The sequence below is a fragment of the Triticum urartu genome, chromosome 5A, assembly GCF_056163025.1.
Source record: "Triticum urartu cultivar PI428250 chromosome 5A, HENAU_Tu73, whole genome shotgun sequence".
Taxonomy (NCBI): Eukaryota; Viridiplantae; Streptophyta; class Magnoliopsida; order Poales; family Poaceae; genus Triticum; species Triticum urartu.
The window spans coordinates 642,516,111-642,587,229 of NC_141877.1; the positions used below are offsets into that span (position 1 = coordinate 642,516,111).

At 49.2% G+C, this 71,119-nt stretch overlaps 5 protein-coding genes across 6 annotated transcripts; 2 read left to right on the forward strand and 3 right to left on the reverse strand.

The window, feature by feature from the left end:
* Positions 1 to 16,338: 16,338 nt before the first annotated feature.
* On the reverse strand, positions 16,339 to 16,974 carry LOC147973677 (uncharacterized). The gene has a single exon (XM_087524753.1). It carries the CDS (start codon positions 16,972 to 16,974, stop codon positions 16,339 to 16,341), a length of 636 nt encoding a protein of 211 aa, XP_087380879.1.
* Positions 16,975 to 25,888: 8,914 nt separating this feature from the next.
* Positions 25,889 to 27,274, reverse strand: CAO (chloroplast signal recognition particle component (CAO)). The gene has a single exon (XM_048676683.2). It carries the CDS (start codon positions 27,187 to 27,189, stop codon positions 26,014 to 26,016), a length of 1,176 nt encoding a protein of 391 aa, XP_048532640.1. The 5' UTR covers positions 27,190 to 27,274; the 3' UTR covers positions 25,889 to 26,013.
* A 4,642-nt stretch (positions 27,275 to 31,916) lies between these two features.
* LOC125511340 (4-coumarate--CoA ligase-like 4) lies at positions 31,917 to 36,211 on the forward strand. The gene is made up of 5 exons (XM_048676684.2): positions 31,917 to 33,370; positions 35,207 to 35,352; positions 35,440 to 35,507; positions 35,597 to 35,699; positions 35,835 to 36,211. Exons 1-5 carry the CDS (start codon positions 32,143 to 32,145, stop codon positions 35,946 to 35,948), a joined length of 1,659 nt encoding a protein of 552 aa, XP_048532641.2. The 5' UTR covers positions 31,917 to 32,142; the 3' UTR covers positions 35,949 to 36,211.
* A 17,842-nt stretch (positions 36,212 to 54,053) lies between these two features.
* Positions 54,054 to 55,893, forward strand: LOC125511341 (expansin-like A1). Its single transcript, XM_048676685.2, has 5 exons — positions 54,054 to 54,320; positions 54,458 to 54,567; positions 54,707 to 54,891; positions 55,142 to 55,274; positions 55,373 to 55,893. Exons 1-5 carry the CDS (start codon positions 54,170 to 54,172, stop codon positions 55,619 to 55,621), a joined length of 828 nt encoding a protein of 275 aa, XP_048532642.1. The 5' UTR covers positions 54,054 to 54,169; the 3' UTR covers positions 55,622 to 55,893.
* Positions 55,894 to 59,950: 4,057 nt separating this feature from the next.
* Positions 59,951 to 62,539, reverse strand: LOC125511342 (metal tolerance protein 1). Of its 2 annotated transcripts, none has more exons than XM_048676687.2 (2): positions 62,391 to 62,539; positions 59,951 to 61,365 (listed from the first exon to the last, which is right to left on the reverse strand). In XM_048676687.2, exon 2 carries the CDS (start codon positions 61,363 to 61,365, stop codon positions 60,145 to 60,147), a length of 1,221 nt encoding a protein of 406 aa, XP_048532644.1. In that variant the 5' UTR covers positions 62,391 to 62,539; the 3' UTR covers positions 59,951 to 60,144. The 2 variants fall into 2 exon arrangements, with proteins under 2 accessions (XP_048532644.1, XP_048532645.1); XM_048676688.2 differs by lacking the exon at positions 62,391 to 62,539 and adding an exon at positions 62,176 to 62,338.
* Positions 62,540 to 71,119: the final 8,580 nt, after the last annotated feature.

The following is a 71,119-nucleotide window of genomic DNA, read 5'->3' on the forward strand; positions in this document are numbered from 1 at the left end:
TGCTCAATTCTGTCAATTTCTCAACAGTAATTTGTTCAACCACCGTAATACTTATGCTCTCGAGAGAAGCCTCTAGTGAAACCTATGGCCCCCGGGTCTATTTTCCATCATATTAATCTTCCAATACTTAGTTATTTCCTTTGCCATTTATTTTACTTGCATCTTTATTTCTCTTTATCATAAAAATACCAAAAATATTATCTTATCATATCTATCAGATCTCACTCTCGTAGGTGACCGTGAAGGGATTGACAACCCCTTTATCGCGTTGGTTGTGAGGAGTTTATTTGTTTGTGTAGTTGCAAGGGACTCGTGCGTGGCCTCCTACTGGATTGATACCTTGGTTCTCAAAAACTGAGGGAAATACTTACGCTGCTCTACTGCATCACCCTTTCCTCTTCAAGGGAAAACCAACGCAGTGCTCAAGAGGTAGCACGCCGCCGCCGGGCCGCCGCCCAAGATTCCGACGAAAGCAGCCGGCAGGAGCTCGCCGAAAGGCCGCCACACGCACGAGGCCTCCCCTCTCCCACCCCCTGCATCGGCGGGCCGCCGGATTTGCGGATCTGTGGACCTTCATCGCGGGCCGCCGGATTTGGCTTTTCCGGCCGCCGATGGCTGCGCCAAGCGATGGAGTGGTAAGGGAGCATCTCCCGCAGCCCTAGAAAGGGCGCATTGCCGCATGCAGGTACGAGTTCGTCCCCTCGACTCCGCCGATGATTTGCGGTCATGGATTCGTCCGGCCGTCCACCGGGCTTGGCGCTCGCGTAGCGGCTCTGTGGCTCGCCGATGCCGCTCATACAGTGCGACGACTGCACACGGACAGAGCTGCGGCTAACTTCAGGCATGCCGAAGCACCCCGGTTGGGTGTTCTTCAAATGCGAAAACGATGGGGTACGTGCACTTGCAGTAGCTCATTTTGATAGCTCATTCTTTGGTTCAATTGCGGTAGCTCATTTCGAACATGCTCATTCATGTGTGTAGGAAGATGGATGCTCATTTTGGTTTTGGGAAGGCGAATACATTGATTTATTGATAGGAAGAAACTTAATAGACGTTGACACACTCCTTAGAAGAATCGAAGGCAATGATGCGGCTGCATGTGCAACTAGAGGGGAAGCAACATCTACTTCTTTCGAACCAAAGATGAAGAAAGAAGAATGCAAAATCAAGAATCCACAGATAAACAATGAATGCATGGAGAAGATATTAATCCAACTAGTGGGAGCAGTTATGGAAGTTGGAAATCTTCTAAAATGCATACTTGTGGTTCTTGTTTTCTTTGGTCTTGCTATTCTAGCAAAGATTTGGTGATGTCTTATGTATCCAATGTTATTGAAAAAGCAAAGAAATGCATTATGTTGGATCAAATTAAGGTGCAAATTTAGGTTTTCCGGGCCAGGAGGAGCTGCGGCAGATCAGACCCCGCAAAGCCGACCTGTAAAAGAGCATATTCCATGAATATCCTTTTTTACGGGTCCGTTATGTGGGGTCTGCAACTGGGGCCGTCCGCGCCGGCCCGCAAAGGCGTTTTTCCACGAACCGCAAGCACGTTTTGCGGGCCGACAGGATGCGGGGTGAGGGAGTCCTGGATTAGGGGGTGTCCGGATGGCCGGACTATACCTTCAGCCGGACTCCTAGACTATGAATATACAAGATTGAAGACTTCGTCCCGTGTCCGGAAGGGACTTTCCTTGGCGTGGAAGGCAAGCTTGGCGATATGGATATGCAGATCTCCTACCATTGTAACCAACTTTGTGTAACCCTAACCCTCTCCGGTGTCTATATAAACCGGAGGGTTTTAGTACGTAGGACAACATACAGCTTAACAATCATACCATAGGCTAGCTTCTAGGGTTTAGCCTCTCTGATCTCGTGGTAGATCTACTCTTGTACTACCCATATCATCAATATTAATCAAGCAGGATGTAGGGTTTTACCTCCATCAAGAGGGCCCGAACCTGGGTAAAACTTTGTGTCCCTTGCCTCCTGTTACATCCGGCCTAGACGCACAGTTCGGGACCCCCTACCCGAGATCCGCTGGTTTTGACACCGACATTGGTGCTTTCATTGAGAGTTCCTCTGTGTCGTCGCCATCAGGAAGGATGCCTCGCCCCGTCTTTAAAGACGACACTATTGCTAAGGGAGCTTTGGCTGTCGGCCAAACCCTCCGGCTAGGTGGTTTTCTTATGACCGCCTGTTCGGCTTCTGCGCCGACGATGACCTCTTGAGCCATCGAAAACAATCTTCACATCAGCTCGGAACTCGCCGAGCAGTTAGATCCAATGGAGCTCTCCTCCATAAACGAGCTCTTGGATCGCATCGCCGCCCTGGGAGTCGCTACGGATTACGACCAGATTGGGCCTAAGCTCGATCTGAGAGAGATTAACTCTCCCCAAGTCACCCATCACGTTGCCGTGGTAGAGGGACAGTGTGGCGACCCCTCATCTATCTTAAGGACTAGCTACGTCCGTATTCCCGATCCCTCCAAGCCGGATACCTGTGGAGGGGAGGATATCACTCAAGACCTGAACCTAGAGTCAGGCGACGGACTGGATTCATTGGACAACATCCAGGAATCCAAATTCTCGAGTTCGGAAATTCCTCGGCCTCTGGGCCTCAGATGGGGTGAGGCTTCGGATTTAATTCCACCCACCCACCCGAACATAAGCGATCTATCCCAAATTAGGCAAGAGCCCGAAGAAACAATACATCATTACTGGGCCAGATTCCTCCTGGTTATGAACAGGATAAAGGACTGCCGCGAGGAAGACGCAATTTCATTCTTCTGCAATAATTGCACGGACAAGGGAATCCTCAACTCCATAAGTCATCGTGATATTACACGCTTCGCTGACTTGGTGTCCATAGCACGAAAGTACTGTGCGATGGAAAGCGCCTGGAAAACCGAAATAAAATTTTGGGACAATCCGGCCCTGAATACAAACCCAGTCCGAAATAAAAGGGTGCATCATCGCCAGACACCCGGGTCAAACACCAAAAAGCAAAAACCCTCTACAGGGCATGGAACCGTATTGGAAGGATGGTTTAATGGACCCTGTAAAATTCACAGTACAGAGGACGCCACACCAACTCACAGCCTTAGAGCATGTTGGATACTCCGGCAAGTGGCCAAAATTGGCAAAGATCTCCTAATTTCGGAGGCCACACAAAGCCACCCCAGAGACACCAATACGGTATTAACAGTCTTCGAGACTTTCGCATCAAATAACATGCGAAAAAGGACACTCTGCAGCCTTGCCAAAATCTACCAAATGGCAACAATAAACCCATGGAGTGACACGGCTATTACCTTTAACGCCAGTGATGAACCTAAATTCCGAACAGCCCGAGTACCAGCTGCATTGGTCCTCAGTCCAATAGTGGACGGCTTTCGTCTTACCAAGGTACTCATGGACGGCGGCAGTGGATTGAACCTCATTTATGAGGAAACCCTTCAAAAAATGGAAATAGACTGGAACCGCATTGAGCGAAGCAGCACAACCTTTAGAGGAATAATCCCCAGTCGGGAAGCGCGCTGTACAGGAAAAATCACACTAGATGTGGTGTTCGACACGCCAGATAATTACAGGTCCGAAGAGGTCACGTTCCATGTGGCTCCGTTCAGCAGCGGTTATCACACTCTGCTAGGGCGGAAAGCGTTTACAATCTTCCAAGCAATACCCCATTACGGGTACATGAAGCTCAAGATGCCTGGGCCCAACGGGATCATCACTCTCGCTAGTGATCCGGACATAGCACTCCGCGCCGAAAACAAGACAGCCGCACTGGCCCTCGAGGCACTATCCGAAGCCCTAGCAGCTGAGGAACTGACTGCGCTGCGCTCCACGGTGAATAGAGACGATGTGGTACTCGACAAAAGATCCAAGTCCACCTCCTTTAAACCGGTGGACGAAATAGTCAAATTCCAGGTCCATCCAACGGACCCCAGTAAAACAGTTTCCATCGGGGCATAGTTAAACCCGGATGTAGATGCCACACTACAAGAGTTCCTACGAGAGAACTGGGACATTTTCGCCTGGCACCCTTCAGACATGCCAGGAATCCCACGCAGGTTGGCCGAGCACAGCTTAAATATCCTAAAAGAATTCAAACCTGTCAAGCAAGCTCTTCGGCATTTTTCTGAACCTAAGAGACAGGACATGGGAGAGGAGCTAGCAAAGCTATTGGAGGCCAGATTCATCAGAGATATAAAACATCCGGACTGGCTAGCAAATCTGGTGATGGTACCAAAGAAGGACAAATCCTGGCGCCTGTGCGTTGATTTTAAAGACCTTAACAAGGCTTTCCCAAAGGATCCCTTCCCCCTCCCCCGCATCGATCAAATTATCGACGCTACCGCAGGACACGATTCGTTGTGTTTCCTCGACGCATATTCCGGCTACCATCAAATCAAGATGGCAGAATCAGACCAAGACGCAACGGCATTTATCACACCATACGGCCCATTCTGCTTCAACACAATGCCCTTCGGGCTCAAAAACGCCGGCGCAACATATCAGTGCATGATTCAGACATGTCTGGCAAACCAGATCAGCAAAACGGTGGAGGCATATGTAGATGATGTGGTCGTCAAAACAAGACATGTCGAATCTCTAGTAGACGACTTGAGGCTCACATTTGATAACCTCCGAACATACGACATCAAGCTCAACCTGGAAAAATGCGTTTTCGGCGTCCCAGCCGGAAAGCTCTTGGGCTTCATTGTATCCGGTAGAGGAATTGAAGCAAATCCAGCCAAGATCCGAGCTCTGTCACAATTGGATATCCCAAAGAACCTCAAACAAATACAAAAGTTAACCGGATGCGTGGCGGCTCTAAGCCGCTTTATCTCCCGCTTGGGAGAAAAGGCCCTACCCCTTTACCGCCTCCTTCGGCGCACCGAACACTTCGAATGGACGGATGCAGCCACGGCCGGACTCGACGAAATAAAATCCATATTGGCAACAAACCTAGTCCTGGCCGCGCCAAACATTGGCGAACCAATGCTATTGTACATTGCAGCAACACATAAGGTGGTAAGCGCAGTGCTCGTCGTCAAATGAGAAACGGACGGACACAAATTCCCCCTTCAAAAGCCGGTCTATTATGTGTCCACTGTCCTCACTCCGTGCAAATCACGGTACCCGCATTATCAAAAGATTGCTTACGCGGTATTCATGGCATCCCGGAAGCTACGACCCTACTTTCAAGAGTGTTCAATAATAGTAGCCTCGGAAGTACCACTTAACGATATTATAAACAACCGTGACGCAACGGGCCGGATTGCAAAATGGGCCATTGAGCTCCTCCCATTCGACATAACTTATAAGCCACGGCGAGCCATCAAGTCGCAAGTTTTGGCCGACTTCGTCGCAGAATGGACGGAGGCCGAACTCCCTAAAGAGTACGGCACATATTCAAATTGGATCATGCATTTCGACGGCTCCAAGATGTTAGCCGGACTAGGGGCTGGCGTCGTTTTGACGTCCCCCATAGGAGACACAGTTCAATACGTACTCCAGATTATGTACAAAGACTCCAACAATGCAGCCGAATATGAGGCCCTTTTACATGGTCTCCGGATGGCAGTATCCATGGACATTCAACGCCTAGAAGTGCGCGGGGACTCGAACCTCGCAATATCACAAATAAATGGAGACTTTGATGCCAAGGATCCAAAAATGGCAGCTTACCGCAACGCCGTCCTAAAAATGTCAGCTCGGTTCGAAGGGTTTGAATTTCACCATATAGCCCGGGAAAATAATCAGGCGGCAGATGTCCTGGCACGCATCGGCGCAAAACGCGATATAGTCCCTCCCAACATCTTCTTGGAAAGGCTGTTCAAGCCATCCGTAGTATGGGAAGGGGAGCCGAACAATAACAGCCCGGACCCAACCGCACTGCCCGACACCTAACATTCTGACACAATCGGAGGCTCTACCAATGAAATAACACCTTCAACCCACATAATAATGGCCGTCATCGCCCCGTGGACAGAACCATTCCTCGCCTACCTTACTAGGCAGGAACTCCTCGAGGACCAAAATGAGGCACGCTACATAGTGCGGCGATCCAAAGCCTACAGAGTCCATGAGGGAGAGCTTTATAAGAAAAGCACTACCGGAGTCCTTCAAAGGTGCATCTCCGAAGAGGAAGGGCGGAACCTCCTGGCTGAAATTCATGCCGGACTCGGCGGTCATCACGCTGCAGCTCGGTCCCTTGTAAGCAAGGCCTTCCGTACAGGCTTTTATTGGCCGACGGCCCGGGAAGACGCCCAGGACTTAGTCCAACGATGCACCGGTTGCCAGCTCTTTGCAAACCAAAGCCATATGCCACCCACCGCCCTCCAAACTATCCCCATTACTTGGCCCTTCGCGGTCTGGGGGCTTGACATGGTTGGACCCCTTAAAGGCGGAACCCACAAGCAAAAATACTTACTGGTCATGGTGGATAAGTTCACCAAATGGATAGAAGCCAAACCTGTTAAGACGGTCGAATCCGGACCGGTGATAGACTTTATATCCGGGGTTGTACACCGTTACAACGTCCCCCACAGCATCATCACTGATAACGGCACGAACTTTATGGCTGACGAGGTAAAACTCTGGTGCAAAAACATGGACATCAAGCTCGATTATGCTTCCGTCTATCACCCACAAACTAACGGCCAGGTCGAACGTGCAAATGGTTTTATCATGAGCGACATCAAACCCATATTAGTGCGGTCCCTCAAGGAATCTACCACGCACTGGGTAGAGGAGCTCGACTCCGTACTCTGGGGGCTGCGGACCATGCCGAATCGCACCACCGGATACACACCATTCTTTATGGTGTACGGCGCAGAGGCAGTTTTGCCTTGCGACATAATTCATGACTCACCTCGAGTGCGCATGTACGAAGAAAGAGAAGCCGAGCTCGATCGGCAGGACAGTTTGGATGCATTGGAGGAGGAGCATGACGTGGCAAAAGCCCGTTCCGCATTCTATCAACAGCAGGCTCGAAGATACCAAAGCAGAGAAGTACGGGCCAAAAATTACAACGTTGGCGAATTAGTTCTACGCCTGTCGGACAAGAAAAAGGACAAACTCAAGCCCAAGTGGGAAGGTCCCTTCATAATTGACCAAGTCCTGACTGGTGGAGCGTACCGCCTGCGAGATGCATCGGATAACCGACTCGAGCCGAACCCATGGAACGCAACCCGTCTCCGAAGATTCTATGCCTAGCACCGGACTCTGTGTTTGTCTCCTTCCTCTGTCCATTTTTTATATATACTGTCTGTCTTACATTTCTCTCCTTCACCCCTTCCTTTATCTTATAGCCTCTAAAGGCTCATCAAATGACGTGCTATTCGCACTCATTAAACTTGGGGGCTTCTTTTACCAGAAGCTTATTTATACGGGCTTCATGCCCAACACATGTGTTACACTTCCGCATGTACCTTTTATTTCACCATTATATGCATCGATATGACTTAAGTTTTGGCCAAGCTGGGTTGCCTGGCTCTTGTGCTTACCCCTACGTTCCCGATTATTCGGCTAGGCGGTAAAGGGAGCACCTCTGCGATTGTTACTGCCGGATCAGCCGGATGTGTACCTCAGACTGGGTGAAGCCGAAAACTAGCATTCTTAAGGGAATATTCGGTCGGTGACCTAAAAGATGATCTTTTCACTTATTTATTTATGCGCCCCCAGATGCTTTTTCCTGCGTCTTTCTCGCAGAATGGGCATGCACTTTAGGGCATGCCTCCCAGGGAAAGGAACCCCTAACGGAACTATTCTCCCTGGAAGATGTTTCTTACTAACCATGTAATATAACATAACTAGTCGGGCACTTGTCTGTTCACGCACTAATGACCCCTACGCCTGGTCTCCACGCATTCCCCGGTTCTTATATAGCCGCACGGGAATTCGGACACACTCCGGACCGTCGGGTCCCGAGGCTGAAGCAAAAAGGTCGGCCATGACAAACGATCTACAATCCGGCTAGAAGGCATTATAAATGTCAATTAAATTACATAGTCATTCTGACTGCTTGTATTCCTCTTCAATACCATCTAACAAGCTGTCTAATTTACAGTCCTGCTGGGAATACTTTGAGGCCAATTCTACTTGGCCGTATACTAAGCTTACAGGGATCTCCTTCCCATCGGGCCCCACAGGGCCGACCTCGGCCATGTGGTTGGGGTCAGCCATTGTGTACCGCGTCTTCACCATGGCCCAGGCCTCCCTAGCGCCTTGACGGCAGGCCGATATCTTCCACAATCGGAAGCGCCGCCGTGCTTCCTTTAGCTTCTCCGCAAGCTCTCCAAGACCTTCGGCATGGAGATGGATGGCCACAGGGCCTGGGCAACGCCTTGCATCGCCTGCCGAACTCGCTCGAGCAGTTGCGAGAGCTCGGGAAGAAGGTCACCCGTAGAACCGGGCATCTCCTCTGCAGGACGACCTGTTAGCACACCTACAGACATTACTCTGTTAGTCGACTTCCCCGCCGAACCTTTTTTCAAAAGGTTCGTTCAAGCACTTACTAAATATGTCGCGCCGAAGCCGCTGATTCTCCTTAACGGAGTCTGACAGCTGGGCACGAACATCTTTCAGTTCGATGCCCAGCTTGGTGTTGGCATATTGGAGATCGTTCTTCTCCCGCCTCACCTTTGTCAGCACCTTCTCACCAGCCTTCAGCTGGCGTAGGAGGTGTTTCCTTTCCGGATTCAATCCGGCGCCATCTGCAATTTCATTTGTCAGATTCGCACCCATGCCGTGCTTCGCAAAATACTTATCTTTCGAAGTGTATATCACCAGAGGGGGTCTCCTTGGGCTCCCCTGCCGCGGCTAGTGCGGCCTCAAGTTGGGCTTTGCACTCTTCCAGCTCCTTGGACAGTAGGGAATTCTTTTCTATAAGAACCTGCATAACAAATGATCCTTAAATCAATTATTCTAACTGTTTCAAGTCTCGGGGGCTACTGGTATGTCTTCTATATATTTTTTCCGTGGCTCTGGCTAGACCATTTTGAGCGGCATGGAGGTACGCATCTCCCGAATTGAAGGCGTCTAATGCCTCTCGGGAGAAACAAGCGTCCGGTGCGCGCCTTGTGTTCGCCTCCACCTCCGGACTAGGCTTTGGAGCCTGGCTGGTGGAGGCGTGATTGGCAGCCTCTCCGGATATAGTCCGGCGAGGTCTCTTTGTCCTGAAGAAAGCACGAGTGTTAATATACCTTGAAGGTATAACACATGGGATAAGGGGGCGCGCCATACCTTTGCGCTGACGCCTTGGTCCGGACTGCACCTCTTTTCTGCCCACGAGGCCCTGCGGCCCCTCGTTGGCTTGTCGCCGCAGGTTCCGCCTCCTGTCTCAAAAACCTCCCCTGCAAAGTTCGGTTGTAATCAGAAAACTGAAAACACGAGAGGGCGGACCCCTATTCGGGGTACTGGGACTTCAATCTCAGTTACCTGGGAGGCCGGGATTAGCCCTGGGTAATCGGCCGTAATGGCCACCAAGGCGTTGTCCTTGCTCAATTGATGGAACACTCCATCAATCAGCTCCATAGATAAGTCCGGGTCCTCTTGAGAGGCCGGGTCGAGGGACCGTCCTGGGTCCTCGGGTTGTGGAGGAGGGCTGTTTATTTCTTTAACAACCTGGTGCAGTTCCTGCGTTGAAGTCGTTAGACTGAATATTTAACAATGGGAATATAAAACGAATGGGCAGGTAAATGTGGCCACTTACCCAGCTTGGGGGATTGTACATAGAAAATCCACCCTTCGGGTCGACGCGGAGAAATTCCTCCTCTTCTCCCTTGTACAAAGCGGACAAGGTCTTTGTTAGAGCCGCAGCCGAATCCGGCCCCTTACGGCCGTAGCGGGTGGCGTCGTCCTCCCCGTTGAAATCCCACATGGGGTGGCCTCTATACTATAGCGGCTGCACCCCTTGCTTAATGCATGCGGCCATGACCCCGATCATGGTCAGTCCAGAATGAGCTAACAATCTTATCCGGCCCATCAGGTAACGGACGTCCTTGTCACTTTCCCTCTGAGGGCTCCGTGGACGCCAACTTAGGCGCTTCTTTAGTGGAGCACTGCCGAACTCAGGGAGGCCGGTCCGGACAGGATCCGGCAGCGGGACGTCCTCTATGTAAAACCATTCCGAAGGTCAGTCCTCGGACGCCTTCTTCGGGGTTCCGGATAGATATCCGGTCCCGGCGATGCGCCACACTTCGGCTCCGCCCACTTGATATATTGACCCCTTCTGAGAACGGGGCACAAGACAGAATAGCTCTTTCCACAGCCAGAAATGAGCCTCAACACCCAAGAACAGCTCACAGAGGGCTACGAAGCCCGCGATATGCAATACGAAGGCAGGCGTGAGATTGTGTAGCTGGAGGCCATAGAACTCCAGGAGCCCCCGGAGAAACGGGTGGATTGGAAATCCGAGCCCCTTATTAAATAAGGGACGAGGCATACCCGCTCTCCTTTGGAGGGACTAGGGGCACTCTCCGCTTGCTCTCCGCCATTATAGATGGCAAGACCGGCTCGAACCGGGACCATATAGGCCGGGGGGAGAAATCCCTTGGTCTGGAGTGTCACTAGCTCGCTATGCGGGATGGAACATCTCTCCCAATATCCAGGCTGAGGGCTGGAAGGGCGAAAGGAGGAGTTGCGACGGCTGGCCATGGTGGTATGGACCTTTGTCGGATGCGCTCTGATGAACACTCGCGAGGGGGAGAAGGTGTGGTTTGGATCTAAATCCTCGTCCCCTTAAATGGGCGGCTCATTTACGCGGCTAGGGGTGTGGATGTAAAAACACTCAGATTTTTCATATTTGTTTGACACGTGGGAGAAGGCCATTATTGGGCGTAGAAGCCAAGGAGCGCAACATTTACAAGAAGCCGGACTTTATTCAATAGGTACACGGAATTTGGAGGAGAACCCACCTTGCAATGCCGAAGACAATCTGCGCGCCGGACTCATCGTCATTGAAGCCTGGTTCGGGGGCTACTGAGGGAGTCCTGGATTAGGGGGTGTCAGGATGGCCGGACTATACCTTCAGCCGGACTCCTGGACTATGAAGATACAAGATTGAAGACTTCGTCCCGTGTCCGGAAGGGACTTTCCTTGGCGTGGAAGGAAAGCTTGGCGATACGGATATGCAGATCTCCTACCATTGTAACCGACTTTGTGTAACCCTAACCCTCTCCGGTGTCTATATAAACCGGAGGGTTTTAGTCCGTAGGACAACATACAGATTAACAATCATACCATAGGCTAGCTTCTAGGGTTTAGCCTCTCTGATCTCGTGGTAGATCTACTCTTGTACTACCCATATCATCAATATTAATCAAGCAGGACGTAGGGTTTTACCTCCATCAAGAGGGCCCGAACCTGGATAAAACTTCGTGTCCCTTGCCTCCTGTTACCATCCGGCCTAGACGCACAGTTCGGGACCCCCTACCCGAGATCCGCCGGTTTTGACACCGACACGGGGTCTGCTAGAGTTGCTCTTAGGTCCTGCGGTGAACGATTTTAAACTTTTAGGACCTACTTGACACACTTGAAATACATTTAGGACCTCCGGTGTATTTTAGTCATAGTGATACACAGCCATGGCAAGGGTTGGGTCATGATGGGTGCACTTAACCACCACGTCTATGTCGGAAAGGTCAAACACAATGACCTTGAAACTATCCCACTCAGGACCTTGATGGTGAGGACATACTGATCTGCAACTTGTGAGCTATGACAAAGCCAACCCACCCTTGATCCATGGCACACCCCCGTTGACATCTCGACGTTTGACCCTTTAGTTGCAGCGAATGTTCATCCCCAAAACGATTTCCTATGGGATGGTGCACATGTGCTCACAAAAGGCATCATGTATTAGATAGAAGTAAATATAACCCAGGTGCTAAAAGCATCTTGCAGAAGTGGGTTGGCCCTACGTCCTCATGGAAGCAGCTGATATTCGTCGACCTCCCCTGCCTCCTCTTTGAACTATTGCCTTATACTATAGCCTTGCCCTTGAAACAACTGCCTGAAGCATCATTGTCGATGACTAATTTGTCGGAAGGGCAATGCAATGAAGAACATTAGGCTCACCACACCACTGAAGTACAATGTGTAGGATCATAACAATGTGCATGTAAAGGGTGATGATCTTCACTGCTTCCTGTCATATAGAAGGAGAGAGATAGTACAAGGATCAGAGCTACAATGGGCAGAACCAACCCTCATACCAACGATCACCCTAATACATGGACTGCACATCAGTGAAGATCATTGTTGTACGCAGTCCAAGTTAAACTATTCTTCCCCCAATCAGACTGATCTACCCCCTAATCTAACTTAGCTTCCCCAAAATTTAACCCTAAATCGACACCCAAATTAAGCCATATCAAACCCTGCAAAACCCTAAATCTGGCAGGGAAAGGGCTTACTGTCAAGCGGAAGGTCGTCGCTAGTGGTCACTATGCAGATCTTCCCGCCGCCGATGATCACAATGTTGCGTGTGAGGGAGTGGCGGTGTGGATAGGGGACGTGTGCAAGCGTGTGCCGTCCTTGCACTCGGTCATGCCTGACTCGCTGGAAACAATCGATTTGGCCATTACTCCAGTTCCAGGCTCTGGGCTGCTTTAGTAGTCTGCCACGCAGGTAACCAAACAAACCATGATTGCTTTCCCAGGATCTGACTGGAGAGGATGCGGGCAACCAGACACACCCAAGGTAGCATGCCTAGCATCCATGTAGTAGTATGTGATGTGATGGTTTCCTCATAAACCTCACGGATGGAATGGATAGATAGTGTGTTAGGTACACTGCCTGGATGATAGAAATAATTATCACTATCCAGTATAAATTTCCTAAATCTTAGTGAGTTTGTGTTTTTTTTTGTAATTTGTACTTACTGACCCAGGGTTTTCTTTCTAAAAAATACAGCTAAAGAGCACCTTAGATTCGCTAATTACAATGGAAAGACAACATGACACAAAATGATTAAAAAATAATAAAATTGCATCAAAAACCATACTAAAACAACACATGCATTAGTTTTTTCGCGGGGTGCATATGTTAATTGCTTCAGTCTCATGCGTATAACGCCGTGCAAAGAAGTGAAAAACAAGTTAGAGAGAGAGAGAGAGGGAGACGAACCAGCGACATCAGTAGGACTTACGTGTAACACAAGTACTAGGAGGAGGAAATAGAGAACCAAATGCCGGGCACCCATGGTGATGAAGTGATAGTTTATTTCTTATCAAACCTAAGGGAGACGCCGCCGATAGTATCTCCAAGAAAATGATATGCATCTATCTGTCACCGGTTATAAACAAGTCAACGTCATCCTATTAAATCTGCCGGGCAATTAATATTTTATCAAACAACGTCCTGCAATTGATTTCTATCAAATATCAACGTCAAGTTATATTTCACCATATATGTACATGCAATTAACATCCTACCTTTCTTATAGTGAATTAATATATCCTACCTATATAGAGAGTCTTTGCATGCTCTTGATAAACATTTTAATTCGGACAGATTGTATCTATCTTTAAGATACGTTGAACGCGCACTATATATCTTTGAGATTTGAAATACGCTGGACGGTACTCCCAGAATGGATGGATAGCCACACTGGTGGCGGGTCAGCATCTCCCCGTTCTTGGCCATCAATATAACTAACCCATCATGTATGTATTGATATTGTTGTTAATACACATGCACGTCACTAATATAACTGACCCTAATTGTTGACTTGACGCCCTTTTAGATTATAGTAGGTATTAAAAGTGTAGAAATTTGTAAAAGTACAAAATTGAGATGTTGGTTCCAACAAATTTCACCAAGGTTGAAGCTTTTCAGCAGCTCCCCAGGGCTGGGTCGGTCGAGCACCGTTGCAGCATCCCGCGACTGTGACTCCAGCTTGCCCGCGCCCGGTTCCAGCAATTTCCTACCACGGTTGCAGCTCCGACGTCGGCTGGTTCCAGTGCGCGATCACCGTGTCTCCAGCATCCCGGCGAGTTCGCTCAGCTACGGTGGTTGTGAGTTGAAGAATGACGCCTTGCCGGCTCCAGCGCATCGCCTGCTAGGCTTTGAAGCTTGCAGCATGATGGGAAGGCTTCTCGCGCTCGAGCACGTCATCGCCGGTGAGATCTTGTGGTGGTTCCGCCACCACCCAGGCTGGAGGTCATGGCGGCCGCCCCCAACCCCTGCATCGCGCAACGCGCATACGCCCCGCCCGTTTGCCTCACCACCAACGCTCGCAACAAAAGGGGCTTGTGGTCGTGGAGAAGCAGAGCTCCGTGGAGGTAGAAGGAAAGGGAAAAAGACATTTCAGGGAAGGATAAGGGCATCTCCAGCCGTTGGCCCCCCAGGGGCACCTAAAATCGCCGCCTGGGGGTGAGCCGGCGCAAAAATTGGGCCTGGGGGCGAGTTGGTCCCCAGCCGCCGGCCCTAGGGCCGTCCCCAGGCACGTTTTGAAATAAAAGAAGTTCGGCGAAGTTCGGTTTAAACACGATTAAATTCGACCAAACACGATAAATTTCGGCACATTTCGGCGAAGTTCGCGGATTTTCATTACATAGCACATATACATAAACTAATCTAAAGGAAAAACTGGCTGAAGTCGCCGCCGCCGCCGCCATCGTCGTCGTCGGCCTTCTCCTCCTTGACGCGGGCACCCCTGCTGGACCCCTGCCCGGCGTCGCCATGGCGGACTGGTGGCGGCGCATCATCGTTGTCGTTGTCGCTGTCACAGATGACGACGACTCCGCCTTCGTCACGGCCGCGTCGACGCTCCGCGAAGCGAAACAGGGCGGCGCACTGGCGCTCCTTCGCCTTCTCCAGGCGCTCCTTCTCCATCGCTATGGAGTCCCTGCGCGCGCATTTCAGGGCCGCGTCGTCGTCGTCGAGCTCCGTCATCACCGGCGCGGCCGGCTCCTTCTTCACCGGCGCGAGCCCCGGCTCCGTCTTCACCGGCGCGAGCCCCGGCTCCGTCTTTGGCTTGACGAAGCGCGGAGGAGGAGCCGACGAGTAGGCGCGCCGGCCGCCCTCGTTGATGACGATGCCGGCGGTGCGAGTGCGCCGGCCGAGCGGCGTCTCCGCCGCGGGCTCGGCCTTGACACCGAGCAGGGCCGGAGTGCCGGAGGAGTGCGATGAAGATCGGGAGGAGGAAGAAGAGGAGGAGGACCCGAACCTCCTTGGCGCCCATGGCCCTGCGCGTCGGTGCTGTGCCGGGGCGGCCGCCCTCGCCGGGTACGCCAACGACGGGTCGTTGCCGCCCTCGAGGTACGTCAGCACGCCCTCGAGTGTGCGGCCGGGGACGCCCCACCACAGGTGGCGCCCCTCGCTGTTCTGCCGGCCACCAACCACCGGCGCGCCGTTGATGGACGCCAAGCGCTGCTGCTGGCGGCGCTCGAAATACGCCGCCCAAGCCGCGTGGTTGTCGGCGGCGTACTGGGGGAGGGAGTGTTGGGCGTCGGTGAGGGAGGCGCGCACGACCTTGACTTCCTCGGCGAAGTATTTCGGCTTCGCCACGGCGTCGGGCAACGGGGGAATGGGCACTCCCTCGGCGCTGAGCCTCCACCCCGTCGGCCCGGCGCGCATGTCCGGCGGCGCCGGGATGTTCGCCTGGAACAGGATCCAGGACTCCTGTTCGTGGAGCGAACGGCGGCCGAAGCCGTTGGCGGTCGCCTCGTCTCCGGGGAAGCGTTCCGCCATGGCGACGGGCTCGGGAGAGGTAGAGAGATAGAGGGAGGGGCTGGGCGGCGGCGCTCGGGAGAGGTAGGGAGAGGGAGGAGCTGGGCGGCGGCGGGGGGCGGGGCTGGTGTGGGCACAGGCGAGTGCAGGCCACCGGCTATATAGCCGCGCCGCACCCGTATGTACGCGTGCGAGGGAGGGGAGGCGTCGGCGCGCCGCCCGTGAGAAATCAATGGCAAGGCTGACCTACGGCAGCCTTGGCATTGATTCCCCGCGGGAACCGAGGCCGTTGGGGGAAGACGAGGTGCCGTGTTGCTGATCCGGCGGGCCCGCGGCTGTTTCGCGCCAAAACAGTTCGCCCAGGCGCCCCCGGGCGCCCCCCAGCGCGTCGGGTTCGGCCTGAATCCGCCGGCGCTGTTTTCAGCTCAGGCCGGCGAAAATCGAGCTCCTGAAGACGCGACTGGGCCTTTTTTTGACGCCGGCGCAAAAAAATCACCTGGAAAGCCTTCCTAGAGGCACGGCTGGAGATGCCTTAAGGGAGAAAAGGGCCAGTCACACGGGACCCATCGTGTTCACACGTCGCATGCGTTGGGAAGAATCGTGGCCAGCGAGCCAGCGTGGTGCAAGCCGGCGGAAAGTTCGGCCGGCTGACCCGCTACAAACGTTTACTTTTTTTTTGAACTTGGAACACCTTGCATGGACCAATCAAATCGACGGTCACAGCATCAGTTACATCAAGCGGGAGATTCGATGGCCATAAAGCTTGGCACTCCTCATTGCTCCGGCACCCATACGATGCCAGCATGTGAGCAGGTATATTACAACTTCTAGGACAATATGAAACATGAAAATCAATAAATCCTAGCTGAAGCTTGTACTTTGCCTCCCTGAAAAGCACACCAAGAGGACCACGGTCAAGGCTAGTAGAGGATACTGCATGTTGGAGAGCCATGTAATCCGTTTCAAAAACAACACGTCCCATCCCTTGTATCTCGGCTACCTGGATGGCATTCAGAAGGGCCGACGCCTCGGCATGAAAAGCTTCAATCTGATGTACTAGGTATCCAGTTGCCCCACAAATGACCACCCTCTCATCATCTCTAGCCAGCATACCCCATCCTCCTATACCATCCGGATGAAAAGCAGCGTCAACATTGATTTTGACATAATCTACATCAGGTTTCACCCATCTCTGAACTGGCCGTGGCACATCGCTTGTTTTCTTGCCCAGAAACTCCTCCCATTCTTGAACTTGCCGGCGGATGTTTAAATGAAACTCACTCGGCGTCATTCGGGTCTGACCATGGTTTGCTTTATTTCTCTCAGTCCACCAACACCACAAGAAGCAAACTGCACTTAATTGTACATGTGCCGACAATTTAGGAAGAGATTCCAAGAGCTCTTTTGGTGACTGACTTTCTAGGAGCTTTAGGCGGAGGGCTCCAAACCACACTCTCTCCACATCTTCCGCACCTCCTTACACCTAAGAAACAAATGTCCTCCGTCCTCAGGTAGTCGATGGCACAAGACGCGGTCAGTATTTAACTCAATCCCAATCCGCTCAACATTTCTCAGTACTGGATGGCTATTATGGGCAAGCCGCCACATGAAGTGATGGAGTCTACCTGGACATCGCATCTTCCATAAATCTCGCCAAAAATTGCTCGGATCTGCACTGCCAGTGGCTCCTTCCCCTCGTTGCCTCACCTTCTGATTCTGAACCAGACTCACATGAACTTTGTAAGCAGATCGGACCGAGAACAAGCTCTTGCTGTCGAAATGCCAAGCTACAAAATCCTCAAACTGCTCTCTAATAGGGATTTTTAAGATCTCTTTCGCATCTTCCACACAGAAGGTTTGGCCGACCAACTGGGCATCCCACTGATTTGTCAGTGGGTCAATCAGCTCCACCACTTTTGTTAAAAGAGACCCACGTTGTAGTGTTCGGGGACGACATGTATCCACCGACGGAATCCATCGATCTCTCCAGATGTTTATATTCTCACCTGAGCCCACTCTCCATATCATAACAGCCTTGACCACCTCAATACCCTGAAGAATACTTCGCCATACATAACTCATGCCTGCTTGGGGTATAGCTGTCAACACATTGCCTTCAGGGTAGTATTTTGCTTTGAGCACGCGTGCACACAAAGAATCAGGCACTTGAACAAGTCTCCAAACCTGCCGGGCGAGCATTTTTTTTTCAAAAAGGGGGGACTCCCCGGCCTTTGCATCAGAACAATGCATACGGCTGGACGAGCATGGCGATGTTAAACAAATTAAGATCTCGAAAACCAAGGCCCCCCTATTCTTTTAGAAGTTTAAGCTTCTCCCAACCTACCCAGTGGTGCCGATGCTCATCTTCTTGATTTGCCCACCAGAATTTGCATACCATTTGGCTGATGCTATCACATAAATTTTTTGTGAGATCAAAACAGGCCATTGCGTACGTGGGAATCGCTTGCAATGCTGTTTTTCTTAGGATTTCCTTTGCCGCTTTTGAGAGGACTTGATCTTCCATCCTTGCAGGATCTCCCAAATTCTTTCCCTAAGATACTGGAAGCATTTTTTCCTGGACTGCCCCACATAGCTTGGAAGCCCCAAATACTTTCCCTGCTGGCTCTCAGTCCTAAGTCCCATCAGCTGCAAAAACTGTTGTTTCTTCTGTCTCGAGGTGTTTTTACTGAATAACATAGCTGATTTCTCCCGGTTTATAACTTGTCCTGAACCCATCTCATACACATGTATGATATCCTTAATCACAGCTATACTCTCAGGGGTTACTTCAAACAACAAGAGAGAGTCATCGGCAAACAAAAGATAGCTCACTGGCGGTGCCTCTGGCGCAATCTGAATACCACGCAACTGGCCTGACAGTTCAGCCTGGTGAAGCAAGGCAGATAGACCCTCCGCACACAGCAGGAAGAGATATGGGGAGATAGGGTCCCCTTGGCGAAGTCCGCGTCCGGGAGTGATCTGTCCAGTACACGAGCCATTAACCATAAATCGAAACCGCACCGACCTGATACACTTGCTTATCAATGCAACAAAACTTGGTGCAAATCCCAGCTGTCTCATAACCCTCTCCAAAAATCCCCACTCGACGCGGTCATAGGCCTTGCTCGTGTCGAGCTTTAGTGCCGCAAAATTTGTTCCTCCTGCTTTTTTCTCTTCAGAAAGTGTGTCATCTCATATGCTATTATCGTGTTGTCGGAGATAAGCCTCCCTGGTACAAAAGCGCTCTGGTTGGGAGAAATAATTTCTCTGAGGATGCACTTCAGGCGATTGGCCAAAACCTTGGACACCAGTTTATACATAACGTTGCATAGGCTAATAGGGCGTAGATCCTTCATCTTTTCTGGGTTCTGAACCTTTGGGATTAGCACTACCATAGTGTCGTTCCATCCCTCTGGTATTCCACCGCCTCGCAACACATGCAAAACCTCGCGAATGACATTGTTACCAATCAAATGCTAGTAATGTTTATAAAACACCGTCGGCAAACCATCCATGCTAGGAGCTTTTAGATCCCCAATGCTATCAAGGGTGCTCTTGACCTCCTCCGAAGTGAATTCCGCCGTGAGAAACTCATTCATTTGTGTCGTGACTTTCGGGAATATATGGTTTAGGATATTGTTCGCATCTGCACCTGCCACGTGGGTAAACAAGGAAGAAAAATAGTCAGTAAAAATCTGCTTCATTCCTTCCTCCTCCTCTTCCACCCTACCATCCTCCCGCACCAATCTTTTTATCGTGTTCTTCTTTTCCTTTCAGAGGCAAAAGCTTGGAGATAATGTGTATTCCTATCACTATTTAACAACTAGTTAACATGGGCCCTGCGCGGCGACCGAGGGGAACCCTAGCGCCGCCGCGTCCTCGTCCCTCCGCCGACCTCTCTTCCTCGCCGCCAGGCAAAGCCCGGTCGGCGTCGGCGTCGGCGGGATCTCTTCTTCCACGACTCGCTGGATCTGGCGCGGGCGGATCGCGGCGGTTTTTGGCGGCGCGCTGGAGGCGGGGCGCGCCGGCGCGGGCTTGGGGGCGACGGCAAGGCTCACGCTCGCGGTTTCCCCTGGTGTGCGTGGGAGTCCGCTCGGGGTGCGTGGCGGCGGCCCTCGGCAAGCGGTGGCGGGCGCTGGGCTCTCGGCGGCGCTCCGGCGTGTGCAGGTGGCGGCGGTCCCTGTGCGCGGTCGGCGGCTCCATCTCTGACCCGGATGACGCGAGGGATGGCGGCGGCCTGGCATGGCCGGCGATCTGGATGCGGTGGTGTCGGCGGCTCGCTGATCTGCCGGTGCTCCAGGGTTCTGCCTGGCGGTGACGGCGGCCCGTGCACAAGAGTTGGATCCCTTCGAACTGATCTGGGTGAAAACTCGCCTTCGGCGTCTGCTAAGGCCGGCGATGGCGGCGCTATCTGCGTAGTTCCCTTCTTGAAGGCATCGTCGTGCAGAAGTTCAAGGCCACTCTCTGCTACCTCCGAGGGAAACTCTAGATCGGATGATCGGATGACGGCGGCGCTCTGGTGTCATTCCTCCCTTGGGGGCATCATTCTTGGAGGTACAAACGTGATCGAGGGACCAGAGGATGGATTCTTTGGTGGAGCGGTGATTCATCCTACACACTGATGGCGACGGATCTTGACGGCGTGGCGCGGTGCAGATTCGGAGTTCACTGTGGGAGGATGGACTCGCGCAGGAGGACGACGCTGTCGGGCGTTGTGGTGGCGTCGATGGCAGAGAGACCTGACACGGTACATGCAACAGTACAGCTCTGAAGATGGATTGGTGGCAGGTGGCTGCGGCGGCCTCATACCCGGCAGGCGTCCTGATTGAGGAGTGCGTCGGACTGGTAGGTGCCCCATACCCAGCAGGCGTCCTGGTTGGGACCTCAGGTCTTAGATGTTTAGGTTTGGCTGCGATGTCTGTTTGATATTAGGCACAGACTATGTGCACCCCTTCATCAATTGGATAGGTGTAGCGACAATTGTTGCTTAAACGGTGGCTTTAATTTTGCTGCTGTATGGCTTTGTAAGGTTTTGTAAGAATAATTAAGAAAGTGACAATATGCATCGTTCAGATGTAGAGGGCAGGATTATCCTCCTTTTCTAAAAAGAAAAAGTTAACATGGGCCCTTTGTTTCCACACAAATTCTTCATGCTCCTCCAACCTCTCTAACTTAAAACTCAGCGTCTGCTCCTTTCGAACTTGGCTCTCTAAGATAGGCGCCCTACGTACCACTTCTAGCTCATGGCACAGCTTTTTTATGCGTACACTCAGGTCACCCAGAACCTCACGGCTCCACTTATAAATGGCCCTATTCACCGCCGCCAGCCGCTCCCCAACATCCACACTCCCCGCAGCCACCCATGCCTGCCCCACAATACCATCACATCCTTCCTCAAGAAGCCATTTTGCCTCAAACCTGAATCTGCGGTCTCCCTCCTTCTGTTTCTTGCGACGTTGGCTTCCTTTGAGCAGCAGGATAACCGGCCGATGATCTGAATGCTCAGGGTTGCCATTTATTACTTTGTACATAGAGAACCTAGCACACCACTCCGCTGATGCCACAACACGATCCAGACGCTTTTTTTTTCTTTTTCCTTTCTAATCTAATCATTTCCTTCCTGATTTTAAGGGGTAGGGCCGGACCTTATTTTGTTCCAATCAAATCAAGTCACGTACGCGGAAGCATGGATGGGAGCATGCATAGGAAGCAGGCAAGTCTCGTCCCTCTAATATACCCCTCAACTCTGAAATTCTTATTACGCCAGGTGAACACATCACCTTCAAATCCTAAATCATTCAGATTACAAAAGTGAAGCGCATCATGAAAATCTTGCATGCAAGCTAGATCTCTCGGGACCACCCCCCCCCCCCCCCCCCCCCCCCCCCCCCGCTTATTAAAATCTCCTAGGCATACCCACGGAAGCTGAATTTGGTTTTTTTGATTCACTGTTTGATTTCCTACCCCACAAAATTAGATATAAAAGGATCCACTGATTTTCCAAAAAAAGATAACGCTACTGGCTAGTACACGATTTTTAACAACAATTAAACTCGGTAGGATTTCATCTCTAAGGATGGCCTTGACGCTAGGCACTAGGCAGGAACCTTAAGAAGGTTCAATCTTTTTTGCAGAAGAGGCAGTAGCAGGTGGAGCCTGGCCCTGATCCCACGCATCTGGACTCTTTTACTTCGGCGTTCACCACTGCCCCCTGCAGCCAGCACTGCGTCTTGCATAAAACGTCCTGGCATAGCGGCAGCTTATCGTTCCTGTATCTGCAATCCTCTGCACGAAATCAACACATAAGTATATCTCACCACATGAAAATGTTCATAAAATTCACAACAATATACTACCCCATTCATAATTTTGTACTAAATCAGAGACATTTTGAGATAGAGAAAGAGAACACGAACCGGCCACTGCAGTAGGATCTCCGTGCAACACGAGAAATAGGAGGAAACACAGGGTGGCATGCCTGGCGACCATGGTATGTGATGGTTTCTTGATAAAGCTCAAGGATGGGTAGATAGTGTTGGGTTTCGTTTGCTAGGGCAGAGTATGTCCAGGAGGATGGATGATGTTGTGCTTATATAGAGTCCTTGCGTGAGAGTTAAAGCTCCGCTTAGTAAGCGTATCCTTGAGATACGCTCACATCATATCTTTTAGATATGTTTGATGGTAATTACCCGGGTACGTACAATGCAGGTTGATATATGGCAGAAAATTAATTTACATGTTGATATGAAGCAGAAAATTAATTACAAGTTAATATTAGGTAGGATATCATTACAAGTTAATTATGTGGATAGTCTATATTTGGTATGTTATTAATTGCATGCTAAACATATTGAGCCCTCGGCATTGAAGCAATATAGGTCATTGAATTGACGCTGTTTGACGGCTGAGATTTGTTGAATCTGCTTCTTTGAGTCTTTTTATTTTGGTATAGATATAGATACAACATTGCATTGTTTATTGACAATGATCAGTTGACCATACAATAAGAGTTTAGGGATGAAATTGATGTATGTTAGGGTGGCCTTCTTACCCAAGCTATCTAGTCGAATAGTCAGTGTCGTCGGAGAGAGCCCTTTAGGTTACGGAGCGACGTTTTCGCTCCCGGGCTCTGATCAAGAAAATACTTCATTTTATGTTGTGAAAGATGTTTGAGTGCGTGATGTCCGTGCCAAATTTGGTGAAGTTTGGACATTTGAGAAGCTCTTGGCCAAAAAAAAGGAAAATTCAGACATGCGAGAAAGTTTAAATTCCGCACTGTTCGAAGGTCATTTTTTTTTCTCACATGCTCCTTGGATGTCCAAACTTCACCAAATTTAGCACGAGCATCACACACTCAAGCATGTTGCACCATAAAAAAATCAGAATTTTTTTAATCTTTTTGCAGTTTTAATGATTTTACTACTCACCAAGGTTAGATGAGCCGGGCTCAAAGATGAATTATCGTTTTGATTAACCGTTTGCCTGCCTATAAGACTTGCTTTTGTAATTCCGAGATGGGTTACATGCGGGCACACTCTTGGTACTCCTCCCGTCTAGAAATATCATTCTTAAAAAAATCTGGAAATTGGAGGACACAAGCACAACATATATCAATCATGCCATAAAATTTCAAACACACATCTTAAAACAAAAAAGGGTAAAATTATATGTGCATAGTAACATATATTTAGTTTGGATAGTGAATTCGGCCCATTAACCATATCGGCTTGATTTACGTCATGATGAATATATATTTTAGGTTTACGTGAACAATTTAGTGAAGTAAAATCGAGTGAGGCAGAAGAATTCTTGGATGACTGACAAATTGTTAAATTGTGGGAGAGAAAATGAAACACTATATGGAAGGTAAACGTTGTAGATTGACCGGCCGGCCGAGTCCCAGTCCGGTCGCGCACACACTGTTGATTGGTGCCAAATCCCACATCCCCCACCCTCGCAATGTAGTCATGCATCCGTAGGGGCCCACATGCAGATACTCACTCTGTGCGTTTGGTTTATTAGGTTTACATGGTTTGGTTTATACGGTTGTTTGGTTTGTGTGGTATTAATACTTCGGTAAATACGATATGAAATTTAAATACGGTTTGGTTTCAGTATATACCAAATTATTTCGGTATGGTTTCGGTATATACCATGATAACCAAAGTTGACGCGAATTTGAAAATGACGTAATAATAATTTGCAAATTTATGACTCAAAACACATACTATTTTACAAAAATAATATATAACTATATATGTAAGTATATATGCATGCATTGATTCATCTATTGATGGTTATGGACGTGCATTTTAAAAAGAGAAAAATGACTATGTTACAAGAAAAAATTATGTGCTTAGTAGGGAATTTGACTCATGTATAAAAAAATGACAACTTGTATGGTTGTTCATCTCAAGAAATATAAATTTATTTTTTACTTCGGTTTTTCGGTATATACCATAAAATCTAAGTTCAAATCGGTATAAAAAGTTCATACCATACCGAAACCAGAAACCATAAAACCGTAAAATTGGTTCGGTTTATTTTGGTATGGTTTTTTGGTTTGGTTTGGTTTGGTTTGGTTTATTTTTTGTATGGTGCACAGAGTGAGCAGATACCCACACACGCATCCTTTATATCCAACCCATCTCCGCTCCACCATCTCTCTCTGTTCCTAGCTCCACCGAGTGCGTCGTGGCTTCTCCGGTGAGCCCCACCACTGACAGATCTCCTCCCTGCTCCTCTTTCCTCCCGCTCTGACTAGCTACTCCTCTCTTCTTTCTCTATCATTCCATGTGGTCGCCCTGCTCCCCTTCCTGCTCACCAACTACCCTCTCACCCCGGAGATGGACATGACCAGCAACGGGACGCTGCTGCGAACGATGATGCTGGAACTGGTAACTGGTTTTGTTTCAACCGGCCAGCCATCGTTGGAACCGCCAACGACATTAGTCGTTTTGTTGCAACCAGACAGCATAGTGTTGGTACCGGCCAAACTAGTGTTGCAATCGATGACAGCGGTAGCTACCATTGACGACGGCATCAGCTGTTTTGCTGCAACTGGCCAACCTAGTGCTAAAGCGGGCAAAACCAGTGCTGCAATCGGCGACAGAGATAGCTACCACCGACGACAACCGTGTTGCTACGGCGGTAGTGTCAGCCATTTTTGCTGCAACCTTGGTCATGGATGCTGGAACCAGCCAACGTGGGTGTTGCTACCGGTGTGACAACTGTTTTTTTTGTGGGGATCCGTGATTGTTGGTGTTTTGCTATAACCGGCGTTGGGATTTTTGCTACAACCGACAGCGGTTTTCGCCAGGGCCAGCACCTGCAAATGTTGGAGACAACAAGGGGAACGGGGTGCTGCAATTGGCACCCACCGGCGCCAAAGGCGACGCGCTGCTTTGTCGTCGCGAGCAACCGTGACAGATGAGGTTGTTGTGAGGCGTGACCCTGCCGCTAGTCAGAGGTGGATACATGCACCACTTCGGATGTGCTGCGAGGGGCTTTCTCCCCGGCACTTCAAGCAGCGTTGTGAGCATCCTCGTCGATGATTTGAGTCGGGGCGACGAGCTAGTATCGATGCAGCAGCGAGGAAGCGAGCGGCGCCATGAACACCGAGTTGTTCCTACAATGAACTGTGGCAGGGACAACGCGCTGTCGAGCAATGCGTTGTCTACTATCGAGATGAGGGAAGAAATATGATGACGTGGGTCAAATCGCACGGCTACTTGATGTCCGATCAAAATTTGGGCCGGTCGACCGGCAAGCGCTATCCATATGACATTCTCTTCCTTAAGTTGGCTCGCACAATGGAATGCAAGCCGCTGCTGCCGCATTTCTTTGTACGGTTTTTGTGAGTTAACATAGTAAAGACACAACCGCTCATACATATGCATGTACGCTCATCCCTATGAACATACGTGCACGCTACCCCTATAAGCATCTCCGAGAGATCGAGTTGGCACATTATTTGTGATTATCAAACACGCCACAGACACCTTCATAATCGACGGGAACGTCTTCTCCCCATTGAACGCATGTCATCGAAAGACTTAAAATAAATTCAGAAAAATACAAGCACTAATATCGAGTTTAGAACTTGGATCCTGATGGATTAGAAATACCACGACCCTTCTAACCATGCTATCACAAATTGGTTGGGTCTCTTCACCGTGATTGTTTAAGATTGCAATGTCTCAATCTCATGAGAATGTTTTCTTAATTAATAATCACACAAAAATCTCTTCGATCGCTAATGATACATACTGCGACGTTCCATCGACACGACAAAACCGAAGAGCGAACCGAGCACGATCGACGGCCGCCGTCACCCGGCAAATGTCTCCGCCGGCGGTGCGGCGCCACCGTTCCCCGACTGCTGCCGCTCGAACTCCTGCACGAGCTCGGCGTCCACGTTCTCCGCGGGCTCCCACGTCGCCTCCTCAAAGTCCACCCACTTGACGAGGTACTCCCACTTGCCGTCCCCGTCGCCGTCCGCCGCCTGCCTCCTGTCCACGACGGCCTCCGCGACGCCGTACTCCAGCCCGGCCTCGAAGTCCTTCACCAGGTCCTCCGCCACCCACGGCGCTTTCACCCACTCCCGGTCGCCGCCGTCGCGCCACTCCACCAGGTACTCCCGCCACTTGCCCTCGCCGCGCCCGTCCACCACCTTCTCCACCTCGCCCCACTCGTACACGGCCTTCTCCAGCTCCTTCGCCGCCGCCTCGAGCGCTTGGCGCCGTTCGAACGCCGCTGGCACGCCCTTGGGCGTCGCAGCCAGCACCTCCTGCACCAGCTCCAGGGGCGTCCGGCCCTTCCCGTCGGGGCTCTCCGCGTCGGCGCCCAGCTCCAGCAGCGCGCGCACGCCCGTCGCCCGGCCGTACCCCGCCGCGATGTGCAGCGGCGTCAGCCCTCCGCCGGCGCGCTCCGCGTGGCCCACGTCCGCCCCCGCCTCCGCGAGCAAGCGCAGGCACTCCTCCGACCCGAGCCCCGCGGCGAAGTGCATCGCCGTGCGCCCCTGCGCGTCCTCGGCGTTCGGGTCCCGCCGCAGCGCCTCGTCCGCCAGCAGCGCGCCCAGCGCATCCACATCGGCCTTCTTGGCGGCATCCCACCACGGCGTCTCGTACTCCGCCACCACGTCCGCGGCTATCGCCTCCGACGGGATCCAGGTCGGCTCGTGCCCGTCTTTCCACTCGACGAGGTACTCCGTGGCGGTGACGGTGGTGGCCGAGCCGTCCTCCGCGAACACCGCGTTCTTGACGGTTCGGCTGGAGACGATGCGGTCCACCTCTCCGTACCCCTCCTCGTCTTCTTCATCGCCCCCCTTGCTTGTTGCCGCGGTTCTTGGGTTGGTCTGGTCCTGGAACAGCGCGGCGGCGGCGAGGCGGCGCTTGGGGACGCGGGGACGGCGAGGGACGGTGATGGAGAGGTACTGGGTTCTGTGAGCAGCTGGGTTGGGGGCTTTGAGGCGGGAAAGGGATGGATGTCGCAGGACGGCCTCCATTGGGGCGGGAGGAGGCTTGTGGCCGGTGACTGATGCGCGCGTGTGGAGGAGGAAGATGATGGGTCTGGTTGAGAGGATAAGGCGATCGAATAAGTTTTTCTACCAGTGGCGGGATGTACCGGTGATGAATCTACCACAAACATTGCTTTGAGATTGGTATGGCTGGTAGACCCCACTATGCTTTTGTTTCTCCTTTTTAGCAATACGAATCTTATACAAACACATATACAAGGTTGGGCGAGGTCCACAGCAGTATCTTTTGTCAGGTGGCAGGGTGAGAGATTGAGCAGATGAACGAGCTGCATGCACGTACTAAATACTTACACTTTATTTTCCATGCCATATTTTAAAAGTTTGATAACTTTTGAACTAAATATCCAGTTTTGAAATATTTTATATTTTTGAATTCAGCACGACAAGACCTTTAAAACAAGATCAATCTTGGATGCACTTTGGCTAGTTTGAATTTTACTGTTTCACTCATTTTAGAGAAAGCATTTCAGTCAATTTCACATTTCACTAGTTTCGGAAAACCTTCCAGTCAGTTTCACATTTCACTAGATTCAAAAACACATTACAATCATTTACAAATGATAGATTTCACTCATTTTAGAAAACACATTACACTCATTTATGAAAGATAGATTTCATTCATTCAGAAAACACATTACAATCACTAAATTGAAAAAACTATGTTTCACTTGTTTAAAAAAAAACCTTGTCCACCCATTACAAAAGATATATTTCAAAACTAATTTCACCGTGCGCTTGCGAAACTGATATTTCACTCATATAAAAATTGATTTGAATCATTTCACTAAATATATTTCATCACATTTCTTATAAAAATGGTTTATTTCACATATTTCTTACGAAATAGGTTTGTTCTTGCTATTTCTTTTGAAATAGGTTTCTTTTGAATATTTGTTTACTCATCCTCACAAATTTAATTTTTCGATTTCAGTAAAATTATTTCACTAAAAAACACATTGATTTCACTCATTCCAGAAAACACATTACACTCATTCAATTGAAATACTATATTTCACTCATTTCAAAATACCTTTTTCACTCATTACAAAAGATATATTTCAAAACTAATTTCATTGTGCGCTTGCGAAACTGATATGTCACTCATATAAAAATTAATTTCAATCATTTCAATAAACATATTTCACACGTTTGAAAATATTTCACTCAAAAATTATATTGAAATACTATATTTCATCCATTACAAAACTAATTTCAAAATTATTTTAGCTCATTTCTAATTTCACTCAATACAAGTTTAGCTCATTTCAAAATAAATTCACTAAAATGAAAAACAAATTTCCCACACGGAATTAATAGATTCAACGAAACAAGTGAGTTGAAACGTTGAAATTTAAACATGTTTCAAATATATCCAAGAATGATCTTGTTGTAAAGGTCTTGACCCTGGGAGTTCATATATAAAAAAAGTTTTAAAAATAAAATTATAGATTAAAAGATATGCGTGATTGAAATTATTAAAGCGAAAACAAAATGCATGCGTGCTTCATAAGTACTTGTGTGTCAGCCAGAGATGGTCACGCATGCATGTCTCCTTCATCTGACATATGGTGGGTCCTAGTGCAGAAGATACACTGCATGCAAATCTAGAGAAATGAGTGAAATACATCTCCCGTATATGAGTGCTTAATGTGATGTCATATGCTGATTGGCTAGCTGGTTGCCGGTACATCCCGGCACCGGTAAAAAGAGCTTTGCGATAAGGCGATGCGGTTCTGAATTTTCCAGGAAAATCTGAGCTGTTCATCGTGCAATGAACGGTAGAGATAGTTTGTTAATTATCTTAAGTATTTTCAGCTTGAAGGTGTAGCCTAGTGGCAAGGGTGGACAGTGGCGCACCCTGCAGCCAGTGTTCGAATCCCTCCATGGATCTCATTTTTTACAACAATCGGAGCGTGGGTGGGTTGCCCCCATGTAGAAGCTAACCACGCCTTGCAGCACCCCGGGCAGACAGCGGCGGTGCCGCCAGTGTCACAGCAGGGTGTGTGTCGCTCGTAGCAGCAGGTCTCAGCTTGTTGGATTTGCCTCGGCTGAAGGCCACGTTGTAGCATCAGTGTCGTTGCAGCATTGGTGGCTTCACTGGCGGAGGCCTCCGGTGGGCAAGGTATGGCGGCCATACCTTAATTTTGAGCAAAACAAAATTGTATACGTACCTATGTATCTTACGGTTGCCTCGCTCGTTTGTTTTGACCGCTGCCAGTTTTACGCTAAAGAAAGAGATGGGAGTCGTAGCATAAAGAGGAGGCTCAGCGGCGGTGATCTGCCGTGATAGCCAGGGCATGTTCTTGGGAAGTTCTATTTTGATTATTGCCGGGGTATTTGATCCCACAACTCTGGAGGCTATAGCCTGTCGAGAGGCTATCTCATTGGCGCGAGATCTTTAAGTCCAAAACTTTATCATATTGTCAGATTGAAAACAAGTGGCCAGTGATATCTTGAAAGGTAACCATTGGGCGTATGGGGCCATTATTAAGGAAATCAAGTCTAGATCAGCTCCTTTTTCCTGTAATTTTATTTCTAAAAGTCATGAAGTTAATTTTGAAGCTCCTAGGTTAGCTAAATATGCTCTTATTTTAGCTCAGGGGTGTCATTGTGTGGCTTGGCTAGCCACATGACCCAGCTTGCATCCCATATTCTATGGAATTTTGATCAATAAAGTGGCTTTTATGCCTTAAAAAAATGAGGTCGAGCACGCACAACCTGATTGAGACGCACACGCACTCGACCAGACACTTCACCCGACGGCCGACGCGAGGAAACCTAACGAGCGCGTTCTAGACGCCATTGAAAGTTTGATTATCGGTATGTTTTAGGTTGTTTTTCTATTGAAACATGTCTACATTTTCATTGTATTTGGTTTTTCGTTTGTAGTGTGTTTATAGTGTGTATTGACTCTTTTGATTTGCATCAAAAAAGTTCTTTCCTTAAGACTTCGTCACACCTTAAATTTTTTTTCGTCCTCCGCCTCTGGGTGGCTTGCTTTCAACATGCACGGCGGGGTGCATTCGTCATTGTAGCATAGACACTTGTTTTGCAGCACCAGCGTCGGCGAGCCTTGCGCACCCCGTTGCTAGTTTGCTAAAGAGGCGGTGCGTGCAATAGTAATGCAATGCAATGACGACATGCTTTGCAGCAATGGACCGTTGCGTGCATCTACTATGGTAGTACAGTGGGTGTTGCAGCGGTAGTACCCCCATGTGGTGGGTGGTGGTGAGCTCGCAACATCTGTCGGTAAGGACGAGATGGACTGAGATAGAGGAGTGATGTGTGGTCGAGAAAAGAGGAGAGGGCGGGGATCCACAATTTACGATGGCGACGTGGCCTCGCAACATTGGCGTGACAGCGCAACTTCAGAGCAAAGCTTGACAACAGCGAAGAATTAGTGTTAGGGAAATGATGTGTTAGAGGAAGAAAATGACTGGTCGAGGGGAAAAGATCGTGTGAATGAGAACATTCAACTTGGGGTAAAGTGGAGACAGGGGGACTGTGTGTGGGCCTGGAAGAGTCATGTCGCACACGCGAGAGTGGCTAATGAAGAACCCACATCAATCGGGTGAAAACAACAAATTTCCTTTATTCATTTTGGCAAGATCCGAGTCCAAACATGGATGATACAATTCGGCGGTATACAAAACCAGATTATACAACACGTCCCTGCAAGGACGGTGCCATGGTGGTCCGCAAGAACCCCTCCTCCTCCTTTATCTCCTGGTTTGGACATAGCGAGGTTCAAGTTTTCCTTCACCCACCCCTCCTTTGGTGGTCTCTAGGGCTCCCTTGTCGGCGCACTGATATGCATCGATGGTTTACCAAACATGGACTTTGTGCCACGTTGTAACCGGTGTGACTAAGTGCTACAACCATCAATGGCGGATAGTGCGACCGGTGAGACTACGTGCTACGAACAATGAGGGCAGATATTGTGATTTGTGAGACAGCATGCTGCAACCAGCAGGAATATATGTTGCAAATGGTGTGACAAAAAGTTGTGAGGTCCTTTTTCTTTACTAGAGTTGTGAGGTCCATTGGACGGTGCTCAGTCCAGCACACATCTACATGCAAAAGTTCAACGGTTGAGCAATCAGCAGACACTTAGACTTAACAAGCCCGTATTATTTTTCCTTACACTATCAAATATATTTGGTTCCCGCAAAAAGAAAATCAAAGATACTTGACTATGATATATGTTAAATCTTTTCTTTCTTGAAATAAAACCACGTGTACTCTGCAATACTTTTTCTTTACTCCTCCATTAGGAAGAATGGAACGAAATCCTTCGATAACACTTCTACTTTGTCTGGAAATGATATCCATCCACAAAATGGCTGCATCATAACGAAAACAATTTGAGCCTTGCTCCTACACGGCCTTATCAAATCGATTCTGATAAAGGAAGAAGGCCCATTACGAAATTTTCGCTCTCCCATTTCAAAGATTTTACAAAATTATTGGTTTTTGGTGCTTTCTTTTCCTTTTTCTCAAATACGTACTCCGTAGTTTCAGATTGCTTACCGGTCAATTAATTTTCTTCTTCTTCTGAAATGTACTACTACTGTACCAGTCAACGGGGTTGGCGCACCGTACACATGCACGTTTTGCCCGCTGATCGCAGAACAGTCAAATACTCCTGTATGGGCCCACCAGTTTTTCTTTTCTGGTTATCCATCCATTTCCGCACATGGGCGCACGAGGCACGCTTTGCAGCTGACCACCGTGTAAAGTTGACGAGTGTCGACGGCGACCACTCGCCCGCCACCGCCGCCGCCACCGCAGGGAGAAAGCAGTTACTCCTACTCCGACTACTGGTCAGACCCAGACAACGCCCACCCGCACGCACGAAAGACACACAGCGACAGCCAACCGAGAGCTCGATCGACCAGCCGGCGCGGCGATCCGATCGCGATGGCCACGGCGGCGGCGGACCCGCGGAGCGGCTACTGCGCCGCGACGGGCGCGTTCCGGAGCAAGCGCGCGGAGGTGCCGCTGCCCGCGGACCGGGACCTGGACGTGGTCACCTTCCTGGCCTCCCGCCGCCACTCGGGCGTCGTCGCGCTCGTCGACGCCTCCACGGGCCGCCGCACCACCTTCGCCGAGCTCTGGCGCGCGGTCGCCGGCGCCGCCACCGCGCTCGCCGCGCCGCCCTTCGGCCTCCGCAAGGGCCACGTCGCGCTCATCCTCTCCCCCAACTCGGTCCACTTCCCCGTCGCCGCGCTCGCCGCCATGTCGCTCGGCGCCGTCGTCACCACCGCCAACCCGCTCAACACCGCCGCCGAGATCGCCAAGCAGGTCGCCGACGCCCGCCCCGTCCTCGCCTTCACCACCCGCGACCTCCTCCCCAAGCTCCCCCGCGCCGCCGACGGCCTCCGCGTCGTTCTCCTCGAGTCCTCCTCCTCTCCCGCTCCCGCCGGCGCCGCCGACCCGCGGATCGTCGCCACAATCGACGAGATCTCCGCCACGGCGCCCGACCCCGCGCGCCGCCGGGACCGCGTCACGCAGGACGACCAGGCCACGCTGCTCTACTCCTCCGGCACCACGGGGCCCAGCAAGGGCGTGGTCGCCACGCACCGGAACCTCATCTCCATGGTCCAGATCGTCATGAACCGCTTCCGCCTCGAGGACTCGGACACCACGGAGACCTTCCTCTGCACGGTGCCCATGTTCCACGTCTACGGCCTCGTCGCCTTCGCCACCGGCCTGCTCGGCTGCGGCGCCACCATCGTCGTGCTCTCCAAGTTCGAGCTCCCCGAGATGCTGCGCTGCATCAGCGCCTACGGGGTCACCTACCTGCCGCTCGTGCCGCCCATCCTCGTCGCCATGGTCGCGCACCCCAAGCCGCTGCCTTTGGGCAACCTGCGCAAGGTCCTCTCCGGCGGCGCGCCGCTCAGCAAGGAGCTCATCGAAGGCTTCAGGGAGAAGTACCCGCAGGTGGAGATCCTGCAGGGGTACGGGCTGACGGAGAGCACGGCCATCGGCGCGTCCACGGACTCGGCCGAGGAGAGCCGCCGGTACGGGACGGCCGGGCTCCTGTCGCCCAACACCGAGGCCAAGATCGTCGACCCAGAGACCGGCGAGGCGCTGCCGGTGAACCGCACCGGCGAGCTCTGGATCCGGGGACCCTACGTCATGAAAGGTACAAAAATTAAAGTTCATGAACCATGTGGCCTCACATTATTATTCCGCCGTTTTCATGTTCCGGCATTTTCTTCGATTAGTGTGCTGCACGCTGGGAATTTAGAATGTCTCTCTGATCACTGCGAATTGTCAACACTAATGTGTTCTGAATTAACTACTAACAGTTTGATTCTGTTTTCCAATATGAACATATATACTACTCCGCACCGGCACCGTCAAAGCTAAAATGCCTAAATTAACAAAACGATTCGGTTTGAGTTCTAAATTATGCTTTCATTTTGTTTAGGGCATGCGACATTTTGTTCGATTAGCGAGCTGCATGCTGGAATTTAAAATGTCTCTCTGGATCACTCCGAATCCTCAGTGTACTAAACATGTCCAACATCAATAGAAGAATTTTGTTCTTATTGGGAGTCCAGACCGCATGGTATTTTTGACAGACAACATGGGATAATTTGTAGTAGTTGGTAACAATCATGTGCATCATGTGTGAGTAGTTCAGGATGTGTTTGAATGGTGCCAGCTTGACCTAATTTCGATGGTGAAAATGCCTGATAGCTCCAGTTCTCTCTAATGGTGCTCTGTTGTGGTATGGTTGTAGTGTCAACATAGAGCCAAAGCTCTGTTCGTCTTTTCTTTTGCCGGTTGTAGGTGTCACCTTCAGTTACTGGCTGTTATGCTGTGGCTGATGATGGTGTCATTTGTTTTCCGTTTTCATACTATTTGAAGCTTAGTGCAATAGTAGTACTCATAAAGGGATTTTTCAGACAGATACTCATAGGAGGCACAACCCAACCGCCCAGGTCTGAGTCATCTTTGCTGCATCTTTTGGTTCCCATACCTCTAAATAATAGTGGTGTCAGCAGATTGAGACGCATGCTTAAATTCCAGAATAAGTATGTCTGGCTTGGAATTATTTGTGTGTTGAGAACCGATCGCCTGTCAGTTGGTGGACGGGTTCACTGAACTCCCACCCGCCTTGTCGATACTTTGGAAAATGTTGATTGCATTGAGTGCAATGTGTCTTTTCCCTGGAATTCACTACATGAACTGTTTTATAACATGAACAAATACACTAGTTAAGTATAGCAAATAAGTAGTTAGTACTTAACTTACAGAAGTGCAGAGGATAGTTAGTAAATACTACTGCCTCAAAACGTCTTATATTTTGGGACGGAGTTAACATTCAGAAACAACTACATTAGTTGAGTACACTAGTTAATGCAGAAGTTGTACCAAGGCATCGTTGAAAAAAAGAAGACCAAAATTCGGTTTCAGAAGAAATTAAGACTAAACTGAGTACTGGTTTCAATATGCACACATCCACATGGAGAATTTTTCAAGGACTGCAGGATCTCTTCCTTCATAAGTGAAGAATGTTTTCTCATGAGATAAAGCTTAGATGGATTCATTTCCACGGCATCATATAAGCATCAGTAGGTTTCTGAGGGATGTGCTCTGACAAGCGACGGTTCAATAGAAATAGTTATTTCATTTTCAAGTCTTCACACTGTCCAGCTGCTAACGTATTGCAGAACTGAGAGTGTCAGGATCAGTAACATTCAGAGTGAATATCCACCAGTTCAGTTGCTAGAATATGGTAGCTCTTGCATTTTAGCATCCTAAGAAATGATGTGTTTCAATAAGTTATCGCCGTGTTTAATAGCACCCCCGGCAAGGTGAAACTTGCAGTCCAAAGTAAAAGTTATCGCCGTGTTTAGTAGCACCCTCGGCAAGGTGAAACTTGCAGTCCAAAGTAAAAGTGCTCATACCCCTCCATAGACATATACAATGCTAATGTAAATATCGCATGTTGCAATATTGGTCTTCCCAGGCTACTTCAACAACACAGAGGCAACACAGTCGACGGTGACACCCGACGGATGGCTCAAGACCGGTGATCTCTGCTACATAGACGAGGATGGTTATCTCTTCGTGGTGGACCGTCTGAAAGAGTTGATCAAATACAAAGGCTATCAGGTAAAGATCACTAAATGGCACAAGCCGATATCTCTCCTGAACTTATGATTGTGTCTTGGCATCTGAATGTAACCTGTGTATAAATAGGTGCCCCCAGCAGAGTTGGAAGCTCTTCTGCTGACACATCCAGAGGTTTCCGATGTCGCTGTTATTCCGTAAGTGCCATCAGGATATTGGTAACCGGTTAATCACTTCTGTCCATATAGTTATGCCATATTTTTTAATGGTCTGGTCCTTTCTACAGATTTCCGGACAGGGACGTCGGTCAGTTCCCGATGGCCTACGTCGTGAGGAAGAAAGGGAGCAACCTATCAGCTCAGGAGGTGATGGAGTTTGTGGCGAAACAGGTGAGCAAAGCGCGACTCATCGCAGATAAAATCCAACAAAATGAACCATCTCCTTCTTCACCATTGACACATTGACAGATTTGTCTAGCTGATTCATGCAATCTCTCTGACCTTCTGCTGTTAAATGTTGTACAGGTAGCACCTTACAAGAAGGTCAGGAAGGTGGCATTCGTGACGGACATCCCCAAGAATGCGTCTGGCAAGATACTGAGGAAGGATCTTATCAAGCTCGCGACGTCCAAACTCTGAAATGTTGTTGATCCATCCTCCTCTGCATTATCCTCTGAAATGTCAATTGATTCATCCTTGACTCTTCATCATTGTACAATTATTTCTCTTTCACCCTCTGTCCCAACAGCCATGAGTATCTGTAAACTGAAGGATCTCTGCAGTTATGTAGTACATGAGGTCTCTGTGTAAATTCTTTCTATACCACATACGGGAACGGGAGGGTGTACCCTGCTTAGTTGTACCTATGCTTGAATAACTAAATCCAAAATAATTTTCGATTATGATGCGTAAATGCTGCAAGTGCAAAGTATTTTACAGCAGAGTACATATTTGGACGGGAGAACCTACCTGGTGCACCGAGCTTGTGGTGCAACCGCTGCACCGGATTTAAAAAACACATGTTTATAAAAAATATGGACTACATATGGATCACAAATATAAAACGTTTTCGATATTTTAATATGAAATACATACGGACTGAAATTGTAAACAAACATGCTTAAACGTGTGTACATACACTCGATTCAGAAAAAAAATTGCAAAAAATCTTATATTTATGAACGGAGGGAGTATCTACCATGACACAAAAATTCAAATCCAGACTTGATTCATAGCTCAAGAAACCAAAATCAGCTTCTAGAGTGTTAATGGGCTCAATTCATGGCCTAATTTTCAGAAAACTGCTATTCATTACTCTCTCTGTAAAGAAATAAAAGAGCACTTAGATCACTAAATAGTGATCGGAATGCTCTTATATTTATTTACGGAGGTATTACATGATTTTAGTGTTTTTCTTTAACGCTCCAGCCGAAGGATGTCTATTCACATGGGAGCTATATCTCGCTTAGAGCGAGATGGTAGCTCCCCTCGCCTGAAGCGCAGCGCGACTGGGCTGGTCCATCACTGTAACAATTCCTTAATTTTTCTCTTTTTTATTCCTTTCACCGTTTGAGCCGGTTTTTCTCTGTTGTTTTCTTGTCTGATTTTCATTGTTTGAGGTTGGGTTTTCTTGTTTCATTCCTATTTTTTCTTATGGTTTTTTTATCTTCACCGGCTTTCTTCTGTTTCCCTTTTCTTCTTTGTTATACTTTTTTTTGGTGGTTTCATCGACTTTCATTTCATTTTATTTTTTTGTATGTTGGTTTTCTTTTTTTCTTTGTTGGTTTCACCATTTTCTTCGCCTTCCTTTTGTTTCTTTGTCGATTTTCATTAGCTTTTTCCTATTTTTTTCCTTTGGTTTTCTTAGTTTCTTTCTTGTTTTTTTAGTTTTCTTTCTTTCTTTCTCATTTTTCACTACATTCCAAATACACGATGTATATTTTTCTTAAATAAAAGTTTGAACACTTTTTTTAATACACGATCAACATTTTTCAAATACATGGTGAATATTTTTTAATTGAATAAACAGTTTTGCACACATAATGTATATGAATCGTATACATTAGGAACATTTTTATATACATGTTTACATTTCTTAAATATAGAATTATTATTTTTAAATATAAATTTTATTTTATTAAATGTATGTTGTATATTTTTATTATACATAAAAAAAATGGTTACATGTTTAACATTTTCTAAATACATGATAAAAAATCATACACATTTTATATTTTTTGTATACATGATAAACATTTATCCTATACAGATTTAATTTTTTTCAAATGCTTGATTAATACTTTTTAAATATATAATCAAAATTTTCATACCATTGTATAGATTTCTCGTATATGATAAATATTTTTCTATACACATTTAACATTTTTCAATTGCTTGATTAATTTTTTCAAATATTTATGTAATGGTTTTTGCAATATATATATATATATATATATATATGTATATATATATATATTTGGAAATGTAAACAAAAGTGAAAAAAGCAAAAAGGTTGTGGCCTATCGCCTCAAGTGCTCGGTCGTGCCAGTGTGGTGCTCACCTACAGACTAGGCTGCCCTACGTTTCGCAATAAGCGAGACATAGGCACGCCTATCTATTCATCACACAGATGCATTGATGAAAGCACTACGGCATCCCAAAAGCCAGGGAATACATCAAAAGTTTGAGTTTCTTTTTTGAGAAATTACAACAAAAGTTCTCTCCAAACAGGCTCTCATTTCTAAAAAAAAGTTTAAGTAGAAGTATGTAGACCAATGGCCTCTTTTCCACACAATTGGGCCGCAATGTTAGCACTATGCCCAACAAAAATAAGCTAAAAACCATGGAAATTTGAGGTAGACTCCTCATCTACAGTAACACATGAACGAGAGATTATCGCCCTTCCATTGCTGATTCCCATAGCCATAGGCACTGACTGACTTGGCAGTTGATCTCCAACATGAGGTTCTATACTCCCAGCTGAGCCGCTGCCAGTAAGGCACGTGGACATTTCAAGAGCTCCCCAGAGAGAGGGGCGAGTATGTCATCACAACAAACCACTTACAAAATCCCATGATATTATTTAAAAAAAATCAAATTTAAATGCTTCAAAAAATTATAATCATAAATGTTCAAAACACATGTGCCTAACCCTTGAAATTTCCATATCCAAATTTGATATATTCATGTTTTTGTCTTTATTGACACTATTCATGTTGATTTTGTCTTTTTTGCTTCTATATGTGTACTTTGAATTTGGATTTGCATTTTTTAGGGTTAGTAGACACATGTGTTGTGAACATTCACAAATTTTCTTGGAATTTTTTGAATAATTTAAATTTGATTTTTTTTGAATTGGTAACATGAGACCATCTAAGTGGTGCTATCGCCTTATATTCATCCCATGGCCTAGAAACCCCACACCAGTGCGCACGAAATGCTTCATCCATTTTTTGACATGGTAAATATATGTTGTATTGCTAAATTATTTTCAATTTCTAACAAGTGTTTTTCTGAACTGGGTGTACGGGTTGCACTGGTTATGTTCATTTGGACTGCCCATTTTACAATCCTATATCTTTTCGGACAACAGGGAGTTTACTGAAGTATTCACGAGATGCCACTCAGCGGTGTGGAAAGCAATCACATGCCAAAATAGCAAAGAAAAAGAAGCATATTCGTAAGATTTCTTATTGGTTATGTGGCTTGCAACCTCTAATGTCATGTTTGTTCACAACAAGGGGGGAACCCTCGCCAGATGTTCCAAAATTTCTGAAGATAATTGAATATACAGGCTCAAAGATTCAATTTCAAACTCCACTCAGAGATCAAAAAACAAAAAAGGGAAACCTAAAATTAACATGTTCCTTCCTTATGGGTTGAAGTATGTGCACGTCGTGTATCCATTCTTTTATCTATATCCGCACATGTTTGTATGATTGTATCGGTGTACCTTATTGCATTAGGAAATTCTAGTCACTTTTGGCGAGATTTCTTGAACCACGGGCGCACCCCGGGTGTACATGATACACGTTGTTTGTCTCCGCTCTCCACTGGCCCGTCCAAAGATCGGGGTTTGCTGCTTTGACCGCAGCACGAGCTTGCGTTCGCCATGATTTCCAGGGACGGTGATGCCTGCACTGCATTCTGCCTTTTGTAGCAGTCTGCAAAATTTATATTGATTCAAACCTCGAGAGGTTCAGACGGCCTTTTTTGTGCTGGGTGGGTGTGCTCCCAACGGCTGCAAAACAGAAGAAAAAAGCGGCCGTTCCCAGCAATTCGACCGTTAGTCCACCTGTGACACAAGACGCTCGGAAAGCGCGGCGATGCCGGTAGGTGGTCGACACTACGCTACCGGACCGGTGCCTGCATCTGATTTGGCACCCAGAGGTGAAGTGACACGCACAAGCCCACAAAACAGAAGTCTCAAGCCTGATGCAAGCAAGACATGTTGCATATACTAGCACGGCATGACATGGAGCTATGGGAGTGGAGCGGAATAATATCGGCTCGACCGGCACGGTCGACCCTTTTGCTGGTCCGATCACGCAAATCCCGTGGCCCGGCCCGACCCGGCCCCGCAGGTCGGGATGGGCTGAGCATAACGGCAGCATCGGCACCAACGTACGCACCTCGATCGCCTTTTTTTTGTCATCAGGAAAGAGATGATGGAGACTTAAAGGGTGTGCAGTGCGGGATGTCGGACAGTGAAGGAAAATGACTTGAAGCGGCGAGGCGACGGGAGGGCGGCCGACGTTGAGATCCGGTGACAGGGACAAGCCAAGGACACGTACGAACCGAATTAGCTGCTACATCAGGGCTGGTGCTGGTGATCAGTGAGGCCATTAAGGCCTCATTAGAGAGGAGGAGGGATTAATTTGGTTGACGGTCGATCGCCAAGTACGTTCAGGTTCGCGGCATGTGTACATACAGTACAGCGATGGAGCTATCAGGGAGGCTGGGTCGTTTTGCCAGAAGAGAAGAGAAGACGACCGAGGAAAAACAGTGGGGTGTTAAATGGGTAAATGGGTAAAAGATCCGCCGGGTCGTGAGCCGTCAGATCAGATCGTGTGTCACTCATTAAATTTTGCAACAGAGGCAATGTTGCAGAAACCTTTGCACAGAGGCTATCTTGTAGAATTCTATGCAACGGAGGTCATGTTGCAGACTTTTTGTAACGTAGGTAATGTTGCAATTTTTTTTTGTCTTCACCTTTTTGCAACATAGGTGATATCCTGAAAGAAACTTTTGCAATATAGTTGATGATGTAGAAATTTTTGCAATGGAGGTGAAGCTGTAGAAACGCCGCCGCCGTTGCCGACGCATGTCGTCGCAAATTGGCCAGTGATGATACATCAACGCTGATGACCATGGAGGAATTAATTAGGTTAATGGTCGACCGCCAGCCCAAGTACGTACAGGCTCTCACGTCTACATACATATACAGTACAGACAGATCCTCCTCGCCTGTACTACTGTACAGCGACGGAGTCATCAGGGAGGCCACAGTCGATCTAATAACTCGGTCCTCCGGAAGAGAAGACGACAGAGAAGCCCACGCACGCATGCCCCGGCCGCTGTACAGACAGTGGGGTGCCAAATGGGTAGGGCCTGCTACAGCCGGTCCGTCGTAAGTGCGTGGGGCGACCGAGCGAGCGCCGCCCATGAACTGCATGCATATATGGTAATGGTAGTGCACTGGACTGCGCTGCCGTTGCGGACGCCGCCCATGGATCCGCCACGGCACGGCGTCCCCCCGTGTCGCGCCGTGCGCGCGTGCACCGAGCTAGCTCGCCGCCCATGCATCAGCAGGACGTGTAGTCACCACGCGAAGCGACACCAGCCTCGAGGTCGGCTCGAGCAGGAGACGAGTGCAGCCAAATACTACGCCACGTCGCGCCACACCCTTCAGTCAGAGCCATCGCGGCAGGCCACGCGCTGCGCCGGTTGGTGATCGCTCGTGTTCGGACGCGGCGTCCGGCGACCGTCCAAGTGTTGGCATGTTGTGACGTCCGGAGTGCACGGCGGCATCGCGAGACGTGACTGGGTTTTGGGACGGTAGCGGAGCCGGGAAGTGCCACATGATGAGCAGCTTCTAGCCCATGGTTTCGACCGAAACCGGACGGTGCGCTGGCCAGAATCTGATCGACGCGACAGGCCGGCCAACCTGGTCGCCGCTCGCCGGCATGGCCGCCTTGTTGGCTTGTGTCACGGGGGCGGGCTACGGGCGCCAGGATCCCTTCTAGCCCCTCGTGCTCCGACGACAAAATTGACAGGTTAACCGCATCTAAACCCGTATTATTATAGGCTGTCCGTCTGACCGGCCGTGCGGTGGTGCATGCACGCTAGCTCGTAGTACAATCAACACTGTCCTCTGGGACGTCCCTCCACGAGTGGCTCTCTAACCTCTCGACAGATGCGCCCTTGGCCAAGCGCAGCAAGTCGATGGCGTTGATGGTCCTATGGTTCATATGGAGGGAACGGAATGGCCGTATCTTCAGGAGCAGCGAGCATTCGGTCTCTCAGGTGTTGGATCAACTGCTCGACAAAGCTAGGCAATGGGCGTTGGCTGGAGGCCGAGAGGCCGACACCTCTGCTGGGAGTAGTTGCCTCCCTTCTTCCTTCCTTTTTTGACTCTTCTTTCTTCGCCGCCGCTCTTGCGGCCAGCTTTTTGTACAGTTGGCCCCGGCCGTCCTTCCGTTTAATGAAATCGCAATTCTCCTGCGCTCTTTAAAAAAAAACAATCAACACTGTCGCAGAACCTCAGACGATCAATCATCGTAGTAGACGCTGGGCAGGCACGAACGGGATCGACCATGCACTTTTTTTTTAGGATCAACCATGAAATGATATGAGGGACGATTGATTAAATACGCGGCGCACGTTAATACATTAGTCGGTCGGTCAATGGAGTTGTTGGGCTTGTCCGCACAAATTGAATCGTCACTCCCTCCTCCGTGATTCTTTGGACACCCAGAAACATGCCACGGGCGGGTTATTGCAGACGAGATGATCCACTCAGCTGCTTCATGCGTAAATTAGGACTGCCATTTTCTCAACCTTTTTTTTCAGTATATAAGCGGGGAAAAACCTACTTCACTCATCCTATGCCAAAAAGAAAACCTGACACACGTCAAACAAATTTGTTGCATGTCTAATGATCGTCTTATGGGTGCGTTAACAGTTGAGAGCTCATCTATACCAATATAAAAAGACCTAAAGGGGCAGATTCAATTGATCTCGGCGAACTAAGTTAATCCAACAATCTAGACTGCTCTAATGGCGAACGTTAAACATGTTTAACGTGCAATTAATATCATACCAAATATTGTACTAATCATAGATTAACACACAAATAATAGTATACATAATATTCGCATGCAATTAATATATTTCTAAATATTAACGTGCATTGCACGTGCGCATTTACTAGTTTTTATATATGTACCATTATTAACTTACTAGAACTAGTAACAAACTCTGCAGTTCCAAGCAGTTATGAGCGACAACAATAGGCGACATGAATTACATGATTGACGCAACCCGCCCGTGTAGCATGTTTCTGGACGCTCTGGAATTTGCGTAATGGTGTAGTGTTTGAGAACAATAGGGTGAATGATCCCTGTGTTCCAATGAAATTGTTTCTCAAAAAATTACGTGATTGAAATATTTTGCAGAAAACCCCCACAAGAAATTAGATAATCGCGGCAGGAATAAGGCAGGTGGGAGAGGTTGCAGAGGAGGTGTTCAGAGTGGCGCATGGATGGCGACTGAGGACAGGGAGAATCATGGCAGGGTGATTTCTTCCTTCAGATCATCTTCCAACGACGCGGCCTCGTCTACTTCCGAGCTTCTTCACCTTCGTTGTTTTGCCCGTCTTTTGCCCTAATAATAAAATGTATGACAATTGTATAAGATGGAAGCTGTCGGGGATATACTCCGCGGCGTAACCCGGCCGGAAGTATGACTCGACCGGACTTGGCGGTTTAGTTGAGACCCGGCTGACACTTGGCGATTCACTGGCGACCCGCCCTGACCTGGCGGTTTACAAGCAACCCGCCGGAACATTATGACACACTTGTGACCCGGCGGACGGGTCAGACGGATGACAAGGCCCAAGGCCCAGAAGGCCGGTTCATGTTAATGGTGGGCCGGTTTATCAGGAAAGCACAAAGCGATATTCCCCTACAAAGGAAGCAAGACTAGGACTCCACTTGTAATAAAGTAATTCTAATTCAACTAGGACTAGTCATGTAAACCGCCCCTTCAACATATATAAGGAGGGGCAAGGCTCCCTAAAGAAGGGGAAGTAAAAAGAAACAATCTCTAGAGTAGACACAAAGAGCCGGGTTACCGGTGACTCTCTCATGAGCATAATGAGACCTAGCCACAAACAACACGTAGGGTTGTTACCGGACGATGTTTCCTGGGGCCCGAAGCTGTCTAAATCTTTGTCTTGTGTTGCGTCTCTCGATTCCGCTCAATCCCTCTCAAGCTACCACATAGATGCGTTGGCCTCACGACTAAGTCCACACACTAGGACATCTGCCGTGACAATTCCACGACAAAAGCTATGTGCCAGAACTTCCTTTTTAGCTGTTTGTCATCGCAAAAAATGATATGTTCCTGGTAATGGACCTAATATGAGCCCAGACCTTAGATCTCGACTTGCTGGGGGGAGTTAACGAGGGGGGAGGGATGGTTCTTTTCCTCTTTCCTTCGACAGTTAGCTTCTGGATGCATGGTGTAGTTAGCTTTTTTCCTTTTGAATATCTTGTAAGGCCTGGTGATTTTTATTAATGGAAATCGAAGAAAAGGCTCTCTTTTATAAAAAAGAAAGCTTCACTGTGTACATGATTCCTTTTTCGGGTAAAAAGCAATATATTCATATCAAGATGATACTGCCTACACTGGTCGCTGCAACGATACAACATCAAAATCTAGTTAAGGCATTAAAAATGCACATAACAAAACGCCCAATGACACGAAGCAAACAAGCAACCACACCCTCCACCGTCATTGCCCTCACGTGAACTACGAGACATGTTCTTCGACGGTAAACATTCTATGAAGGAAACGATGTTGGGGAATGTAGCAGAAATTCAAAATTTTCTACACATCACCAAGATCAATCTATGGAGTAATCTAGCAACGAGGGGAAGGAGAGTGCATCTACATACCCTTGTAGATCACTAAGCGGAAGCGTTCAAGTGAACGGGGTTGATGGAGTCGTACTCGTCGTGATCCGAATCACCGATGATCCTAGTGCCGAACAGACGACACCTCCGTGTTCAACACGCGTACAGCCCGGTGACGTCTCCTACGCCTTGATCCAGCAAGGGGAGAAGGAGAGGTTGGGGAGGACTCCATCCAGCAGCAGCACGACGGCGTGGTGGTGGTGGAGGAGCGGGGACTCCAGCAGGGCTTCGCCAAGCACTACGAGAGACGAGGAGGAAGGGGGGTAGGGCTGCGCCAATAGGGAAATTGAATTGTGTGTTGGGCTGCCTCTTTGCTCAAGTATATATAGGGGGAGGGGAGGGGCTGCGCCCCCACCTAGGTTTCCACCCCTAGGGGTGGCGGCCAGCCCTAGATCCCATCTAGGGGGCGGCCAAGGGGGGGGAGGGGGCGCACCACTAGGTGGGCCTTAGGCCCATCTGAGCCTAGGGTTTCCCCCTTTTCCCTTCTCTCTTCGCCTTGGGCCCTGGTGGGGGGGCGCACTAGCCCACCTGGGGCTGGTCCCCTCCCACACTTGGCCCATGCAGCCCTTCGGGGCTGGTGGCCCCACTTGGTGGACCACCGGGACCCTCCCGGTGGTCCCGGTACATTACCGATAAAACCCGAAACTTTTCCGGCGACCAAAACAGGACTTTCCATATATAAATCTTTACCTCCGGACCATTCCGGAACTCCTCGTGACGTCCGGGATCTCATCCGGGACTCCGAACAACATTCGGTAACCACGTATATCTATTTCCTATAACCCTAGCGTCATCGAACCTTAGGTGTGTAGACCCTACGGGTTCGGGAACCATGCAGACATGACCGAGACAACTCTCCGGTCAATAACCAACAGCGGGATCTGGATACCCATGTTGGCTCCCACATGTTCCACGATGATCTCATCGGATGAACCACGATGTCAAGGATTCAATCAATCTCGTATACAATTCCCTTTGTCTAGCGGTACGATACTTGCCCGAGATTCGATCGTCGGTATCCCGATACGTTGTTCAATCTCGTTACCGGCAAGTCTCTTTACTCGTTCCGTAACACATCATCCCGTGATCAACTCCTTGGTCACATTGTGCACATTATGATGATGTCCTACCGAGTGGGCCCAGAGATACCTCTCCGTTACACGGAGTGACAAATCCCAGTCTCGATTCGTGCCAACCCAACAGACACTTTTGGAGATACCTGTAGTGTACCTTTATAGCCACCCAGTTACGTTATGATGTTCGGCACACCCAAAGCACTCCTACGGTATCCGGGAGTTGCACAATCTCATGGTCTAAGGAAATGACACTTGACATTAGAAAAGTTTTAGCATACGAACTACATGATCTTTGTGCTAGGCTTAGGATTGGGTCTTGTCCATCACATTATTCTCCTAATGATGTGATCCCGTTATCAACGACATCCAATGTCCATGGTCAGGAAACCGTAACCATCTATTGATCAACGAGCTAGTCAACTAGAGGCTTACTAGGGACATGGTGTTGTCTATGTAACCACACATGTATCTGAGTTTCCTATCAATACAATTCTAGCATGGATAATAAACGATTATCATGAACAAGGAAATATAATAATAACCAATTTATTATTGCCTCTAGGGCATATTTCCAACAAACGACACATAATGCCGCCGTTGTCGTCGAATCTGACCATTCAAGATTAGATATAGGGTTTTCCGATGTGAAGCGCCGCTGTCACCGAATCTAACCATTTAAGATTAGATCTCACGGTTTTCGACGCACAAGCGTGCCTGTCCTAGAATCCAACCATTTAAGATTAGGTCTTGGGTTTTCTGACGCACAAGCGTCGTTGTCGCCATATCAAACCATTCAAGGTCAGATCTTGGGTTTTGTGACGCGCAAGAGCCCCCATAGACGTATCAAACCATTCAAGTTTGGATATTACATTTTCACCCCAAAGAGCGCGCCCGTGCTATTCAAACCAATGCCTACAACAAGCACACGATGTGTAAACATCGACGAGTTGTGGCAGAGGGCGACACGTGTTGGAACAACATGTCGGTGATGCTGGAACCGGCCTCCACTGGTCCTAGACATGATGTCACCCATTGCTTTGACAAAGGGTGACGCGACCTGGAACCCTGCGAGTGGTGATGGAACCGCCCGTCGAAGATGATGCAACCATGGAGACTACATGTTGGAACCGGCCGCAAACAGAGCTGCAACCATTGGCGACAAAAGCTGCAACCCATCGGAGGGCGTGCTACAACCATCGAAGCAGGGAAGAGTAGGTGATGCAAGTGAATGCGTTGGGGCCGCACCGAGCGCGGGTGTTGCGGCGAGCCGGCGAGGGCGACAACAATGATCACGCGTCGTGGGAAGGTGGAGCTGTTACCAGCGATTGTCGTGCTGGAATCAGTTGATGGCGGAGCCCCGACCGGCTTCGTCGATGCTTTTCTTTGCATCGGACATGACCATCACGGTGACAAGAAGGGGGAAGAGAAGGCCGCCCACTGCTGCCAGCGTTACGACGCGCCCTCGGCGTGCTGCGAGCCGGCCAAGGTAGTGCGAACGAGACAGTTTTGATTCTGCGAGTCTGAATGCTTCGATTTGTAAATTATGTCGGGAGGAAGGAGAAGGTGTAAGAGCGGAGGACGGTCGTACAATGGTGATGGCTCGGGATCGGGTGCACCCACCGGTCGACCGGCACAAAGTACCACCTTTCGTTTGTCTGTCATCTCGTTCAGTATGTAACAGTTTTTTTTTGTTTTTGCGAGAAAGTATGTAACAAATTTGACAATCCAAAACTAAAAGAAAAAACTTCGAACTTAAATTATGTATTCGAAAGCTTCAAACGGTTGGGAGTATGTCACATGATAGAGTTGGTCCCTCCTCGCAAAAAGAAAATCAGCCCAATTCTATAATCTCAATTACGTGGACTCTTTTACAAATAATTATTTTAAAATGGGTAAACAAACAGAGTTGCCGAAAACGTCGTCCAACCGGAGATGACATTCATGATGCCATGACACTACACAAGATCAACCCCCATCACATCATCGTCACACTGACACCATTCTATATATATCGGGGCCGGTGTTGTGTTGCGTGGCGTGTGGCCGGGTGAGATGCATCCCGTACTACTACCACCACCAGGCGATAAGCCCGACTGGACCGCTCCGATCCAATCTTTCTCCGTCGCCTTTGCTTTCTCTCCGCATCATGCAAAGGTGGCCACTTCCGTTTTGTTCATTCCTATCCTCCCCCACCCCCACTCACCCTCCCTCTGTCCCATCCATCGCTGATGGCCTCATCCCTCCATAATTCCGTTCAACGCTCGGCCGCCGCGCTCTCCCTTTCTGTGCACGCTCCACAAATCAAATCCAACCCAACGTACTTCTACTTCACCTTCGATTCCCATTCCCTCTTTTTCAATTGATATCTTTGTCCTGCCTTTCTCCCTCCGGCCGTATACTACCTTTTTCCTCCATCTAAATAATGCAATACAAAAACCCTATCTCGAGCCAGGCATCAATACGATGTGCGTGCGTGTATGATTGGCGCCCGATGGCTAATTTCGCGTGTAGAATCAACGGATGATACGTGCAACACACGGGCCAGCAATATGGACTTGTCGAGTCATGCCGCTTTGCATACCAACCCCCTCCGGCGATCGTCGGTAAAAGCTGTGAATCTGTGTGAACGAAACCACAACGCACCGGAAAACCGTCAGGATCTTCGTCAAAATGATGATGCATGTGATGGTTACCCTGCTCAAAACCGTGAGCCTCAAGGGTCCTGCAAAACGGAGTGACTCGGACCGGCGGACGGGGACGGAGGAGAAAGCTAGAGCGAACGATCTTGGACAAAGCTAACCTCATTTCCAAAGCTAATCAACCGATGACAGTCGTCCGACGGTTGGTCCGGTTACTGTACACATATCGACACCTTGCACACCACCAACCCCGACGTCGTGCACGAACCCAAACGGAATACGGCACGGCAGCACGCACCGTGTCTCAATAATCTAGCCTCATCCCCTCGACCCGTTGCGGTCGATGATGTACTGTTTTTTATGGACAAATCGCATGATTAATCAGGAGGGAGAGTGATCGTCGATGCGGAGAGGCGACAGGGGGAGAGGACCAGAAACGGAATAAATCCAACGCTCGGCAACAAGGGAAGCTCACCCGCCATCCATCGCGCACGGGCTAGGTCTAGGTGAGAGTGAGAGCACTACCACTAGCTCATGGTTTAGCGTTAACCACCAGTACAGGGAGTACTGACTAATTTTATTTATTTCATTTGATTCGTTTGGCATATCAAGTACAAAATTATTTTGCGTGAACGGTTCAGTTCAGACCTTATTTTGTCCCACGCCATATATGTTGGTTGACAGGCTGAGCTAATAAAACGGAAATAATAGTACGTGTGCACGCAACCAGAAATGTTCGCGCATTCAGAGATCGGAACGGCCCCTTCGTTTCAATTGATTATAATTGTACACTACACACATATATGAAAAATATTCGGCAAGCATCTTTAGTTTTAGATCATTGTATTAGGGGTCGTATTAAGGGGGGAGGGGCCACGGATTTGCAAGCATATTTTTTCTGTAGGCCCATCGAAATCCAAGCGTCACCGTCAGATTTTTTTTTAAGCCGGCAGCGATTCGATAACTCCACATTCCCGTCGAGAAGCGTTTGCATATTTGATTGATTGCGGCACAAGAACAGCATAGCATACCGAGGTACAAGACGTGCACAGAAGAGGAAAATGTGGTGCTCCTTCCACGCTAGTTGATCGTAGAGCTTTCGCTGCCTTTATTCCCCGAGCACAGCAGACAGTCGTGTCGCCTACACTGCACAATCGATCATGATAACTCCTCTACGACTACTGCCATTGCAACTGATTACACGGCTCACACGATCATGAGAGATACACGGGGTGTACGTAGCAACAGAGACGTTACGACGTGCACCATGTTTGTACGCCACACGTACTCCGACGCCCCTGGTTGGACGCCACGTACGGCGTGGAAGCAGACCATGCATCTTGCTCGCGAAATCCAGCCACCTTCGTCCATCGTAGGAGCCGTGGCCACCACATACGCGCACACAAAGGAGAGGAGGAGAGAGGAGCATGCGCGCAGGCAATGCATGTACGTAAACGTCAACAGCGGCCGCATGCAGCCGATTTTCGCGACGGCCACTAACCTTTCGGAGCGGCCGCCCATGCCCACACATGCACTGATGCACGACGCGACGAGAGGAAAAACACGGCCGGCCAGGCAGGCAGACATGCATGGTTCGATGCTCCGTGGCAACTGCCAAGCGGCAAGAGGACAAACTTTTTCCTCCAAATCTCACTCGCGAGTCTGTCGATTCGCCTTCCCTTAACATGCCGTTCAGTCGGCCGATGATGGAAGGAGAATATCAGTGTCTCCACTCTGGTTAGTAGGTTAGGTTTTTTTTTTTCTTTGTTCTCATGGACACGATGGTCGGGCGGATGTCGACGCTTCTTTTTCGAGTTTGTATTTTGAGCTTCGACCGTCCTCAGGTTCATCCGTTTGGACGTAGTCGACGGAGGTCCCTGTCATCTCCTTAAAGCATTGAGCTTAGGCTTTCTCGTCACGTGGCAAGATTTGGTGTCATGTGCTTCAGATCTATACAAGAGTCCAACAACGCGACTGCGGCCCCAGGGTGTTGGTTCTTAGGGGTACGCACACGAAGACTTTCCAGTTGTCATCGACAATTAGGTCAAGCCATCTCCGGTGTCATGTTTGTTGCGTGTCGACGGCTCACTCTAACGGCAGTAGTGGTCGTTCAGTTGAGTGTGGCGTTGCAAAAGCCAAGCTCCGTGTAGCTTGTTTTGCAAAAAATAAATCAAAATATATTTAAAAGTTTTTAAAAATATCAATTTTTTCTACAAATACATATGGATATTTTTTAAGTATGTATAAAATTTCATCAACTAATCTGATTATTTGCAAGCTACAAAAAAAACAAATATCAGACCCCAATACAACAAAGAAGAACCTTGTTTCAATATATGTATTTGCCTTTTTTGTGTACATCACATATGAATATATATGTTCATGAACTTTATACATGTGTACATGAAAACCCTTTTTCAGATTTTACGAGAAGTGAAAAAGGTATTTACACTGGAAAAAAGAGAGCACCATTGAGGTCAGCCTCCACAGGCGCTTTTCATGGTGTCGTTTGTCTTGAAATCTCGATGTGATTTTTTTATTATATTTAAAATACTTTGTATTTTTGATTAACTTTTTATAATAGATTCGATCCTTTCCGAAAAAATAAACTAGATTATTCCCAGGGGAATGAAACGCAAAGCATCTTTCGGTAGCCCCTATCCAAATCCGAGGGTCAGTGCGTGTCACGGTATTTGTTTTAAAGCCCGTAGCGATGGACACGACGATAACTCGGCATTCCCGTCAAGCGTATCGTATATCATACTAGATGTTGATTGCGGGACAAGAGCAGGTAGCATACCAAGATACGAGGCGTGCACGCGCGGAGAAAATGCGGCATTCCTTGCTGCTGGTATAGATGATCGTAGAGCTTTCGTCGCCTTTACTCCTCGAGCAGACAGACAGTCGTGTCACGCTACACTGCACATCGGTCACAACTCCTCTACAGCCACTGTTTGCAACTGATTACGCCCTTCACACGGGGTGTTGCGCGTAACAACAACACAGACGGTAAGACGGTTTTACGAGATGTGGAAAAGGTATTTACATTGAAAAAAAGAGAGCTCAATTGAGCTTGGCCTCCACAGGCACTTTTCGTCGTGCCGTTTGTCTTCAAATCTCGATGTAATTTTTTATTATATTTAAGATACTTTGTATTTTTGATTAACTTTTATAATATCAGAAATATTAACACTTTTTTAATTAGACTAATCCACAAGTAAGTAGTAAGCATGGCATAAAAAATATGCATCTCATAGCTATGTTAAGCATACTAGCACGTATGCAGGGGAAGTAGTGGAAGCAGAGCCGAACAGAGTTAGGGACGGATCGGGAGCAGTCACGTCGACACGCTCCCCAGCTCGGCTCATCCCCGCAACCCGCGGCGCGCGCGCGTCGTGCCGAGGCGGGCGACGAAGGAGAAGCGCGTGTGTACCACTCCTCTTCTCAAGCTCCTAATGGCAAGTGATAGAGCAGCCCTTCTAAAAGGGTTTCAACTCTCCTAAACTAGTAAGATGGGACTAAATTTCCCACCACCTACCATCTCATACATGAGCCTCAAGATTAATCAGGATTTAGTATTTTATATGGGTTTAAGCTCATCCATAATCCAACATATAATAGATCTGATCCTTTCTAAAAAAAATAAACGAGATTATTCCCACGGAATGAAACTGATTACGCAGTTCACACGGGGTGTTGCACGTAACAGCAAAACAGACGGTAAGACGTGCTGCGTCTGTAGACCACACACTCCGTCTCGTCGTAAGAGCATCTTCAACAGACGTCGGTCGCGCCGCGCGCAAAAAACACATATGCCGCGTGTGCATCGGCTGATTTGGCGCGGCGCGTTGCCCTCGCTCCAGCAAGCGCGCTAAAATGCAGAGCGCGCGCAGCGTTTCAGCAACGCGTAAAAAAGCAACGCGCACGCTCATTCTAGGCTATTGAAAAATAGATAGATTGTATAGATTTTAACGATACAAAGATATTTTACATCGAAAACATAAATTACATAAACGATAAAACACGAGATAGATTGCATAAAAAACTAGTCTAAGTCGCTATCATCACTATCGTCATCCTCCTCGGCGGTGTCGTCCGAGGTATCCAGCCAGATGTCCAACCACCGATCATTATCCGGCATGAAAAACGACTACCCACCTGCTTCAACGAGATCGGACTGCGCGTTCGCCAATGCCTTGCGCCGACGCCTGTCCAACCGCGCCTCGCGGCGCCTTCGCGTGTCCTCCTTGCGACGCCTTGCCTAGTAGGACTGCTCGTAGGCGACGTCCTTCGGGTGGCGGCGCCGCCACTCCGCCATGACCCGCTCGTCCTCCTGGGCGACGAGGAGGCGGCGCTGCCGCTCGGCGTGCTCCACACGGTCTTGTGCCGTGTTCAGACGCGGCGGCGGGGCACGGTCGAGCGCTTGCTGGAGCGTGTACACATCCTGGAAGTTCATCTGGCCGCGCGGCCGGCCTAGGCGCCACGTCGCCGCGTTGACGTGCGGCCGGCCTCGCGCGCCGTCCTGTACGTGCCGAGGCCGAGCCGGAGATCGCCGGAACGTATCTCTGCGTAGTAGCCGTCGTTGGGGCGCAGGCGAACGCCGCGGTAGCCGGACGCTCCTCGGTGACGCGACGGCATGGCGGCGCGTTGGTGGCGGGGCGCCGGGGCGGGTCGGTGGCGGGACGTTGGAGAGGAAGAAGAGAAGAGGAGACGTGAAGAGGCGCGTGACGCGCGCCGGAAGCGGCGCGCAAAAAATAACGCGCGAGCTAGGGCCTTTTCGCGCGCGCGCAAACGGTTTCCGCACGCGTGGTTTTTTCGCCGCCGCTGGAGCGCGGCAAAACGCGTCCCGCGCGCTAAAGTCTGCGTTTATCGCGCGCGTTGTTTCGCGCAGCCGTTGGAGACGCTCTAAGTTAAGATTCCTCGAACCGTAACCACACACGCAGGCACACAAGAGCGCATGCAATGCATGCAGGAGTAGACGTCAACAGCGGCCGCATGCAGCCGATTTTTTACCTCCCACAAGTCCCGAGAGAAGAGCGCGACGGCCACTAACCTTTCGGAGCGGCCGCCCATACCCACACCGCACATGCACGACACGACACGAGGAGAGAAGAGACACGGCCGGACAGTAGAGGCATGCACATGCAGGACCAGAGAGGAGAGACACGGCCGGCCGGCCGGCCAGGCATGCAGGGAGGACCGAGATGGATCCATCACGTCCGATGCTCCGTGGCAAGCGGCCAAGAGGAGCTGGCCGCTCCGGCGCGGACGGCGGATCCTTCTTTTCTTGCGCACCGCTGTCTGCTGCCCCCGCGCGCGCACGGGTGGCATCGTCCCCGACCCCCACCGTATCACGCGATCCCTTCCCTTTTCCCTTCCGTTTCCTGTCCCCTTCCCCGTGCGCCGCTTCACCGCACGGCCGCCCACCCTCGCCCATGTTGCCGCGCGCATGTCACCATGCACCCACACCTCCTACCCTCTGTCGCCGGCCCGGCCCGCGTCGACATATACGGCCGGCCCGCGCGCACCCTCCCGTCGCCGTCGCGCCGTCCGTATCGGCACGTGCCCTGTCCTCACCTCCATGTACCCTACCTACACACAATTATACCTGCCTGCATGCCGGCTCACTACTCCACTACTTAACTCCTCCAGGTAAGATACCACTACTGTCAAAGGTGTGCGTGCGTGCGTGAGAGAGAAGCGGAGGAAAACGTGCGGGTGCGAACCTGCTTTGCTTTTGCGTGAGCTGCAGTGCAGGGCATACGGGTCGGGACTGACCCGGGGTGGTGGTGGTGTATATAACCAGTTGTCACGCACAAGAATCATCCTAGCCCCCCCCCCCCCCCCCCCCCCCCCCCCTCTCTCTCTGAGCTTCTCTCTGCTTCATCAAGCGAGCGAACGACCCACCGCTACTCTGCTCGGAAGAACGGAAAGGAAAAGAAAAGAAGATGGCCGTCTCTGTCCGCCTCGGCTCCTCCCCATCCATCCTTCTGCTCCCGCTCCTCTTCCTCTTCACCATCCCGTCGCTCGCCTCCGCCTGCGACCGCTGCGCGCGCCACTCCAAGGCCGCCTACTACACCTCCTCGCTCACCCTCGCCGGTAAGTGCCTCCACCCATGGATGATGGATCATGGATGGATCCCTCGACCTGCTCTACTTTTGGTTTCTGCCGGTGTGTTGTGTGGGTTGTAGAGGAGGTGGTTCTGAGTTCTGACTGGGTTTGCCTTTTCCGTGCAGCCGGCTCCTGCGGGTACGGCACGGCGGCCGCCTCCTTCAACGGCGGCCTGCTCGCCGCCGCCGGCCCGGCCCTGTACCGGGGCGGCGTCGGCTGCGGCGCCTGCTTCCAGGTAGACACCAAGAAATCTTGTGCCCAACGGCTTTGGCTCGTCTTCTGGATTCACTTGCTTCTTGATCGTCGGCTTGCCCAAGAACCGAGCTATCTCGATTCCTTGGCTAATCAAATTGGTCTCGGTGTGCCGAGCGCAGGTGAGGTGCAAGGACAAGAAGCTCTGCAGCGGCGCCGGCGCCAGGGTCGTGGTGACGGACCGCGCCAGGATGAGGACGAACCGCACGGACCTGGTGCTGAGCAGCCCGGCGTTCGCCGCCATGGCCCGCCCCGGCATGGCCGCGCGGCTCACCAAGCTCCGCGCCGTCGACGTCGAGTACAAGAGGTAAAAGTGAAACCACCTCTGTTGAGCTCTTCTTTTTCACCAACCGCGCCATGTGCCATTTTTTTTACCTTTCAACGCTGAACGTAGTGGAGTACTCGTAATAAGTACTAGTAAGAGAAACGAGGCAAATAGTCTCCACCGAACGTGCCCACCATAAATAAGCACAGGACACGATTTGTCTCTACAGTAGTTACTAGGACGACCTAGACTTGGAAGGTTAAAATTTGTCGGTGTTGATGCGCGTGTGCAGGGTGCCGTGCGAGTACAGGGGCAAGAACCTCTCGGTGCGGGTGGAGGAGCGGAGCCGCGCGCCCAGCGAGCTCGCCGTCCGGTTCCTCTACCAGGGCGGCCAGACCGACATCGTCGCCGTCGACGTCGCGCAGGTGGGCACCAGCAGCTGCAGCAAACCCTCCCCCGCCCTCCCCAAGAACCACTGACGTGCTTGTTTCTAACGGGATTTCATTGGCGGTGACGGATGCAGGTCGGGTCGTCGAGCTGGAAGTTCATGACGCGGGAGCACGGGCCGGCGTGGAGCACGCGGCAGGCGCCGGCGGGGCCGCTGCAGTTCAGGGTGGTGGTGACCGGCGGGTACGACGGGAAGTGGGTGTGGGCCGACCGGGAGGTGCTGCCCAGCCGGTGGCGCGCCGGCGAGGTCTACGACACGGGGGTCCAGATCACCGACGTCGCGCAGGAGGGCTGCTTTCCATGCGACACGCAGGAGTGGAGGTGAAAGCAGGCAGGCTAGTAAACAAACAAAGAACCAAAGAAGAAGCTGATGGCTCCTCGTTTTGGCCGGGCTATGCATCACAGCACAAGGCCACACCACACCAGAGATGATTAGGTTAGTCTAACAGTTAACACCAGATGATGACTCATAGGGTCCTCCTGATGATCCATCGGCCACTTTTGCTGCCGCCGCTCGTTTTCTTTTCTCTTTGTTTTGTGAGCCTTCTGTATGTACATGAGCTGCTGACGTGAATGAAGATAAGTAAATTAAGTAGAGCATCTCGATCCTGGGGAGTGATAATGGATGACGCCGAGGCTAGTATATTTGTAGCTTTAGTGCTTGAACAACTTGTCCCGAGATGGATGACCAAGGGATCTTCGATGCTGACCCGTAAATTTGCTCAGCCATCTGTCCATGCACAAAAAGACCAGTCCGCAGACACCGATGACGAAAGCTGACATCCAATCCAACTATGTCCACGTATATTTCAACCACTGCTGAAACAACATTGCCCACATATATTTCGACCGTTGTTGAAATGAAACTAAAGGAAAGAAATTCATGCAAACCGAGCGGGTTTTCATATAAACTGAAAGAGATTTATGCATACATGATGGATTTTATATAAACATGACGAAGTTCATTACATTTTAGACATATTTCAGCTAAAAGCGACTAGAGGTATAATTTTGATGTACTTCTGTTTTAACTAAATGACAGCTAAAAGCGACTAGAGTTATAATTTTGATGTACTTCTATTTTAACTAAATGACTGATGACGCCCGCTCCCCGTAGCCGGCCGTGAGCCCCGAGAACTGAAGCACCGCCACTTACCTTCGTCATCTTCAGTTCCGTCCCAGCGCCCTCCAGCTCTGCCTTCGCCACGCAGTTTGAGTGAGTAAGCTGTTACCGATTATCAACCCACCAAGCTTGGCTTCAGGCGAAGGGGAAGAGTGGTTGCCTTTCTGGGACCCGAGCGGCGACGACCTACCATGCACTATCTTCCTTGCTGCCGACGACACCTGTGGACGTGCCGACTTCGTAGTTGTGGAGGCGGGTCGCGACTTTGGCGAAGCCGGCGATGTCCTCCTTGTCGTTGGTCTTGCGCCATACCTTGTGCGCCGAATAGCCAAACTCCTTGTAGGCGGCTTCCAATTCCGCCTGGCACCGGCGGTACCGCCAGCGGTCGAGGTGGATCTCGCGGGTGGAGCGGTAGGACTCGAGCAGCGTCGCCTGCTCACTACGTCCGCGTCCGGCGAGATCGCCCTGCCGGCGGTGAGCTGCTCTTCCGCCTACTGGTGGTCCTGGAGGAGCTGGAGGTTGTAGGCCGCGTTGACATGTGCCTCCTGAAACTGCTCCTCCCGCACCATGTCCATGTAATGAGCACGGGCCTCGCCGATGCTCATGGTGCCATGCGCCGACGAGGGTGGTGCCGACTCCTCCTCGGCAACGTCCTCCATTTGGATGTCGTCAGCCTTCGGCTGCCTGCCGGCAACAATGAGGGCCATCTCCTTCTTCTCCTCTGGTTGCAGTCCGTTCCAGAGAGTTTTGGAGTGTGAGGAGGCCATGGTGGAGTGGTGCAAAGAGAAGAAAGGAGCTGGAGGAGGATGACTGCGGCTATGGCCGGGGCCACAGTTTATATAGCGGGCGGATGGCAATGGTGTGCGGCAGACGGACAAACTGACGGTCGTGGTGTCGTTTGAACACGAAGCAGACGTGTGCAATGGGAAACGACATGGACGGTGCTCTACGAGCTAGTGAGAGGTTGCGTTCGCTCTGGCCGGACATGAATGCGGCACTTACGCTCTGGAGCAGCGCTAACCGTTCCAGGCGGGAAGCGCACACGAGCGGGGGTGGGCTTTTGGTGGACGAGGGCGGTTAGGAGCGAACATGGCAGCGGTCCGGACGCCGCAAAGCCACCCGTATTTTGTCTTCGGTTTACGGAAAAAATACATCCAAACCGTTCGATGGACCAATATAAACTCGCGTTGAATGATATAACACGTCTGAACCGTGTGATCCGAATGTATGCAGGCGGTTTAAGTGTCGTTGAAGATGACCCTGACATTGGGTTTCAAATCGTCGGGACGCTCGTTTCAAACGGCTCACATACCGCCATGCTCCTTTGCTTTCGGCGACGGAACTAGTCGTTAATCTTTGCTGCTTCCGCTGACTTATCAGGCCAATCTTCATGAATGGCTCTGGGCTGTATAGCACGCGTCGGTCCCTAAAAAAAAGCATCTCATTATTGCAATTTGGTGAAGGAGCTTTAAGACACCCTTGGGGAAATGCCTGTGTACAAGCTCGCAACCGGAACTAGGAGTATCTTGCTAGCGAAGGTGATGAAAGTATTCAAGAAGATTGCAAATGGAGTTCTAAACTAGCCGCAACTGGTAAAGTATGAAAAAGGATCAAATTCAAGACGACATCAATCACGATGACTCCACAATAGAACAATATTAAGTTTGAAAAAAATTCAACAAAAAATTGAACGAAGTTCGCAAAAAATGATTTTTTTTTCACGAATTTGATAAAAAAGTTCAGAAAAATTTGGAAAAAGTTCATAAAATTGGAAAAGGTTCACGAATTTGAGAAAAAGTTCACATATTTGAAAAGGAGTTCAATTTTCTTTGAAAAAAGTTCATGAATATGTGAAAAGTTCACGAATTTGATAAAAAGAAAAAAGGAAGGTAAAAAACTGAGAACACCAGCAAAATCTCGTGTGAGGGAAAACCAGAAGAAAACCCGCCCAAAAAAACCATCAGGACAATCTTTTCTTTTTGAGGATCTAACCATCAGAGCAATCATGGGAAGGTTCCAAAAACAAGGTGACAGAAAATACCTACATGGGCTGGTCCATTTAGATATACAGTATTGTGGAGGGATAGGTGCCGGTTTATTGCAAGCACTCTAACCGGCGCTTAAGCCGTCATATCGGAGACCCCTAAAAAACCGTCATATCGGAGTCACCTCTCAAAAAATGCGTCAAATAGGAGTAGGGATAGGTGCAAAATATCCTTAGCACAAAAAGTGCGTGCAAACACTGAACATGTGGTGGCCCAACGTGTGATCTCGGGACAAACACATATCGTACCATTTAAAAAATGTACGTGACATTTTAAAGAAATATTCATGCATTTTGAAAACATGTTCGGACATTTATTTATTTTACTTAACACAATGTTCACTTAGTTTTATAAAAGGTTTCATGCTATTAAAATACTTAACATTTATTTAAAAATTCAAAATATGTATTTGAAAAAATGTACATTATGAATTTAATATGTACTTTAAAAAATAGACACGTGTTGAAAAATAAAAAGATAAAAAAAACCAAAGGAAATTGGTGAAGAAAAGAACCAAGAGAAACTAAACAAAACACATGGAAATGAAAGAAGAAAAATATCTACACAGAAGGTTCTAAAACAAGTTCGAACGGGTCCATATAACCTTCCTAAACCACTACATAAAGTACTGTGTTTGACCGGTCCATTTAGTGGAGCACCAGAGGCGAGACTATCGTAAGTCTGCAATCGGTCACAAATAGCCCCGGCAAACGCCCGTGAACATTGTGCTGGTGGCGGCCAACATATGATCACGGGACAAATTTTTTCTTACCATTCAAAAACAATGCACATGAAAGTTAAAGAATTGTTCACGTATTTCAAAAACATGTTCAAACATTTTTTTTAAAATTATACAATGTAAAAAGGTTCATGTTGTTTGAAAAAATGTCTCATACTATTTAAAAATGTTTAACTTGTTAAAAAATGTTCCAAAATTGTATCTGAAAAAGGTTCAATGTGCACAAAAAAGATTTGGAGGTTGTCGTAAGTTCTTTTGCGGGCCGGCCCGATATACGGTACCTAATCGGGCCATTTTTTCGATGGTTATTTTGTGGGCCGGGCGGACATAGAGAATCTGCTAGAGATGCTCGAAACCAGCTCCACAGCGGGATATGGCCGATGCATTGGAGCCTCTTCATCTTCTTCAACCATGTGAGAATGGAAGGGATGGGATCATCGAGCTCTTCTCCCAAGAGAGGTATCTGAATGCTATGCATCCAAACGCGCCGAATCTCTTGAGATACCTTGTTGCTGCAGTTGTCATTAACAAAAGGAGAAGGGACATGCTGAAGGAACTGATCAAGGTCATCCAGCAGGATCAGAACAGCTACAAGGATCCGATAATCGAATTCCCAGAGTGCTTGTATGTGAAGTACAGTATGATTTTGGTGGCGCGCAGCAGAAGCTTGTCCAGTGCGAGCAGTTTGCATTGAAGTTGGGTCGATTTGTCTTAAAGCTACATCACAAGATGCAAGGCTACAGATAAGATGCCCACCAAAACCATACAAAATCCATGGAAACCTTGCACATTCAGTACCCTGAAAACTTTGGCAAAGGGACTACTACAAGGTGAACCATCTGCCGTGCAATTTTCAGGGACCATGATGACTGCCAATCCACACGCATTCACACAATATTCAAGTGTAGGAAGCAAGCTCGGCACACATAAACACAATGGCCTTACTCGCGCTCGATCTGGATGGTGACATGGCCGATGTTGTACTCTTCCTTGATGTACCCAATGACCTTGTCGAGCATTTGATCGGCGTCCGCATCCTGCTCGATCGTCACATGGCACGCCAGGAGCACCTTCCCCACCGTGATAGCCCAGACGTGCAGCTCATGGACAGCAACCACGCCTTCCATCTGAAGGAGGCCGCCCTCGAGCCTGGTGGCGTCGACCTCGCGGGGCGTGCTCTCCATCAGAACCTCGAGCAAGTTCCGAACCATCCTGACCGTGGTGAACAGCACGATCACGGAGAAGATGAGGGTGCATATGAGGTCGATGATCTTCCACTCGGGCTTGTACCAGATGAGAGCCCCTCCGACCATCACGCCGATGCTCTGGATGGAGTCACCGATCACATGCAGGTAAGCACTGTGCACATTGATGTTACGGCGGCGAGTCTCCTTAGCTTCCTTGGCACCATCATCATGCTTAAGCAACGGTTCCTCGGCATCATCCTGGTGTTGTCCTGTGGTTGAATGAGGATGATGATGAGTGGTGACGGTTATGGAACTGCCATGGCTGTGCTCATGGTGATGTGCGTGGCCCTGCTCATGATCATGCCCATGGTCGTCCTCCGAGTTACCATGATCATGGCCATGGTCATGTGAGTGTCCATGGCCATGGCCACCGTGCCCATGGTCATGGCCAAGCAGCACTGCCATCACAATGTTAACGAACAGACCAAAAGCTGATACCGCGAACATGAGGGAGCCCTGCACCTCGCCCCCGCTTCCGTTGACGAGCCTCATGATAGCTTCGTAGACGAGAATTCCGGCGAGGAGCCATATGAGCTGAATAGAAACCAGTGCGCCAAGAATCTCTATACGGAAAAATCCGTATGACTGCCGAGGCGTCGCTTCCCAACCAGCTGCCCACAGAGAGAAGAGAGATATGGCGAAGGCCGCGACGTCCGAGAGGAGATGGGCTGCATCGGTCAAGATCGCAAGGCTGTTCGCCTTGATGCCTCCAACCACCTCAACCGCCATGAATATGACGCAGAGGATCACGGCGATCAGGAGCTTCCTCATGGACGCAGACCTCTCCTTTGCGTCTTTCGAGGTGCTGGTGGAGTCGGCGAAGTCGCAAGATGCACCTCTGCACATTTTGCTCCCGGACAAGGATGAGATGCCCATTGTTGCTTCATGGGGCGGTAATGAAGTGTGGCTGTCCATCTGAAAACAACAACCGAGTCAATAGAATACACAAGTAAAAGTGTGGCAAAAAATATTCGAGTCAAATATGACAAAAACTACCACATGTAGAAGTGAAAGGTAAAACTTGTAAGGGTATTGGTTTGCACAAGCAACAGATATTAAAACCACAATCCAGAAGGGATATTTGCACATGACAGGTGTATTGGTTTAACAGAACTTAAGCGCAAGTGGATTATATTTTGTTAGGCAGTTCCAAAAGAGAAGGCACATCTAGACCGCATCATCAGCTATGGCAAAGTCAACATTCAGCTATATATGTATTGATACTTTCAAAAAGATTAATGCCTACAAACTTATGATAGCGTTTTTAGATAAGACCACGAACTTTCCTCCTTTATGTGAACAACATGGGGCAGAGTAACTCAAGCAAATGGCCACAGCTAGCAAATTCAGAAAAGAATGAACAGAAAATGCATCAACTCAAGCAAATGGCCACAGCCTAATCAAAACAAAACGTTGATCGTCTGGTCGCAGAACCAAATCACCGTGCAGGAACTGCGAAAATAATGATTGTGTTTTCTCTAGTCCCACCCCACGATAGGTCTTTGCCAATCTGAACACTTGCAGGGACAAAGCAGTCCAAAATCACACCAGCTGATTGCCTGATTGGAGCTGTAATCCATGGACGGAAAACTCAAAATTCGCAACGAAGTCACAGAAGGAGGAGCAGCTAGCGGTGGGACGAGGGATCCAAAGCATCATGAGTATCTGTCCAAACTTAGACTCCGTCGCACCGGTGGAGCGAATCGAGTCGGGAGGAGATCGCACCTGGGGCTGGAGAGGAGGGGATCGAGCGCGCTCGCGCACGCCGCCGGAGATTGAGGCGGAGACGGACAAGGGGAAGGCGAGGGGAGCGAGGGCGTTTATACAACAAGTAAACGACTACTACTCCTACTAAACTAAGATGTCGGCATCTACACGACTTGGAACATTGCTCTGCTCGCTCGACGTTTGGAACCGGAGGAGGAGGGTCGATGGTTTACCTGATGTGTCTGCTCTTGGACGCCAACGGCCGGCCGGTGAGCTCCGCGAGCGCGGAGCGCGGAAGGCGGCGGGGGCGAATGATCTTGACGTACGTGCGCGGATCGTAGGCGAGTGGGCTGGTTGTGTGTGGTGAGCGTTTTATAAGGCGTGCTGACAAGGAAGGGGCCTAACGCGGCTGCACGACTCGGGCCACTGCTTGATGCAAGAGAGTATTGTCCACTGCTCTCGCCCTCTAAGAAAATGATTACGGGAGCATCTATCCGGCCTGGAATTTTTCTTTGTTCCAGTTAAATTTTCGCTGAAACGTCCCATTCACATCGGACGAATCTAGTTCTCATGAGTTAAAGCTTCAACCAATTTCAACCGCGAGAGCTATAACTTGCTTATAGTCAGACTAGCTTCTGTCTCGTCTGAAGTATTTTTCGTGCTCTGTACAGTATTAGAGCATCTCTAGCAGACCCCGCAAAATCCCGACCCGCGTAAGTCTTTTGGAGTTCGCGGAAAAGGGTATATGCTGGCCGGCGCGGACGAGGACATACTCAGACCCTGTATAATCAACCCGTAAAAAAGAATATTCTCCGAATATATCGAACGGACCCAGAGCTAGCTCTTTTTTTTAGTCGTCCTCTTCCTTGCGTCAATCCAGCGAACAGGCAGACGAGGGAAAACGCGAGGCGAGCGCGGCGGGGGCAGAGGCCAGGGCGGCCGGGGCGAGCACGGCGCGGGCGAAGGCTAGGGCTGCCGGGGCGGGACGAGCGGCGGCCGGATCGAACGGCCGGCGCATCGAGCTAGCTAGCTAGCTCTTAGAATCAATTGAGCTGCTAGCTAGCTCCGTTCGAATGGTTCGAGCTAACTAGCTAGCTCCGTTCGAGAGCCGCGGAGCCACGGGCGAGCGCGGCGGCTAGGACGGAGGGCCGGCCGGCTATCGGACGGCCGGTGGGCGAGCGCGGTGGCCGGGGTGGAGGGCCGGCTAGCTATCGGACGGCCGGTGGGCGAGCGCGGTGGCCGGGGTGGAGGGCCGGCTAGCTATCGGACGGCCGGTGGGCGAGCGCGGTGGCCGGGGCGGCCGGGCGCGGCGGCCGGGCGAGCTTCGTGGCGTTGGCGAGAGTAAAGATTCCTTAACCGCCAATGTTGACCGGTATGCAGGGCCTGGCAAAGTTGCCTTCAAAATTGTATATATAAAGGTTTCGTGTTCGCGTTTACAGGATTCCTTAACAAAAATTAAGGGTCCGACAATTTTAAGGGATCTGTTCGGTCACGTTTTTTCGACTGGAACTGCAAAAAACGATTATTTTACGGGTTTGACCACTTATACGGGGTCTGCTAGAGATGCTCTTAGGCCAGCCCATTTTAGGCTCGCTCGCTGTAGTTATGTTCGCTGTGTTTTCCTCTTGGTTTTTCTGTTTCTTTTTTTTCCTTTTTAATCGGTTTGTTTTGTTTTATTCCTTTTTTACCAGTTTTCCTTTTTTTTCTACGGTTTTCTTTTGCTTCTTTCTCCGTTTTTATTGGGTCCTTTTCTTTTCTCTCTTATTTGTTTTTATTTTTTCTCGGGTTTCTTTGCTATATTGTTGGTTTTCATTGGTTTTTTGTTTTTAATATGTTTTCATTGTTTTCATTCTTTTGCATTAGTTTTGTAGGTTTTTTTGGTTTTTATTGGGTTACTTTGTTTTTCTTTATTTCTTTGTCGATTTTCATCAGTTTCTTCTTGTCCTGCACATGTTAACTTTTTTCGGTACACATTCTATATTTTTTGTATACATCAGAAAGATAGTTTATATACATGTTTAACTTTTAAAAAATACATGATTAATTTTTTTTAAAACTAATTTTTATCATATCTATTTTTCTCCATATACATTGTATATTTTTGGTATATATCTAATACAATTTTATATACACATTTAACTAATTTTAAATATAGGATTAACATTTATTCCCACGAAAGAACATTTTTTGAATACAAGGTCAACGTTTTTCAATACACGGCGAACATTTTTAGTGGCAATCAACACTTTTTCTCTCAAAATGTATATACACCAGTAACACTTTTTTTATACATGTTTAACATTTTTTAAACACATGATCTACATGTTCCATACACATTGTATTTGCTTTGTATATACTTTTCGTATACATGACAAATATTTTTTCTATACACATTTATTATTTTTCAAATGCTTGATTAACATTTTTTATTGCCCAATTAACATTTTTTAAATACATGATTCACTTTTTTCATACACATTGTATTTTTTTGTATACACTAGCAAATATGCCGTGCGTGCAACGGGAAAAAAATACCACACATCCCTGACCCAAAGCACCAACACCCTCTATTTCAATAGAGAGCGCCCCACCGATGTCATGGCGTATCCCCCTTCTCGTGCTCACCGACGGTGGCTGCAGTGTCTACCTGATCATAATGCGTCCAAACGTGATCAATCTCAAGGCAATGAGCTCAGCTACCGCATGAGATACCTGTCATTGAACCGCAACATCACAACTGGATGTTTGAGGACGTGAAGGCCACCCTCCGCGAGCTACTCCCCACACCTAGTGCATCCGCACGACTACATATTTTGCATTGATATTGTGGTATGTCATGAATTCAGCTACCCTAAAGACACATGTAATTTGAAGGTTTAACATGCCCTTTGTTTAAAGCTCGCACGGGAATGAATTTGTGATATCAGGGCGACATCTTCCTTATATCAGCATTTGGAAGCATACACACCATTTACAATGACCTTACAATGTATTTTCAGTGTCAATAAGAATTTTAGAAAATACCTAACCTAAGTACAATCATATGAATGATTTCAAATACATTTAATCTTAACATCATAACAAAGCAGAGATCAGTTACTTTTTTATTATTCATTTACCCAACATGTTTACATCGGAATTTCAATTAGACTATTTACTGTACATCCACAAAGTAAATTCAAAGATTCAATGAACTACAAAGCGATAAATGAACAATCTAGCAATTCAGGTCGCCTCGATAGAAAATAAAATATTAACAATGGTGTCGGTGTCAAAACCGGCGGATCTCGGGTAGGGGGTCCCGAATTGTGCGTCTAGGCCGGATGGTAACAGGAGGCAAGGGACACGAAGTTTTACCCAGGTTCGGGCCCTCTTGATGGAGGTAAAACCCTACGTCCTGCTTGATTAATATTGATGATATGGATAGTACAAGAGTAGATTTACCACGAGATCGGAGAGGCTAAACCCTAGAAGCTAGCCTATGGTATGATTGTTGTTCTGTATGTTGTCCTACGGACTAAAACCCTCCGGTTTATATAGACACCGGAGAGGGTTAGGGTTACACAAAGTCGGTTACAATGGTAGGAGATCTACATATCCGTATCGCCAAGCTTGCCTTCCACGCCAAGGAAAGTCCCTTCCGGACACGGGACGAAGTCTTCAATATTGTATCTTCATAGTCCAGGAGTCCGGCTGAAGGTATAGTCCGGCCATCCGGACACCCCCCAATCCAGGACTCCCTCAGTAGCCCCTGAACCAGGCTTCAATGACGACGAGTCCGGCGCGCGGATTGTCTTCGGCATTGCAAGGCGGGTTCCTCCTCCAAGTACTTCATAGAAGATTTTGAACACAAAGATAGTGTCCGGCTCTGCAAAATAAGTTTCCACATATTGCCATAGAGAGAATAATATTTACACAAATCTAATCTGCTGACGTATTCCGTAGTGTGACATCGCACCACTGCCAAGCCTTTATTCGAATCGTTTTATTATCCCACCTCAGCGCGTCATGCGAGGCGGTTTCCTTGGCACGTCTTGTTAAAGCAGAGATCGTGTCCCCTTATTCCGGGATTCTCATCAATACGGGCGTGGGTAACCCAACCGCTTCTAGGACTCCCAGACTATAGGCAAGTCCAAACGGCCACGGAGAGGACGCTTGATACTCACCCTCTTTATAAAGGGACAAGGCTTTCATTTTTCCCTCCCGTGCTCAATCGAATCCTTCCCCCACCTCAAGCTCAAACACCCAAAGTTCAGGTCAGGTGCCCCGAACTGTCAATCATGTCCGGATCTAGCCTTCAAGGCCGATGGGTGTCTTCCTCCGTCACGGAAGAAGACATCAAAAAGTTGAGGGAGGCCAGATATCTGACCGCCGAGGTTTTGCATTGGCTGCCTGCCCGAGGGCAGGCCGTCCCCTCCCCCGAACCCAACGAGAACGTCGTGTTCGTCTCCCACTTCCTCCAAGGTCTAGGCCTTGCTCTGGATCCTTTCGTCAGGGGTTTGATGTTTTATTACGGGCTAGATTTCCATGATCTAGCTCTGGACTCCTTTCTTCATATCACGACATTTATTGTCGTGTGTGAGGCCTTCCTCCGGGTTACCCCTCACTTTGGCCTGTGGCTCAAGACCTTTGAAATAAAGCTGAAGATGATCAAGGGGCAACATGCAGCGTGTGGAGGTGCCTCAATATGCAAGATGACGGGAGCTCCATGGCCCAAAGGTTCCATTCCAGAGGTGTCTGAATTGTGGCAACAGGAGTGGTTCTACATCACGGCTCCTAGAAGTGCCAAGTGGGCGGCCGCCCCTGTTTTCCGCTCGGGCCCTCCACCACAACTGATGTCATGGATCAGCAGAGGTCTGAGCTGGGGTCCAGCCAAGGACGTGCCTATACTACAAAGCCACATTCGAGATCTCTTCAATGGAGATTTTAGTTTGGTTGCGGTAATACAAGTTATGCTGGTTCGTCAAGTCCAGCCTTGCAAACTCCGGCCCCTTCGCTTGTGGGAGTTCAATCCCGAGGGACCGCGTGTCATTCAAAATTTCCTCTGCCGGACGCACGAGGAGATGTACAAGTCATTCTTCGGACCTCAGGTAGAGTGTCCGGAAATCCCCGAGGACGTGGGCCTGAGCAGTAACCGCGCCGCCGAACAGGTAAGGAATCTTCCGGCCGAACATACTATCCCTCATTTGTTACGAAGTTATTTCTGAGAGTTTGCTTTTTGACCAGGACTGGCTAACAAAGGCGAAGTTGATTCGGTGTTCGGCCCCCCTCCCTGAGGGTTTGGACAATCCGGTATTGGAAAAGATGCTCCAGGTCGCACCTTGCCCGGAGCCCTTGAAGGAAGATACTGGGGAGGATAATACGGGCGGACGCGGCCCCCCAACGCTGCCCATTCTAACCGAGGGAGCGAGCGTCTCCATGAAGGAAGACGACCGGAGGAGGAAAAGGACTGCGCCCGGGGATTCGGAAGCCGAAGCTTCCAAACGGGAAAAGAATTCTCCCACCGAGGGTCCTACCTTGGGGGTGCTTTTGCCGCACAAAGTCCGCGGGGGGATCAATTCTCCAGCGTGTCGTAAGTGACCCGAAATACTTTAATAGTACAGGTATGCCATCTTTTTCTTCTAAGAAAATAACCATTGCATATATCTTTGCAGTTCGGGCCTTAGCCCCTCTCAAATGAGCTCGTCTTCGGGGGATCTTCTTCCAGAGATGATGGAGAGTGAAACGCCTCCTCCGGACTCCTCCGCTCCGGAAGCGGGTGACCCCGAAGTGTCGTCGCGGAGGGCCTCTCCGAGTCTGGTGAGGCCAGAAGATAATCCCATTGACCCCCGAAGCTCCCAGTGTCCGGCTCCTGAAGAGAGCGGAAAAGAGAGTCCGGCACCATCTGGTGTGCGATCGGATGTTCTGAGGGAGTTGGTAGGGAGAGCGGCCATCTCAGATGAACACCTTGTGCTGATGAATACGATGATGGAGAGAATCTCGTCCGCCGAAAGCGGATTGCATGAAGCTTTTATGAGTCTACTGACAGACTTTGAGGTACATAAAATAATGTATGATAGTCCTGCACATGCTAGGTGTGCCCTGTGTAGATAGTAGCCCCTGAGACTCTGGTTGTCGTCGGAAACGACGACGAACAGAGGATCATATTCCCAGGTAATAGCCATACTGCCTCTATGTGCAGGTGATGGAAGCTCCAGTGGCTAGCCGGACCAGCGAGTTTGCCCATTTAAAACGGTAGTTGGATGCGGCAGACGCCGACATCGAGCTTGTTAACAAAAGGCTTGACGAGGCACAGTGTAAGTGTCATTATCTGGTAAACGCCATATAGTAAGAGCAGCATGATGCCAGTATCTTTAATATGTTTTGACTGCAGATGGAGCTGCCACTATTGAAGCCTTGCGGGCAGAACTTGCCCGAGCCAAGGAACAAGCGAGGTTTGGTAATGCAGCTGCTTTGAAGGCGGCCGAAGAGTTGAAAACCGAGAAGGCCGCGCATGGCGAGAGCCGAGATAAGATGGCCAAGATGGCCATAGTATTAAAAGCCACCGCCGACCGTTGCCGGGTTCTTGAAAAGGAAAACCTAGCGAAGGAATCGGACCTTGAGAAGGCTGCTGCGACGAGAAAAGACATCCGCTCTGCTTTGAGGGCGAAGAAGGAGGAGCTGCGGGAAGCCGGGGATATTGTAGCTGGGAAATCCTTTATGTTGCGGAGGAAGTTCGGAGATCCATGGTATGCCTCTCTGGATCGGCTGTGGAGTTCGGAGGATGTGTATATGGATTTGGCGGCGAGCGCTACCGATGCGGCCAAGTACTTCCAGGGTCAGACGGACCGTGAAGTGGACCAGCTGTTTTGGACACAATTCCATTCTCCCGAGCGTCCGCTTTCATTGACTGACCAATTAGCCGAATGGGCCGAACTGAATAGGTTGTCCGGACTCACCATGAGGTCTATTGTGGATCAGCTATGGCCGGAAAGGCCAAAACCGAACAGCTATTTCAGCTTGGTGCAGCAGTTCCTTGACGTGGTGCCGCGCATTAATGCGATGAAGAGGTCGGCGTGCATAGAGGGCTCACGGATGGCCTTTGCCCGTGTAAAAGCATACTGGGCGGAGATGGATGCTACCACTGTTGCAGCGCGGGATTCGACCATAGGTCGAATGGCTGCTGAGCACTACTTTGAAGAAGTTCTTGAGGGTGCTCGTTTGATAGAGACCCAGTGCTCAAAAAATATTATGTTTGAGTGATATGTAATCTCATTGTAAGCGAAATGCTTTTATAAATTTTTATAAGGCTATTTTTATACTTTTGCCTGAAAGTAATATGATGCCTCCTGGGCGGCCGTTTATGTATACATGTGTATAACCTAAAAGATTGCAGCCGTCGACTTCAACCCCCACACATATAATGCGGAGGTGCTCGCAGAAAACACGCATTCACACTTAACCCAACGTCTTGGTCCTATTAAGGAGGTGATAGCGGAGCGAGCGAGGCAACCGGACTATAATGCTTTAGCACTTTCACTTAGCCATAGGAGTTTGACAGTGGGGCTACTAGATAGCCCCTGGTGGCTCCGCACTCTCCCGATCCCGGGGTGCATACATGCCTGGCCGGAAAACGGCCCTTCGTTAAGGCGGAGGAATTCTAACATTCCAACAGGTCACCGAGTGGTTGACCAGTCTCACGCTATATCATGACAGTCAGTTTTCGGCTTTCTCTACTGAGGTGCTTGTCCGGATGAACCAGGGCACAATCGCAGTAGTTCTCCTAGTGCTACTTTAGCCGGTAAAGCGGAACGTAAGGCACCAAAACACAGGAGCCGGGCAAACCCAACATTTGACCAAAGACAATGAATCGGAGCTGATGCATATAAGGCCAAACTCGCGACGCCGAACACTCCCTAAGGTATTCGATCTTTGTGGTATAAACTGGGCCTAAATAATGGCCTTTGTAAGAAGCCCCTTGTGTCCAGGTATGTGCATTGTTCTGGCGTGGCCACATGCCAAGACGTCAGCATCCTTCTCAACGGTGGATATGTATCAACAAGAGACAGTAAAAAAGGTTTACGCAGGGTCTTAATCTAAAAAGAATCCTTGGAGCGGGTCCCTGCCGCACGTCTGCGCCGGTGTCTCCGTTGTGCCATATCCTGGACAGGTGTAGCACGATGATCATCTATAAAAGAGAGGAATTTAGGTGAAAAAGTTTTCGTGCAAAAAGATAGTTTTTAAAGAAACCATGTATAATTCAAGATGAGAAGAAATTGCCGCTTGTCTGCACGCGTTGAGCCCCTTGTATTGACAAATAGGGGTGTGACCATTTATTCGGTATAAATAGCGGCGCCGGACTTGATTAGTTGTGTCTAAGGTCTTGACGACCTATTGGATTCTTTCGCTGGTCCGGGCGCCTTTAGTGTGCGGCTGCCAAGGCAGCCGCACTCTCTTTGGCGCGCAGAGATCGCTTGATATTTCTGTTCACTGAAATGATCCCACGTGGACCGGGCATCTTGAGTGTGAGGGAGGCGTAGTGTGGTATTGCATTAAAGCGAGCGAAAGCTTCGCGTCCGAGCAGTGCTTGATAGCCAACAGAGCGATGTGGAAGGTTAAATGCTCGCGACGGAAGTTATTGGGGGAGCCGAATATAACTTGTAGTATGAGGGAGCCCGTATAACGAGCCCCTGGGCCTGGCGTTACTCCTTTAAAGGTAGTATTGCTATGGCGAATTTTTGTTGGGTCTAACCCCATCCCGCGGATTGTATCCTGATATATTAGGTTTAGATTGCTGCCACCGTCCATCAAGACTCGTGTGAAGTGATATCCGCCAATTACTGGGTCTAATACCAGGGCAGCCCATCCTGCGCGTCGGATACTTGCTGAGTAATCGCGATGGTCGAAAGTGATCGGTTGAGACGACCAGTGGCAGGACTTCGCGGTGACAGGCACCTGGGTATATTTTCCTGGGAGTGCCGCG

Bases quoted from the DNA above. Each gene is read 5' to 3' on its own strand.
- LOC147973677 (XM_087524753.1), bottom strand. From the start codon at position 16,974: ATGACGCCGAGTGAGTTTCATTTAAACATCCGCCGGCAAGTTCAAGAA.
- LOC125511341 (XM_048676685.2), top strand. From the start codon at position 54,170: ATGGCCGTCTCTGTCCGCCTCGGCTCCTCCCCATCCATCCTTCTGCTC. The intron at 54,321-54,457 runs GTAAGTGCCTCC...TTTTCCGTGCAG, and splicing joins CTCCTCGCTCACCCTCGCCG to CCGGCTCCTGCGGGTACGGC. The intron at 55,275-55,372 runs GTGGGCACCAGC...TGACGGATGCAG, and splicing joins TCGCCGTCGACGTCGCGCAG to GTCGGGTCGTCGAGCTGGAA.
- CAO (XM_048676683.2), bottom strand. From the start codon at position 27,189: ATGGAGGCCGTCCTGCGACATCCATCCCTTTCCCGCCTCAAAGCCCCC.
- LOC125511340 (XM_048676684.2), top strand. From the start codon at position 32,143: ATGGCCACGGCGGCGGCGGACCCGCGGAGCGGCTACTGCGCCGCGACG. The intron at 35,353-35,439 runs GTAAAGATCACT...GTGTATAAATAG, and splicing joins TCAAATACAAAGGCTATCAG to GTGCCCCCAGCAGAGTTGGA. The intron at 35,508-35,596 runs GTAAGTGCCATC...TCCTTTCTACAG, and splicing joins TCCGATGTCGCTGTTATTCC to ATTTCCGGACAGGGACGTCG.
- LOC125511342 (XM_048676687.2), bottom strand. From the start codon at position 61,365: ATGGACAGCCACACTTCATTACCGCCCCATGAAGCAACAATGGGCATC.